General features: G+C 44.5%; 7 protein-coding genes and 1 non-coding gene across 9 annotated transcripts; 4 read left to right on the top strand and 4 right to left on the bottom strand.

The window, feature by feature from the left end:
• Nucleotides 1-1405: 1405 nt before the first annotated feature.
• On the bottom strand, nt 1406-6280 carry LOC4340905 (damage-control phosphatase At2g17340). 2 transcript variants are annotated; one of them, XM_015789046.3, is made up of 12 exons: nt 5958-6280; nt 5805-5870; nt 4663-4729; nt 4511-4579; nt 4256-4396; nt 3837-3965; nt 3079-3165; nt 2429-2503; nt 2251-2328; nt 2076-2153; nt 1932-1994; nt 1406-1826 (listed from the first exon to the last, which is right to left on the bottom strand). In XM_015789046.3, exons 1-12 carry the CDS (start codon nt 6125-6127, stop codon nt 1752-1754), a joined length of 1098 nt encoding a protein of 365 aa, XP_015644532.1. In that variant the 5' UTR covers nt 6128-6280; the 3' UTR covers nt 1406-1751. The 2 variants fall into 2 exon arrangements, with proteins under 2 accessions (XP_015644532.1, XP_066167691.1); XM_066311594.1 differs by having other exon boundaries at nt 4511-4568.
• A 13193-nt stretch (nt 6281-19473) lies between these two features.
• On the top strand, nt 19474-22395 carry LOC9267349 (probable inorganic phosphate transporter 1-10). Its single transcript, NM_001421598.1, has 2 exons — nt 19474-20218; nt 21105-22395. The coding sequence occupies exons 1-2, from the start codon at nt 19521-19523 to the stop codon at nt 22063-22065; spliced, it is 1659 nt and encodes a 552-aa protein (NP_001408527.1). The 5' UTR covers nt 19474-19520; the 3' UTR covers nt 22066-22395.
• A 4296-nt stretch (nt 22396-26691) lies between these two features.
• On the bottom strand, nt 26692-27886 carry LOC136356987 (probable inorganic phosphate transporter 1-9). The gene is made up of 2 exons (XM_066311713.1): nt 27570-27886; nt 26692-26809 (listed from the first exon to the last, which is right to left on the bottom strand). The coding sequence occupies exons 1-2, from the start codon at nt 27884-27886 to the stop codon at nt 26692-26694; spliced, it is 435 nt and encodes a 144-aa protein (XP_066167810.1).
• A 4675-nt stretch (nt 27887-32561) lies between these two features.
• Nucleotides 32562-35193, bottom strand: LOC4340904 (probable inorganic phosphate transporter 1-9). The gene is made up of 2 exons (XM_015787163.3): nt 34277-35193; nt 32562-33600 (listed from the first exon to the last, which is right to left on the bottom strand). The coding sequence occupies exons 1-2, from the start codon at nt 34993-34995 to the stop codon at nt 32571-32573; spliced, it is 1749 nt and encodes a 582-aa protein (XP_015642649.1). The 5' UTR covers nt 34996-35193; the 3' UTR covers nt 32562-32570.
• Nucleotides 35194-39528: 4335 nt separating this feature from the next.
• On the top strand, nt 39529-39600 carry TRNAQ-CUG (transfer RNA glutamine (anticodon CUG)). Its single transcript has one exon. It is a non-coding gene; the product is annotated as a tRNA-Gln (tRNA).
• An 8554-nt stretch (nt 39601-48154) lies between these two features.
• LOC4340902 (protein LE25) lies at nt 48155-48751 on the top strand. The gene is made up of 2 exons (XM_015787118.3): nt 48155-48333; nt 48411-48751. The coding sequence occupies exons 1-2, from the start codon at nt 48247-48249 to the stop codon at nt 48567-48569; spliced, it is 246 nt and encodes an 81-aa protein (XP_015642604.1). The 5' UTR covers nt 48155-48246; the 3' UTR covers nt 48570-48751.
• Nucleotides 48752-54913: 6162 nt separating this feature from the next.
• On the bottom strand, nt 54914-60349 carry LOC136357065 (protein NRT1/ PTR FAMILY 7.1-like). Its single transcript, XM_066311804.1, has 5 exons — nt 60222-60349; nt 59261-59340; nt 59031-59078; nt 57623-57779; nt 54914-56706 (listed from the first exon to the last, which is right to left on the bottom strand). Exon 5 carries the CDS (start codon nt 56698-56700, stop codon nt 55276-55278), a length of 1425 nt encoding a protein of 474 aa, XP_066167901.1. The 5' UTR covers nt 56701-56706; nt 57623-57779; nt 59031-59078; nt 59261-59340; nt 60222-60349; the 3' UTR covers nt 54914-55275.
• Nucleotides 60328-63060, top strand: LOC4340900 (uncharacterized). Its single transcript, XM_015786532.3, has one exon. It carries the CDS (start codon nt 62000-62002, stop codon nt 62687-62689), a length of 690 nt encoding a protein of 229 aa, XP_015642018.1. The 5' UTR covers nt 60328-61999; the 3' UTR covers nt 62690-63060.
• The last annotated feature ends 7486 nt before the right edge of the window (nt 63061-70546 follow it).

The following is a 70546-nucleotide window of genomic DNA, read 5'->3' as shown; positions in this document are numbered from 1 at the left end:
TGCATGGCTTCCGCTGCCACCTATGCTACCGGTGGCACAACTGCTACAGCGGTCCACCTCCAGATCTAGTGCGCCCCTCCCTCTCTACCCTCACTCCTCCATAGTTACACCCTCCCTCTCCTCCCTCTCCACCCGCCGTCATGGCCAGCGACGATGACGACAGAGGATAGGTTGATCAGAACTCTGGGATGGGGGCAGGATATGGCCTCTCTCCTGTTTAGTGCATGTACTATTTTTGGATTGCTCAATATCTATTGGAGGCCGAATTTACTCTCACTTGTGCTATTTCTCATATGGAGAATGGGATGCCCCATCTGTTGGGATGCTCTAAGGCTAAGTTCGGCACCCCAGGTTCCCAACCCAAACATCCAATACGGATAACGGAGCAATCCATTAGCACGTGATTAATTAAGTGTTAGCTATTTTTTTTCAAAAATGGATTAATTTGATTTTTTTAAGCAACTTTTGTATAGAAACTTTTTTGCAAAAAAACGCATCGTTTAGAAGTTTGAAAAACGTACATGTGGAAAATGAGAGAGGGGTTAGGAACATGGGTTGCCGAACACACCCTAAATCACTTAAAAGTGTCGAGCTTTGCTCCAAAAAATAAACTAATGAACCGGAAGACAAAAAGGCGTGAAAAATAGAGGCACTGCAAATCTACAAGCCAAGCCTCAAAAATTGAATCCTGATTGTGAAAAAACAAAGCAACTCTCATTTCTCTTTTCTACCTTGATAATCTAACGTGAGAGTCACTAAAGTGTGTTATTACAGGTTTATCGTAGTTACTCGTGGCTCATATGCAACCTTGTCGACGTGCACAATCCTACCAGGGCACAAGCATCTAGGCCGCCATAGCTAGATGGCTGGTCCAGTGGCCAGCTGAAGAGAGTAGAAATGTTGGTAAGCATGGGCATTTTTTTGTCGTTTGCCTTAACCAAAAGAATTTATGGTAATGTATGGTAATAGTAAAATTAACTGCGCCCTCTTATCTCAAATTCAAAAATTTTCACGCGAATTAAGAAAAGAGGTGAATTAAATGGAGAAGACTATTGTGATTGATTAAAATGATAAAATAGATAGAGAAATTAATTAAGACATAATTGTGATTGCTTAAAATAAGGGAAAATACAAATGTTAGAAGCAGCTGTATTTTGAAAGGGTAGGTAACACTGGTAGCACGTGCAGAAAATTTAATTGCGAAAGCGAGCAGGAGATTCCATGGGTGAAATCGATCAAATGACTAGAAGTATCAGTTGGTCGCACTTCATGAAATCTTCAATCTTTTGGCAGCAACCACGCAATCTGTTACAAAATTCATCTTCTTCCCAAATCCGAAGTAAAGGCTACACTATACACCCATTTTTCTGCGAAGTAGTTAGGCTAGTATAATACAGAACACAACTGATCTTCAATGGCACTTTTATCAGAAGCAGAACCGGTATCAAACAATGTTCGAATTAAATAACATGATAAAACACGGAGGTACTTTAGTTGAACTGTTATTATTAATCTGAATCGCAGAAGGGATTTTTTTTTCCTTTTTACTATTCCGCTACCTAGATGAAAAGGCACGTAGTGCAATACGAATTAAAAGTTCCGTAATTGCATTCCCTAAAAATGCCATGATCTAACTTATTTTCCTTGCTATTAATATGAAAGGGACGAGCACATGTGATATGTTCAGTGTAGCCTCGCACCAGTTGAAAACGAAATAAAGCAACCGCATGTGTGTCTGATGTTATCAAAGTTTAGGCCTCATTGAATTTGAAGACGCAATCATAAAGCCTCCCACCCAAAAATTGCGCCACTTCAGGATGTTTTACCTGGAACATGGAAGAAATGATGGCAGTTTTTAAAGCTCAATCATTGATTAACTTGCAATGAACTATTCAATACAAATTATAAAATCGCAGAGAAATGCAACACACCATTCCGATCTTAATCGAGTCACATTTCATTTGTGCATATAGGTTGGTTTCAATTGCTCTTCCCTGTAACAAAAAAGAGTTGAAAAGTGATGGGCTTTTAGCCCTGTGAAGGCAAACAGATGTGAATGTTGCAAGCCCACTTACCATGCCTTCTAGAACGACCAAGTCAGCATCATTTGCCAAATAAGCTAGTTCTGGTGACACACTGGACAAATCAATTACCTGAGACCAAGACAGATATCCAGTTAAGAACTTACACATATAATACAATGCAATAGGTAAAATAGTTTAGTACACCACCATAGTAAGATAATCTTACTGGCAAATCGTTACCGGAGTTGGCAACGAGTAGGTCAGATGCATCCACACCTGCAAGCTTTCCATTTTCATCCTTGAGCTGAAAATAATTGCAAGAGTATAATTCATAATCTTTTCTCAGATCCCCGCAAAAGAAAAAAAAACATGTCTCACAATTATAACAATTTCATGTTTCTTACCTTGTTTATAATTTCAACAAGCTCTGGGTAAGTGACATCATTGATTGATGGCATGTCATTGGCAGCAAGAATCACCTACACAATCCAACGGTAGCTATTTATTGACATTCTTTACCAACAGAAAAAGATAGCAAATCTCAAACAATATATGCAAAAGACACTCTCGAAATAGCTAGAGATGTACATATGAAGGCAACTTCAGCAACTACCGAAAGAAAAAAAGAACTATATCAATTTTACTCATGGATAAAGATAAAGACATCATTTAAAAATTCACATGGATTTAACAGTGTAGTTTCCATGCGAATTGGAAAAAAAACAATGTGCTCAAAAGGGAATAAGATGCAGTCTGGACTGGTAAAAAATCATAAGTTTATTTGGTTGTTCCTGTTTCTTGTTTAAGCTGTGGGTTATCTCACATTTAGCAACTTAAATCACAATACTATTTCACATATCCAAAAATATGATCCACTTCAATGTAATCAGAGGTTCATTTCGATCGATCTTTTTACATTTAACTCCCTAAAAATAGCGCAACATTAATAATGTGTTGCTGGCTGGAACAAATAGCAACATCTGCTCTTGTCCTAACATAATTCCTCAAATAGTTCTGGAGCAATCACAAGAGAAACAAAAAGGGTGAGACAGACCTTTGTGCCATGTCGGAGCAATTCCCTTGCAAATGGTAATATGCCCAAGATGATATCAGCGCCAGAATTATCAACAAAAATAACAGCCTACATATGTGACAAAGCAATGATTCAGCTATGTATAACAAAGACATAACAATGTTAGTTAATATGCAATATCCCTACAATAAATATGTCCAGAACTCCAGCTGAAAGATTATTATGAATAGCTCAGACTGACATGTACATATATGGACTACACAAGGCCAGGTGTTGTGTATGTCAAGAACTAATACTAAATATACTAATAAAATATAAATGTCAATAACAAATAAATTAATAAATCTAAAATAAATTGACACCTTGGATACCATTGGGAGAATTATTTGATACTTATCCACAACATGAGAAGAATACATGTGAAAAAGTTGCAGCATGGGAGTAACAAGTAAGAATATTAATTATTTAAGTTACACAGTAGTTACAAACTTCAAAACAATATTGTTTCAAAAGAAGTGGGAGAGTTTCTAATATGCTTTAATAAGAACCAAAAGAGTACATGAACATTTGTAGAGTACATTATACATGTGTACGTACAATAATTCTGAACCAATAGAATTCTATTCTTGCATCCAGGCTCATACATAATATTTATACATGATGCAAAACTAAAACAATACTAAAAGCATGGTAGCAGTATCTTATATCTAGGTTTGTTGCACCCAGTTGATGTGTGCCATGGGATTGCGGTAAAGTTTATAATGGAAGATAATTTTTACCTTTTCCCAAGATTTCTTAGTCCATTTATTTTGAAATGCATCCAGGTCATCGATAACCCAAGGTCGAGATACAAGATTCTGGCAACTCGCTAAGAAGGACATACCGTCTTTAGCAAAAACTTCTGCAAGCTAAGAGAAGTGAAAGAAAACAGAGACATTAGAGGCAGGGCGACATATGTAAACCTTCTGAGAAGGAAATAATGAAATAATGAACATAAGAGCATTTCATCAACAACAAACCAATTATTCAAAAAATCAGAAGGAAATAATGAAGAAAATTTTGTTGGTTCTGCCCTTCACGCTGATTGGCCTTTCACACTAAGCCAATGGTGCACCAACAGAAACTACGGAAAACCCTTTGTGAAGCCCTATCCACAGGAAAAGGTCAACAAAAATAATCATCAAGTGACAAAACATACCTGTGCAGATCCTAAGTCAAATATGTTTCCTGCTAAGATTCCACGGATCAAGTTCTCTGCTCGTTTTCCATCATCTTCAATCTCATCATTTCGCTGAACAACGCCCTCAAAGAGTGACATAGCCTTAGCATTCTCCTCATCCTAATCATGGAAAATCATCAATCAAGCATAGATAATTACAACCATGTAAAATTGTCACGACAATAGACTCCAAAGTAGTATTTGAAGACAAGAAAAACCTTTGTTGGCATTTACCTTAACCTTCTTGAATATATCCCTAAATCCCAGTTCTCTAAGGACTAGCTCACGAAGCCTGCAAAGAAGCTTGAGATTCATTCGAAGAGTTAGTGCACAGTAATCCAAGATCTTCTTTTGTAGTTCAAAGAGCTCATCTATCAATATCTTACAATGCAATCTGGTGGCCCTCCATTACTCTCTGGGTTCTTCTTCAACTCCTCGAGCATTGCAGTGTACCTTCACCATATATACAATAGATAGACATAATAAAATGTTAGAGCATTGCCCAGTAGTTGGTTTGGTTAATATTAATCTGGAGAAAATGCACGACGCAAAGACATGCTTGTTCCGGAAGCAGTAAAAGAGCCATGGGACCAAATGGTAATTAAATGTCTGATTCTTGAAACATAAAATTGGACTATATTCATAAGTCATGACAAAGAAAAACAATATAAATGGAGACAATTTCATTTTCCAGACAAATATTGTATGACCAAAATAAAATGGGCACAACTTTTCTGGTGATGGCCAAATTAGTATTGCCTCCAGTAAAAGAGGAATGTTTTACTTTTCAGTAACAATTTATGCCACCTTGAAACTGAACTTTGTTAGGACTAATTTGAAAAGAGTTGTGAATATTTTTCATGATGGATTGCTTGCACCATTTTCATATATACCAAAACTATGTATTTTTAGGAATATTGTCCAAATAAACATGTTTTTACTACACCCTATTCTAGGATGACATGTCTTTTAGCACAGAGGGGTAATAACATCTGGGGGTTATTTGGCACATTCAAATGGATGCACATCCAAATTCCAGTTTCCCAGGACCAACGAGTGCCTTCCTCCATAATTTTATTTATCAGGGTAACACAAATGGCACATTCCACAACACTAATATAAAGACTGGAAGGGTGATTATGTTTCCAATTCATAAAGACTAAAATTGTGCAATACTTTGGCTGCAAAACATGGCAAGAAAAGGATAAGTAGTGCTAACCTCAATCCGTAAACTAAACACAAGGGGATATTACCATGGTTCGACACATGCTAAACACACCAGGCATACCTTTGAGACCAAGAATGAGTGAAAACTCCATATTAAAGGGTCTTTTCGCACATTATATGTTTGATGCCCCGGAAATGCATCCACACCCAAAAATAGAAACAAAGTACTACTCTATCTCAGGCAAACAAGCATGTACCATCCACCACTACCTACCAGTACCTTTACCTTGAGTTCCAGGAGACAAACGTGCGCAATCATCAACCAATCATCGATCACTAACCAAAGCGGATGCGCACATACCTCTGGGCAAACTTCTCGGCCTTGGCGGGCGCATCGGGCACCGTGGGGTCGTTCTCCGCGCGCTGCCTGCGTTGCGGGAGATCAAAATCAACACGGACCGAGTAGAGCTCAGAATCCGCCGCGGGCGGCAGGGGGCAAGGAGGCCTTCCTTACCTGAAGGAGGGGACGGAGTTGAGGAAGAGGTCGATCCACTGGATCTCGACGGGGGTGGCCTTTCGCGGGTTGTCGGAGGCGAAGCGGTAGGGGATGGTGCAGGCCCTGTACGTGCTCTCCACCGGCGCCTGCAGCAGCGGGAACGGCACCGACGGCGACGAGCTCTCCATGTGCTCCGGCTTACTAGTCAGATCGCTCCTCCTGCTCGTCGGCGGCGGCGGCTGGGATTCGTGGGGTGGTTAGGTAACCGCCTAAACTTGGGGCGCCGTGAGATCCGGCGGTGAAGTGGTTATTCTGCACGCGAGGAAGACGGAGGAGAAGGCGAAGGGGAAGCAACCGCCGCTCGCCACAGATGCATATTCTGCTCACGTAACATGGGCTTTAGAGGCCGAAATGGCCTAATGCCTGGCCCATTAGACTGTGGCTTTGCAGAGAGAAGAAGTTCACTATGGCTCCCTCTATTTGTCGCCCATCCGATTTTCGCCCCTTGGTCACAAAACCGAGTATGATGGGTCCCCAACTTACGAAACCGTCTAAATGAGGTCCCTCGGTAGTATTGTGCCTGGTTTTCTATTGAGGTGGCGCCTACGTGACTCCTTTTGCCTAGGTCTTTGTCCAATGTGTAATTGACAAGGCTGAGAGCTATTGCAAATGCAACTTAGAATTGAATTCAACACACTCTGATGCTTTGTATCATTGCTAAATCACAAATAAGGTTCCAGATTACCAAAGCACGTGTCGTTTTGCAAGTTTAATGCTGACACTGTCACCATCTAATCTCAGGATGAACCAATTTGCAGGAATTATCTGTGATGATTCGTGTGCAAGTAACCGACGAGATTCAGTAATTAGACTTTCAGAATTAAGAGATTGACTGGTACCGCATTGGCAGATCTATCCAATTCAACATTGCTTCCTATCATTGCTAAATCACAAACAAGGCATCAAATTACCAAAGCTTTTATGGTTTTGCAAAGTTTAATGCTGACATTGTCACCATCTAATCACATAGAATTAATTATCTGTGAGGATTCGTGTGCAAATGTCTGACGAAATTAACAAGCAAGGAATTGGGAGGGCTCACCTCCATCGCCTGAGAGCATCTCCAACTGAATGACTATTTTTGACTCCAAATACCTATTTGGCTAGCCCGATAAAAATTTAGAGAGTCAAGTTTGTCTTCTATTCCAACAGACTCTCCACATTCCACTCTCTAATAACCAATGGACCCCACATGTGATTCTCCTTCTCTTTCTTCTTCCTCCCCCTCTCTCCAATCCTCTGCTCGTGCTCCTGCTCGTGCCAGGCGACGGCGAAAGTGAGGAAAGCAAGGTGACAGCGTGGCCGACGGCGGCGGTCGCGGCCGGCGACGACGTGGACGACGGCAGAGGTCGTGGACGGCGGCGGAGGTTGCGGCGGGCGACGGCGCGGATGATGGTGACGCTGCGGAGGCGGTGGCGAAGGCGTCGAGCCGCCCCGCCGCCGCTCCCTCCCTCCCTCGCTGCACTAGGATGCTGACGACGGCGGCGCTGTGTCGGTAGATCGAGGACGACGGCGTGGGCGTGCAGATTAGGACGAGAAGGAGCCGCTGCGAGGAAAGGGAGGCGATGGCGCAGCCGACGGTGGCGGTCTCGGCCGGCGATGGCGCGGACGACAGCAGAGGGCGCGGACGGCAGCGGCGGTTGCGGCGGGTGACGGCGCGGCCGACGAAGGTCGAGGCCGGTGCTTGCGTGGCCGGCGACAGTGCGGACGATGGCGGAGGTTGCAGCCGGCGAGGGCGCGGACAGCGGCGGCCGTGAGCCCTCGCGTCCTCGTCGTCGAGCCGCCTCACCGTTGCGCCCCGCTGTCGCGCCCCGCCGTCGAGCCGCCTCGCCGTCGAGCCGTCGCGCCCTCGCCGTGAGCCGTCTCGCTTCTCGCGGGCCTTCGTCGCCCCTCCCTCACCGTTGCCCCGATCCATCTCCCATGCGTGTTTTCGTGGGGACCACCGTTAGCCAGTGACTTCGGCTGGCCAAATTTGGCTAAGGGAGGGAGTGTTTTGGCCAGCCAGATGGCTTGGCCATCCAGTTGGAGAGGCTGTTGGAGGAGTTTATTTTTTTGCTAGAGTAGCTAAAATTTGGCTTGGAGAGGCTGTTGGAGATGCTCTGAGAAGCGCGAGGGAGGCACTGTGGCCTGGCCTGCCCTTGCGGCTGCTTTTGAGAGAGGTAGCCCGGCTAACGAATGGGGATGCTCTTCGGTGCGGCCCCCCATGTGCTGCTTCCGCGAGTAGAGCGGCTTCGCTTGCGTCTCTCCTCTCCCACCCGACTCCGCCGCTCCTCTCCCACCCCGCCGTCGCCCGCTCTGGCTACCGCTCCGCCCTGCCGTCGTCTGCTCCGCCACTCCGGCCGCCGTCCATCCTGCTCCGCTGGCTGGAGAGCGATAGAAGAGGGAGAGAGGAGAAAGAGAGAGGGGGACAGAGAGAAGAGGGTAGTGAGGATGACGTGTGGGTCCTCATGTGCCCACCATTTTTTATTATTTGTGTGCGACTGACATATGGGTCCCATGAGTTTTATTATTTTTTGCGGATACAATTGCCACGTAAGTGCCACGTCAATGACAAGTTGAACAAAGACCTAGTCAAAGGAGGCACGTAGGCGTCACCTCAGCAAAAACCGGACACAATACTGCTGAGGGACCTCATTTAAACGGTTTCGTAAGTTGGGGGACCCGTCGTACCTGGTTTTATGATTAAGGGACAAAAATCGTACTGGGCGACAAATAGAGAGACCCACAGTGAACTTATTCCTTGCAGAGAGGAGGGGAAAAAGTTCACTGTAACTCCCTTAAAAATTTGGCCGAATCTAATTCGTACCCCTCAACTAGGAAACCAGATAAGGTGACTTCCCCAACTATTAAAACCAGTACAATTTGACTCCCTCAGGGTCTTGCTCGGTTAATCTCCATGAGAGAGGGATTGGAGGGGATTTATGATGGTAAACCTACGGATTTTCAGCCTACAAGATTGTCACATCCTGCTTTTCGTTTCAGGATTTATAAATTATTTAATAAATTATTATTAGAATTTATATTAAATGTTCATTAATTTACAAGTGAAGTTAAATGTGGAAAATAAAATTTCGTAAATATAAAGCATGGTTGGATTTAATTTTTATTAAATTCTCCATGATTAATTATACTCTCTAAAATTTTCTCGGATTTTTCAGAGCTCAATTACTAATTTTAATAATACAAAGAATAGTTCAGCAATTATTTAAATATTAAATTAGTCATTAAATGATCTGATCTTAATTTTGTTAAATACTCTAAGTGTCCAAGTAGTTGCGAGTTTTTTCTTGAAATTATTTGAGCGTTTGAAGTATTTTTAACGATTCAAAGATCATTTCAGTGATTAGTTTGATTGGAAAAGTAATTAAATCCCCTTTTCCTTCTCTAAAATAAATCGTGAATTAAATCCGATTAATCTTGTAAAATTCATAACTAAATCATATGAAGTTGGAATGAGGCCGTTCAAGTCTCGTAATTCATCTAAATTCATGATCTACATGTTTGTTTACTTTTTATGTACTGTTTATTTCGAGTTTCTTAGTATTTTTCCTCGTTTTGCGTGTTAGCTTGTCATTTCCGTCGTTTCGAAGGTTTCTGAGTGCGTCGGAAGTGGTTCAAGAAGACTAATTCAAGACCGATTATTGCAAGGCAAGTCACACAGATCCTAAACACATTTCCTTTGAACATGTTGATCCTATATTTAAATTCTCTATTTGTTTCAACTGTGCATTTATTTTCGAATGTCACCGGGTGGTGTGAACCTATTCCTTTATTATGGCCAATTTGCATTGATTACTCTATTCCTTGATACCTTGGGTAATTGGACTAGTTGAGCTTTATATATTGGTTCAACTAGATGTTAGACATAATTGCTTACCCATGCTTAGAAACATTAGCACATGATTAGGATAACTAATGCTACACTACCACTTATGATTATATTTAATGGTAGCTCACGATGGTCAATCGTGATTGGTTAATTAATTACTTGCCAACTAAAACTTGACAATGGTGGGTTGTGAGCACATAGTTTTGAAGGTCATGCTCATGACAATTAAGGACCGGTTCGCGAGTTACTCTTGTGAGACATTAACCGTGCCAACCACAAGCCAGCGTGGGCAACGGATTTACCTTTTGTATAGCATGGTTCATTGCGGGGCACCGGACTGTGAAGCGGCGAGAAGTCCGTGGGGGTCGCTGCGGAGTCCATGCCTCTGGATATTGAGGGGTGATTATGATCCAGGAACGGTGCGCTATGGTGGATTGCGTTGTATAAGGGGTACTGTCACAATCCCGTTTCGAGGTACCGTGGTGGTACTGAGGGCATGGTAAGATGTTTTGGGGCTATATCCTGTGGGTACAATGGTACACCTTTGGCCAGAGTAAAACTATTCGAATAGCCGTGCCCGCGGTCATGGGCGGGTTGAGCAATGTTTTTCGTGATTAGTCTCATACCTCTTACAATAATTATTGATGATATAACTGGTAATAATTTGCTTAGCTCCTGGTTTGGAGTTAGATCTGTACAGTCGGGTATGGTTGTTTAGGATGGTTGGGCCTGTGCAGCATGGGTGTTGACGGTCGTTATCGATCAGTTTCGATCGTCAATATTACCAAAATAGAGGAGAACTAGTTATGCTTGCAATGCATATACAAGTTAGAATAATAATATTCCACTAGTATTAGTATTAGGTTCACTAACCTTTTGCAGAAAATAACCATAAAGTGGAGGAGAACCGACATCAACTTAGACGATAAATCAATCGGACGATGTCGAGAACCAGACTTATGCATGAATGGGCTAAGAACTCAGAATTGACACGATGAATTGGGCCAAAATTCACAAGTCTACGAAGTGAAGCAACGGAGGAGGCCGCCAGCCAAAACTTGGGCTGGTTGGGCCGGCCCCTGGTTCGGCCGAACCTCCCTCGCCGTCGTTGGATGCAGTGCTTTTTCTGGACAGTTGGGCTTGATCCCCAATGATGGTTGGAGGGTATTACTGACCATTCCAACCGTCACAACCGTCATTACCTGCCTATAAAAGAAGCTCATCTTCTTACTTCACTCATACACCTCAAGCAAGAGCTCTCTCATATTCTCTCAAGTTAGTTTAGTATTCTTATGCTAGTGGAATAGGAATAGAGTAAAAATCAGGAGTCCGGAAGTCTTCGGAAGAGTTCGGGTATGGCTCTAGTAGCTCTTCTCTTCTCTTTTGTAAGCTTTATACTTTATTTAGAATACTCTTCTATATACATTTATGGTATTGAATTACTTTCTGAGTATATGAATACCTACTTTACATTATATTCATGTTATACTGAATATACTGCTAGCTTATCTGGGAGATGCTTTGGTGCGGGTATAATTTTTGCTTATGCAATTACTCTATGTCATGACGATGGTATTAGAGTAGTATCTGGTAGTTTAGACGTGGTGTCTAGATTACGGGATATCATAATTTGGGGTTATATGCTGCGGATGAGAGGTGGGCCGCTGATGGTGGTGACAGCTCAGTATGGGTATTCCTCCGCACATGTATGGTCATGACGGGCTGTTGTAAGGAACTCGGCAGCCAGGGGTGGCTTCTCGAAGTACCAGGAGGGCATCAGATAAAGGGTATTAGCTAGTATATCAGATGACTAGAATGTATGTATATTATGTATACTAGAAGTATAGGAATAGATTATCTTTCTCTTTTCTTTCCACTTAGCTTAGATAATTTAGTATGAGAATGAGTAGCTTAATTGCTTGTGTGTCACTCTACCCTTAAATTATCTTAACCCCTGCTTAGACTTTGATTATTACAAGTAATATATAAATTATTAGTCAAGTTCTCTCTACCATGATCTTCCCACGGGATTAAATAAATACGATACCCTTGGAATACTCTCGGGTGAAATGCTACTATGGTGTATCCGTGCGCTTGCGGATGAACTCTGTAACCATAATATACCAGGAGTATTTCTGCGCCATTACTGGGAATTATATTTCTACTAATGTCGTTAAGAAATACCAACAATGGGAGTGTTGTTCAGTGTTGATTAATATTGATGATTAATTACTCTACTGTTTTACTACTCCTAAATGTTTGCTAAATGCTGCTTTTGCAAATAAGCCTATATTATGCCATCCATTGGTATCCTTGTGCACTTGCATATTTGCTGTGTGGCTTGTGGAGTATTCCATGTACTCACCTTGCAATAATCAATCATACCTCAGTTGAAGAGAAGTCGCAAAGGAGAAGACGTTTGGCTTAAACCCCAGTTGAGCTGCCTGTGGGAGTGGAGTCGGAGCTTCGCTAGACCGTCAATCCACTATTGTTTTTCTTTTCTTTTGTAAGTATGTAACGCAATTATTATGATGGATTTGTACATTAAATTGTCAGTTTGTGTACCTCGGCTGATTCCTGGACGAGGATTTTATGCACAAATGAGTTCGGAAATTACCAGTGAATTTCTAGACGTGACAAAGATCTTTTCGATAACCTTTTTGGAGCAGAGGAGCGTGTGCCTATTATTAAGTTGACCCATGATCTGACCCAGAATCGAAGAATTCCCTCCATAGATTGGTGCTCTTTGGGCCCTATTCTCAAGAATATCATTTCTTACAAGAATAGCAAGAATGAAGTAGCTTAGGCAAACCTGCATCGTCCAGCCGAGGCGCCTCGCTCTGACTCAACTTCTGTAAAGAGGAACGACGTTCTTAGGCCCGTTGAGTCAACATAATAGTAGTCTCCTACTTTACTTCCCCGACCTTGTTTTCTTCTTTCTTTACTCTTTCTTTATGAATTAGAGTGGATAAGGTGACTCCCCCAACTATTGAAACCAATACAATTTGACTCCCTCAGGGTCTTGTTCGGTTAATCTCCATGAGGGAGGGATTGGAGGGGATTTATTCCATACCTATTGTGGTGTGGAATTATTCCCCCTCAATCCCCTCCTATCCTCTTCAATCCCCTCCAAACCGAACAAGGCCTCAGCGGTTTTGAATGGTGGTTTTGCTGACGTGGCTCTAACGTAGCGATGTTGACCTGGTCTTCGTCCCATGTGGCGCTTATGTGGCATAAGATTTAAAATATATATGTGGGACCCACTTGTCATTCAAAAACAATATTGTGGACCCACTGACATGTGGGGCCTACATGTCATCCATTCTCTCTCAAACCCTTCTTCCTCCTCCCCCCTCTCTCTCCCTTATCTCTCTCTTTTCTTCCCCTTCGGCCATGGTGGCAGTGGGCGGGACGACGTGTGCAACTGTAGGAGGAGGCCAAGGATGGCGCGGGGGTGTGGGAGGATGACCGGGCACAGCGAGGTTGAGGTGGACGACGGCTGGTCCGCATCACCGGTCGCCACCATCGCCTCATCCCGGATGGTGTTCACCACAATTGAATTGCTGGTGCACCCGGCATCAGCCGATGCAACAACGGTGACAATCCTATCTCTTCTTCCTATCTTCCCACTCTCTTCCCCTCCTCTCCTGCTGCCGAGTGGCGCACGGATGTGGAGGCCCATGGCGAGGCGTACATGAAGGAAGGCGAGGTCGAGCAACTTGATGAGCACCGGCACAAGCTTTGTGCGAATGAGTTTCACCCATTTTGCCGAGGGAGAGCAGCGAGGCGAGCAGTAGTGCCGCGCGTGATGTCCTCGCAAGGGTAGACCACTGGCAGAGCGAGTAGCCGCCGGCACTTTGACTTGCTTGGCGGCAAAGACATTGTGGGAGGAGAGGAGATTTATGGACAAGCAGCGGCGGCGGTGGAGGCGGCAGCTATTGTCAGTTACCACAGCGTTGCAGGCTGTTTTCCCAACGCACAACGTTCTAGTTGCTCTCGCCGTGCCGCCGGTCGACCTCACTTTCTGTTGAACACACAACAAAAGGTAACCTCTAACCCAGACATCACGTTTATGTTATCAATTACTACTCAAGTCTTAGCAAGAACTTCTTTCTTTATCTAGAGTCTTAGTATTATTAGTATTAGAGCACTTAGTATAAATACTAATTAAGTGACGAACCCATAATGATGAGAATATATTTTACATAAACAAGAAAAGTAAATGCCAAAGAAAGTCATGAATACTTACTTATGTAAAAAACATTCATCGAGGTACAAGATCGACGAGAGTGCCGACATCTTCGGCACTCCTCTAGAACTCCAATAGAGAGAATGCCGACATCTCCGGCACTTCTCCGGAACTCCCCCGAAGAGAACTCTGACATCTGGAACGCTTGTTTTGGAGTTTCATCTCACTCTCTTTCTATATTCTAGATCTATAGAGTAGTCTAAATATGAAAGTGAGTTGTACTCTACTTGAGTTGTAGGGGTGAGATGCCACAATGGAGGTTCAGCAGACCCCTTGGTCCCACCTCTCGACCGCTCCTTTGGTTGTAAGGCTGCCTAATGGGTTCTCTACACTCCTCTAGGCATGTGCCGTCTTGTCACTACTCTAGCCATTCCCCGGTATAGCCGTCCTCTTAGTTTGAAACGGACTAGGGAAGAGATAAGACTTAGAAGTACAAGTGACGATGGGTTGGCTCATTTAGATTGTCCTCTACTATCTCCATTTCATATTATAAATCATTTTGACTTTTTTTATCAAACTTTTTCAATTAATTTGACCAAATTTATAGAAAAATATAACAATATTTTCAATACGAAACAAACATACTATTAAAATATATTAAATGTTAGTTTTAATGAAACTATATTTTTATATTTTTATAGATATTGCTAGATTTTTCTATAAATTTTGGCACGGCTAAAATAAAGTGAAACTGACTTATAATATATAATATAAAACGAACGGAGTAGAAAACATCCATCGTGGTCGCAATCCTATGAGCTTAATAGTGTTGTCAGCAGAAATGAAACATAAATCTACTCTCTCCCGTTTCATATTATAAGTTGTTTGACTTTTTTTAAAAGTGTAACCAAGTTTGTAGAAAAATGTACTAATTTTTTCAGTACAAAACAAATATATTATAAAAATATATTCAATGTTAAATTTAATTAAACTAATTTGGTACCGTAGATGTTTCTAGTTTTTCTATAAACTTAATCAAATTTAAGAAAAATGCCAAATTACTTTTAATCTAAAGTATTGAAAGAACTAAACTTTCTTGCAATCTGGTTGGGCCATGTGAGTAAGAAATCTAGTACCATCCAATGTAAAGAAATAAGCAACAACATCCGTTGGATTAATCCTAGTCAAACAAGGAGAGTTTAAAAAGAAGTCTTTGCAACTTGCAGGCAGCCAACGTAGAGAAAAGATTGTAGGAAACAGGAAAACAACAAAAACATGGTCGGCATGGCAAAAAAAAAACTCTTCAAATGTTCTACTCATCTTTCTTATGAAATGCATTCCTACTAAATAAAACAACCCTTTTTAAGAAAATAATAGAAATTTTTCCAGCATTTACTTCAGAAAAGCTACACCCAATTATTAAAATGTTTGCCGAACAAATAATTGTGAATTACAATATTACTACTTGATTAAGAAAAACTATTGAGAATACCACCTTAAAGACAATCCTTTTCACCACATAAATTAGATTTTTCATTAAAAAATAAGCCCAATGCATAAATAAAAAAAATTTAATCCACTCGTGACTATAATAACTTCTCCTTATTATGTACTGTCAGTTAAAAAGCCACGCAAACGCGCCACTAAGTGGCTAGTATGAAACGGATAGAGTAAGGCTGCGTTTAGTTTCACCGGCAAAAAATTTGCCCGGTCACATCAAATATACAGACACACATTTAAAGTATTAAACATAGACTAATAATAAAACAAATTACATAATCCGCATGTAAACTGTGAGACGAATTTATTAAGCCTAATTAATCCATCATTAGCAGATGTTTATTGTAGCACCATATTATCAGATCATGGCGCAATTAGGCTTAAAAGATTCCACTAGTAGAGAAACCATCTTTTGGTCGGTCGACCCAAATCCACAATAGTCCCGCATCCACTAAAAACCGGGACTAAAAATGATTTTTAGTCCTGGTTTATAAGAGGATGATATTTAGTCTCGGTTGTTGTTACCAACCGGGATTAAAAATCATCTTTAGTCCTGGTTGGTAACTCCAACCAGGACTAAAGATGGAGGGACTAAAGATCAGATGATCTTTAGTCCCGGTTGATTCCATGTCAGACCGTATCAGGGCCCTAGGTTCTTTAGTCCCGGTTAGTAACACCAACCGGGACTAAAAACCTATTTTTAGTTTCGGTTAATGTTACTAACCGGGAATAAAAATCAAAACACACTATATAATCCCTATTACTGATCCTCTTTTCCCGTCCACACAACAAACTCCTCCCTCTATCTCTTTTTTCCTCTCTAACTTATTTATTTCCTTATCTCTAACTCCTACCTTCTCTTTCCTTTTTTTTCCTTCCATTCGTCACAACGAAGCAGACAGGGGGCCGGTGAGGCGGCACGGGGGGCCGCGCGGCGGCGACCAGCGTGGGGGCCTGCGCGGCGGCGGCGGCGGCGGGCGGCGCGGAGGGGAGGAGGGGAGGCGGTAGTGGCCGGCCGGCCGGCTTTTCCTTTTTTTTTCTTTTTTTTTTACAATTTATGATTTATCCTATGTTGTATTTGATTTGTGTGTGATGGGAATCTGTGATGTATTTTTTAGAACTTGTGATGTAATTTTTTTAAGAGTTTGTGATGTATTTGGAGATGATCTATTTCGGGAATGCTCTATCCTGGTCGCCCGGCGCGGGGGGAGCCGGATCGGGCGCTCCCCCCGTGCCCCCTCCCCCACGTGCGTATTTGGGCCCACTCAATTCTCCCTCTTTTTTTTCACAAAAGATGTTTCACCTAGTGTATTTATAATGTTTCACTATTTATAGATGTAATGTTACAGTGGATTAAAATACTCTTTTGCAACAAAAAAACCCACATATTTTGGAAACTCTCTATTAAGGGAATTTGGTTTATTTTTTGTTCCACCAAAAATGTTTCACCTAGTGTACTCGCAATATTTCACTATATACAGATCGAATGTTGCACTGAACGAAACATTCCATTGCAACAAAAAAAACCCACATATTTTGGAAACCCCATATTAAGGGAATTTCGTTTATTTCTTGTTCCACCGAAAAATATTTCACCTAGTGTACTCACAATGTTTCACTATGTATAAATCTAATGTTGCAGTGAACTGAAACATTCTTTCGCTATTTGCTGAAACATTGTTTTTACATAAGGTGAAACAACACCCAATTTAAATGAGTGAAACATTTTCGATCTGCTTAGTGAAACAATTATGATATATCTAGTGGAACATCGTGCAACATTTAAAAATAATTAAATAATAAGATAAATTTTTTTTCGTCGGAATATATCCATTTGTGGTCTTGTTTTGAAGATTTAATTGTAACGAATTTAATGGTGCAACCGGATCATGATTTGGATAAATAATTTAAGAGATAAATCAGTTTAAAATAATTTTGCACGTAAATCGGGCGCTGACATCATGCTGACGTCAGCGCCCGATTTTACCCCCTCCCGATCGGGCGCCCGACCGGGAGTCATCTCGAGGATTTGGAGATGTTCTGTGATATGTGATGATTTGGATTTGGGATTTCTTGGCATGATTAGGGGATGGTGTGAAATCAATATTCAATATGAAAAAGAGAAAAAAAGAAAAAATATCTTTAGTCCCGGTTGGTAATAATAACCGGGACTAAAGATGCTCCCATCTTTATTCCCGGTTGTTGTTTGAATTTGAACCGGGACTAAAGAAAGCGATCTTTAGTCCCGGATTTGTTGTCCCGGTACAGAGGGGTTACGGACCGGGACTAAAAAGCACTTCTCCACCAGTGTTCGTCTCGCAATTTGCACGCTAACTGTGAAATTAGTTTTTTTTTAATATTTCATACTCCGTACATGTGTTCAAACGTTCGATGTGACGGGAAAAAAAATTTGGGAATGCTATGTACCGGAATCCCGTCCGGACGGAACCCTTACTTATTCAAAGAGGACTGATACCTGATCATGCACGTCCCGAGCAGCAGCAGCAGCCTATGCAGGACACGGTGCCGCTCCAACACACACGCATGGCCGACATGGGCGGCGGCGCTGCGGCGCCAACGCCCGCACCGTCAACGCACTACCCCGCGACCGTGAGCTCCTCGGCGGCGACGCCGGCTGTGGCGCCCACGCCCACACCATCGACGCACTGCCCCGCGACCGCGAGCTCCTCGCCGGCGCCGGGGAGGAGCCTAGCGCGGACGCGGCGGCAGATAAGGAAGTAGAGCGCGAAGGTGCTGCCCTCGCCGCCATCATCGGCGCGGAGCACGACGAGTACGTACCTGGCTAGCTCGTCGAGGCGGTGGAGGATGCGGCCGCCGGCGACAAGCTCCGACGTGGCGTGAACGGTGGAGGATGCGGCCGTCGGCGACGAGCTCCTGTGTGGGGCGTGGATGCCGGAGGATGCGGCCGCTGGCGACGAGCTCCGACGTGGCACGGACGGTGGAGGATGTGGCCGCCGGCAATGAGCTCTGGCATGGGACGTGGACGGTGGGACCACCGGCGACGACGCTTTGGTGCCTAGCTCCTGATATCTAGTAGGTATCGTCTGATACCTCGCAAGTATCACCTTCTACGTGATAAGAATCGCATGATATCTGATAGGTATCATCTGATACCTCACAAGTATCACCTGATACGTGGTAGAATCGCATGATACCTGATAGGTATCACCCGATACCGGTTAGGTATCAGGACCTGATACCTCGCAAGTATCACCCTCTATGTGGTAAGAATAGCATGATACCTAATAGGTATCATATGATACCTCACAAGTATCACCTGATATATGGTAGAATCGCTTGATACCTGATAGGTATCACCTGATACCGGTTAGGTATCAGGACCTGATACCTCACAAGTATCACCCTCTACATGGTAAGAATCGCATGATACCTGATAGATATCATCTGATACCTTGCAAGTATCACATGATATGTGGTAGAAACGCATGATACATGTTAGGTATCAGAACCCGATACCTAAGCGGTATCATCCCGTTCAAAAAACGGGATTCCGTTGTATAGCAGCCCCAAAAAAATTTGCCGGTGGATCTAAACACCCCCTAAATCTTAACCAGAATATATGGATGTGTCACTTTCTGGAGACAAATGTGTATCACCAGGGTCCTACACTCGATCCCAATTTCCCAACACCAAACACCAGGGTCGAACACGAAAGCGCTAGCGGCAGATTATAATTTGTACAACACCGTGGGTAAGTGGCCGTATTTTATCGCGTAATCTATCTGATCAAGCCAACGATTAGTGGCATCTTCCTTCGGCATCTCACTTTTGTACGGTGATGTCAACGCCCCCCGGCCATTTCTTTAACCCCTCACGTCGCCGTCACCACTCACCACCACCATCGTCGTCTACCTCGCCACCTGTATATATACAAAACCAGCTAAAATATCATCAATCCACGGCTGCAAGCTCGTTCGTCGGCTGCTTCTGCTAGCGTGCTCGCTCGCTCGCTGCGGCGACAATGGCTCCGATCGGCGTGCTCACGGCGCTGGACCAGGCGCGGACGCAGTACTACCACTTCAAGGCCATCGTCATCGCCGGCATGGGACTCTTCACCGACTCCTACGACCTCTTCTGCATCGCGCCCGTCATGAAGATCGTGGGCCGGGTGTACTACTCCGACGGCGGCGCCCGTCCGGGGGTGACGCCGCCGGCCGTCGTGTCGGCGACCGTCGGAGTGGCGCTGCTGGGCGCGGTGATCGGGAACGTGGTGTTCGGCGCGCTGGGCGACCGCGTGGGGCGGCGCCGCGTCTACGGCGCGTGCCTGCTGCTGATGGTGTGCAGCTCCGTCGGGAGCGGCTTCTCCGTGTGCCGGACGCGCCGGTGCGCGCTCGCCAGCCTCTGCTTCTTCCGCTTCCTCCTCGGCGTCGGCGTCGGCGGCGACTACCCGCTGTCGGCCACCATCATGTCGGAGTTCGCCAACCGGCGCACCCGCGGCGCGTTCATCGCCGCCGTGTTCTCCATGCAGGGGTTCGGCATCCTCGCCAGCTCCGCGGTCACCATGGCCGTCGCCGCCGCCTTCGACCACTACACCGGCTACCCCGCGCCGCTCGACACGCCGGAGTGCGCCGACCTCGCCTGGCGGATCATTCTCATGGCCGGCGCCGTCCCCGCCGCGCTGACGTACTACTGGAGGATGTCCATGCCGGAGACGGCCAGGTACCAACTATACTTGGGCCGCTGACATGTGGTCCCAGATGTCATTCATGCATTGGCTTCCTCCGTACCTTTGACTTCACAGCAACCATTTGAACCTTAAAAAAATCTTAAATAATAGTATTTGATTGGTAAATTAGATTAAGTGTACATGGACCGTGTTAAACAAATGTGATAGATAAGGAATATACCAAACGAGATTCCAAGAACAAATTCTGAGAGGAAAATTTATCCTTGATAAGTATGCTAATTGCCTGGCACTGGCAGCTCCATGGTCAATTAAGCTTCCTTCTCTTCGTTGATGCCGAAAATTTCAAATGGATAGTTTAGTCGGAATATTAAATAATTGGGCATGTTTATCGTCACTGCCATCGTTAATTAGCACTAGTACTTATACATTATATATCCCAAAAGAAAATGTCTACACATACGAATAGCGTATACGATTTGTGTTCGACTAGTGCAAAGCTGCTACATGCCTAGACCCACATGGAAAGATATTGAGAGTGTTGATCGGTGGTCCTAGACCCACATGGAAAGATGTTGAGAGTGTTGATTGGTGGTCGGATGTGAGTCGTACAGCTCCAGTCAGACGTATAGCAGAACTCATCACGAAATTGTCTCTAGCTACTCTTTGATTTGCTAGGTGTACTGTCATTGCTGATGTCAGGTCTATAAATATGATTTTGATTTTTGATTAGTGGCACAGTGTAATTGCACATTTAACCCCTTTGCACTCTAATCAATAAAATTGCCCTTTAACTTTATGCTGAAAGTTGCTATAAGTGAGTAGATTAATTACAAAAAAGGGAATTAAGCACGTACTAATGGTTAATGACGAAAAAGTAATGACCGTGCATAACGTTGTATTTGTGCTGCCAACGAGCAGATATACGGCTTTGGTGGAGCGCGACGTGGTGAAGGCCACCAACGACATCGGCCGCGTTCTGGCCGACCTCGACCTGGGCGCCGTCGCCGAGGAGGAGGTGGCGGCGGCGTTGAGCCGGCCTCCGCCGCCGCCGCGCCCTTCGTACGGCCTCCTCTCTCGGCGCTTCGTCCGGCAGCACGGGCGGGACCTGTTCGCGTGCGCGGCGGCGTGGTTCCTCCTCGACATCCCCTACTACAGCAGCACGCTGTTCCAGTCTCAGATCTACCGGCCGCTGTTCCCGGCGCCGGGGCTCATCAACGCGTTCCAGGAGGCGTTCAACGTGGCCAAGTTCCAGGCCGTCATCGCCGTCGCCTCCACCATCCCGGGCTACTTCGTCGCCGTGCTCCTCATCGACCGCGTCGGCCGGCGGTGCCTCCAGATGGCCGGGTTCCTCCTCATGGCCGTCTTCCTCTTCGCGCTCGCGGGTCCGTACGACGGATACTGGCGCGACCACGGCGCGCACGCCGGCTACATCGTGCTCTACTCGCTCACCTTCTTCTCCGCCAACCTCGGGCCGAACACCACCACCTTCATCCTGCCGGCGGAGCTCTTCCCGGCGCGCTTCCGGTCGACGTGCCACGGCCTCTCCGGCGCGGCGGGGAAGCTCGGCGCGCTCGTCGGCTCCATCGGCTTCCTGTGGGCGTCGCAGCAGAAGGACGGCGCGGCGGCCGGGCACCTGCCGGGCATCGGCATGATGTACGCGCTGTTCGTTCTTGGCGGGATCTGCCTGCTCGGGCTGGCACTCACCTACGTGTTCACGCCGGAGACGATGATGCGGTCGCTGGAGGAGAACGAGAGCGACAGGGCGCAGACCCAGGTCGGCGACGGCGGCAGCGACACCGAGGCGGCCAAGAGCCCGGCGTCCATGGCGAGCTCGCACCTCAGCATGTCGCCCATCCTTCCAGCCCGGGTCTCCGTGTGAGTGAACTCGATCATCGTCGGAAAGCGAGAGTGCTTTTCCTCACTATTTGTGCGTCAGAGAGAGTGCATGCTGTCGAGATGTCGATGCATGCATAAGCATGACTTGTGTACAATCTCATGGACTCACACTATATGCAAATACATGTAGGATATGCATATTCAGTTTTGCTAGCAATGCATGTTTCTGATGTTGGCCATAAACCCTTAATCTACACTCACGCGAGTAGTGGACAATGCCTGAACAACGGACGAACACCTTGCAAGCACTGAAAATACCTTGACGATGAACACGAGTTTTGGCAACGCGTAACTTGCCGGCTTTTCTGTTTCATCCTCTCTTATATTTATAGTATGAATACAATGAAGAAGAAGTGGCCTTGGTGGCCTGAGACATATGCGTCACGATCGGATCTCCACAAGCGCCGTCCCACACTCCCACTTGTTAATTCGCCGGTGGTACGCGACTTGGAAGTTCTAGCTTCGCCACCAGACCCAGGGTCCTGGGCCAGCTCCACTCAACCAGAGGAAAAGGAAGTTAACAAACTCCTACTCCCTACATTATGCCACTTTGAAGAGTGGGTTTCGCTGCAATGCCACTCCACAAAGCAGCTTCGTTAAAAAGCCACTCCCAAGCGATGCCAAACCTTTATTTTGCCATAATCGCCAGTTCACTTCATTTCCACCATTTTTCGTACCCAGTCTAACCAAAATACCCTTCGGTCCCTTCTCCCTCCCGGCGGCCACCACCACTAATCAATGCCATTGGCGAGAGCTCGAGCGCGCAACACCACGCAGTAGCCTCCCCCAACCTCCACCTCCTCCTCCTCACTTCTGTAGGAGTAGAGGCGTAGAGCCCAGCGCAAGGAAGGCGGCGATTGATTTGACCAAGATTGGTCGCCCGCGCCGTCTGGTCTGAGAAGCCCGCCACTACGGATGGCGGTGGTGGTGGGGGGATTGCACGCGTCTCCACCGGCGGATTCTGCTGCTGTGGCGGCGGTGGCGAAGGATGCGGAATACCAGAAGGGTGTGCAGAAGCTAGTGGACCTATGGTCCAAGCTGAACCCGGTTGCCAGGGAGTTCATCCCCTCGTCGGCGGCGGTCTCGTCACTATCTAGGAAGGCGCTGTCGGAGGATGCGCCGGTGTTCGATTACAACTCGATTGGAAGCTGGAACCGGGGCGGCAAGGAATCCGGCGTAGACGCCTACCAGCAACATCGGGTAAAAGAAAAAAATATCGGAGTTAAAACTCTTTGATGTTCTTGAGAAACTGAATTGGTTGGTTGTGATTGTGCCTGTGTGGAGGATTTGGTTGTTTATTTGATTATTTCTTTTCAACAGCTTGGTAGGTAAAGATTGGATTTTTTTCCCTTGTGTTGGATTGCATTATCGGTTGATTCTTTTTTTTTTTTTACAATGGTGGCCGCCGGGAGCTCGAGGAAGAAATGACTGAAGGGTATTTTGGTCAGACCGGGTGCGAAAAATGATAGAAATAGAGTGAATTGGCGATTATGGCAAAAGAAAGGTTTGGTATCCTTTGGGAGTGGCTTTTTAACTAAGTCACTTTGTGAAATAGCATTACAGCGAAACCCACTCTTCAAAGTGGCACAATGTCAATTTTCTCCTCAATTTCATACCGTAGGTCCATTTGACTTTTTAGCAGTCAAACCTTTCTAAGTTTGATTAAGTTTGTAAAAACATATAGCAATATTTTTTAAAATATATATCCTAACAAAATATAATCAATGTTATATTTAATGAAACTAATTTGGTATTGTAGATGTTGCTAAATTTTTCTATAAACATAATCAAACATAAATAAATTTAACTAGATTAAAGTTAAAGCGACTTATAATATGAAACATAGGGAGTATAACTAACAGAGATTCCTAGGGAAAAGATAAACACATGTGCATGATTACAAATTACAAGCAACAACTTAGATTTCCCCGACTATCAATCACCCACTCCCGGTTGCCTAAACTTTCGAGGGGACAAACAGGAAAAGGGGTTGATGACTCTACCAGCTATGTGCGACACCGACAGCCCAAACTTGGGTTAGCTTAGGGGCAGAGATGGAAGAGATCGATTTTAGAGGAAATCCATGTTGGTGTGGTGGCCACAACATGGTAGCGAGGTGTTGGTGTCGCTGCTGTGGCCGCTAGGAGAGGAGGATGACAGTAGGCTAGAGTTGGTGGTGGTTAAACTCGTCAGAGTGGTTATATATGAGGTGGGAGCGGTAGTGTACTGGTGTCTAATCCAACAATACGAGCCGTTATAGATGTGTGAGGATTGAATGAGAGCTAGAGAGAAAGATGTAATCTTAAACTGGACTAGGTTGTTGTAATCTTTTATGTTTCGTTTCATTTATTATCAATAAAGTTTTTGAACAGCGCGGCCTCCCCTTCTGTGATCCTTTCAAAAAAAAAAGGGACAAGTGAGGAGAGGTGGGGCAGGTTCTCGTGAGAGAGAGAAGGAACAAAACTATTGAATAGGGGATAGCCACCCTTTGCAAAATCAATGCATCCAACAATATATTGGAAAAATTTTCTAATTATTCTTACATGTTATCTATTTTCCCATCTCAAAGTAATTTCACTTTTCACCATCTTATTTATCCAAAATAACTTCATATTTTTAAAAATCGTTGCATTGGAGTTTGAAAAATGGAGATAAATACATTAGGATCAGGTAAAGCGAGAGACAATTGCATTGCACTAGATAAAGTAGGGACAATTACATTAAGACTAGATAAAGTACAGGGCATTCTCATCTTTTGCTCTCGTGTTGTTGATATGCGTGCAATGGGTGAAAATGAAATTATTTTGAGTTTGTGATAGTAAAAGTATGAACAAAAGATAGATTAATATATGATATATTACCCTACAAACGTGCAAGTTTAAATTTAACCTCTAAGTTATAAAAGAATTGATATCACATATTAATCAATCTTGTCAACAAATTTAAAAGATATATAGATTTGCAAGAAACGAGATGGCATTCTCTCGAAAGTTCTGGGAGAGAATAAGTACTAGCTCCATCCCAAAATATAACAACTTAGATTCATAGCTAAAAGTGCTTGTATTTTAGGCAAGGATTTAAATAACCAGCTATAGCTGCCGCTATAGCTGGAGATAGCTGCTAGAAAGGGAAGCAGCTAAGAAATACCACTTTTGCCGCTACATAATGTATGACACTAATAGCCGGGATTAGCGGAAGATAGCCGCTAATTTTGCCCTCAGTTAGCGGCATATAAGCTTTGGTTTTGGGCTCAAATTAACTACGGGCCAAGGCCCATCTACTTCTCATGTAAAGCTGTAGTCCTAAGTCCCTAACCCCCATCTCTCTCTTCCTCAGTCCCTCACTCCCTCTCCTCCTCTACAGGCGACAGCGGCGGCTGCGCCCGGACCCGGAGACGGCAGCGGTAGCTGCGGCTGCGTGTCACGGCGGCTGCAGCCTTGCCCGGAGGCGGCAGCTGGGCCTGGAGGCTACGAGCCTGCGACGGCGGCGGCTACGCCCGGATGCTCCGAGCCTATGACGGCGGCGGCTGCACCTAGAGGCTGCGACGGCGGCGGCCCACTCGTCCTCTCCCCCAAGCGTCACTCTTCCTGATCTCCCCAAGCGGCACAGACACCATGTCCCAGCCAGAGACAGCCAAGCTTTTCTCTAATTCTCTGATACTCCATATTGATGTTGTGTTTGAACTTTGAAATGAGAATATAAGATCAGTAGATCACCAATGCAGTCTTTGTTTTTTTAGCTTGTAATCCTCTGAAATTTAAAGTTAGTATGTTTTTGACAATCTGAATCTGCAACTACTAGCTAGTAACTTATCCTGATCTTGAATATGCAAGTAGTAGCAAGAAATTTCAGTATAATGATGACCTAATTATCCTTTTAGGCTGTGACTCATGTCCAATTTTTACAAAACACCTAAATGGCAGCTATAGCCCGCTATAGCTGATCATAACCGTTGAAAGCCCAAGCAGCTAAAGGCCTTAACCATCTATTTAAATCCTTGATTTTAGGACGGAGGGAGTATATATTATGGGAGAAAACCTAAGAAGCACTCTGAAGAAATTGGCGTTTCTGCTCCTCCTGTCAATCCAAAGGATGACAAGCCTCTGTTTTCTACCCTTTTACCTTTGAGAAATTTCATGTTACTTGGTACTATATACTAATAGGTACTCCCTTTTTAACGTATGACGCCGTTAACTTTTTATCAACGTTTGACCGTTCGTCTTATTAAAAAAGTTACGTAATTATCATTTATTTTATTGTCACTTGATTTATGATCAAATATTCTTGAAGTATGGCATAAATATTTTTGTATTTGTACAAAAATTTTGAATAAGACGAATGGTCAAACGTTGTTCGAAAAGTCAATGGCGTCATACATTAAAATACGGCACGGAGGGAGTACTACTTTCTAGTACCAGAGATATTAAGATTTTACTTTAGAAAATATTGTCTCTCTCGACTGGAACAGCGTGCTGCTGTAGTAGGGGATGTCGAGGAGGAACCACGCCGCCGCGCACGCGAACAGGTCCCGCCCGTGCTGCCGGACGAAGCGCCGAGAGAAGAGGGCCGTACGAAGGGCGCGGCGGTGGAGTCGGCGCCGGAGGCGGGCTCAACGCCGCCGCCGCGCCACCTCCTCCTCGGCGACGGCGGCCAGGTCGAGGTCGGCCAGGACGCGGCCGATGTCGTTGGTGGCCTTCACCACGTCGCGCTCCACCAGCGCCGTATACCTGCTCGTTGTACGTTAAGTACGGTGATTAGCTTTTTGGTGGTTTGGTGATGCTTAAACCCTTTTTGTTCTAGTTAATCACACTTGCTAAGCTACTTCTTGCATAAAGCTAAAGTGCAAATTAATTGTGCAATAGAATTGACTGCCACTGAATATATGCTGAGCTGACATTAGCAATGACACAGACGCGTGTATGAGTGATTAGTTCTAGATAATCAACGTATGCATGCTTATTGCTCACAAGAAGATGCATGTGTGCTTGAGCTTCTAGAACTTCGTAGCCAAAGGCAACTTCATGATACTAGAATTTACTAGCAGTATAACTTAAGCCTACAGAAAAGAAACAGCAATTGACCATGCATAGATATATGACAGTGTCATAGTGACAAGGAACAGACTAAATATTCATTTAAGATTCCAACTAGACAATAAATTATTGCTGCAATTTTCGCCATTAGAGAAGAAAAGAAGACTTTCATTAATCACGCGAACTGCCGGGTGATTAGCATACTCAGTTTCTTCTCTGATGGTGTTAAGGATGAATTTGTTCTTGGTATCACGTTCGGTATATTCTTCCACTATCACTATAGTTTAAGATATAGTCAGTGTACTCTTAATCTAATCTACCAATCAAATACTTTGGGATCTTTTATTATGTTCAAAATTGGTAAATGTGAAGTCAAACGTACGGAGCAAAGCTAGCATGGATGCATGACATTTGGGACCACATGTCAGTGACCAAGTGATGTATACGTATATACCTGGCTGTCTCCGGCATGGGCATCCTCCAGTAGTACGTCAGCGCGGCAGGGACGGCGCCGGCCATGAGTATGATTCGCCAGGCGAGGTCGGCGCACTCCGGCGTGTCGAGCGGCGCGGGGTGGCCGGCGTAGTGGTCGAAGGCGGCGGCGACGGCCATGGTGACGGCGGAGCTGACGAGGATGCCGAACCCCTGCATGGAGAACACGGCGGCGATGAACGCGCCGCGGGTGCGCCGGTTGGCGAACTCCGAAATGATGGTGTTAAGGATGAATTTGTTCTTGGGATCACGTTCGGTATATTCTTCCACTATCACCATAGTTTTAAGATATAGTCAGTGTACTCTTAATCTAATCTACCAATCAAATACTTTGGGATATTTTATTATATGTTCAAAATTGCAAATTATAAGCAACAACATAGATTTCCCCGATTTTCAATCACCCACTCCCGACCTCCTAAACTTTTGAGGGGACAAACAGGAAAAGAGGCTGAAGACTCTACCAGCGGTGTGACATTGATGGCGCAAAATTAGGAAAGCATAAAGGGCTAGACTTAGGGGCAGAGATGGAAGAGATCGATTTTAGAGGAAATCCATGTTGGTGTGGTGGCCACAACATGGTAGCGAGGTGTTGGTGTCGCTGCTGTGGCCACCAGGAAAGGAGAGGATGACAGTAGGCTCGAGTTGGTGGCAGTTAAACTCGTTAGAGTGGTTATGAGGTGAGAGCACTCACTACTACGAAAATCATCTTTCGTGGCAGCCATTTTAGGTTTTCGCTGGCGGAAATTGGAGCAGCCACAAATCAAAGGCCATTGAAGATCAATATCTTCGCTAGCGGTTATCAACCACCAGCGAAAATTCATTTTCGCTGGCGGTCGTCTTAAGCCAGCCGCCAGCAAAGATCCATTTTCGCTGGCAGCTGTCTTAAGAAGGCCGCCAGCGAAAATGTTTTTCGCTAGCGGGTTACACTGTGCCAGCCGCCAGTGTTAATGCTGGCCAAGTTTTAAAAAAAACGACGGACGGAGCAACACCGCTCCGTCCGCCTCCGTCAACGCTCCATCATTCAAAAATTTCACAGAAATTTACCCAAACATTTAAAATTCCACAGAAATTTACATCAACAATTTACAGTTAAAAATTTCCATTCATCCAAGCATTCAAGCATCATGAAAATGAACACATTAACAAAAACTTTGATGTCACCTCCACCATCACCGCCGCCGCTGCCGAGCCCCGTCAGCCTCCACCACCTCCACCTCGACGACGCCGCTGCCGAGCCCGCCCGACCTCCACCGCCGCCGCCTCGCCACCGCCGCTGCAGAGCCCCGCTGCAGCCTCCACCGCGGCCCGCGCACCAGATTTGAGAGAGGGAGAGGGGGTGGTGGCGGCGAGCAAAGGGGATGAGGGAGGAGCGGAGGAGAAAGACCAGCGGTGGATCCGGGCAGCATGGTCAACGGCGTCGAGGTCAGAGAGGAGGGAGCCTGGCAGCACAGTCGACGATGTTGAGGTTGGTGCCACCCTCCCCGTGGTCCGGCGGCGGCGGATCCGCCCTCCCCGCGGCTCGGCGGCGGCGGATCCGGCCTCCCTGCCCGCGCCCGAGAGCCGCGGCTCGTGGCTCTCCAGCAGCCGGATCCGCCGCCTGCGGCCCTCTGGCGACAGGATCCGCCGCCCTCCTGGCCCCTCCCGGTCGCCGTCGTCACCGTCGCTAGTCCGCCGTGGTTTCCAACGCCGAGAGGAGGAGGAGGAGGAGGAGGAGGAGAAGGAATGGAGAGGTAAATGGGAAGGGATAAAATTAGAGGAGATTTTAATAGAGGGAATATTTTTTTTCGTAGTCGGCGCTAGTTAGCCGCCGCCAGCGAAAATCAGACGCTAGTGAAAATCCGATTTTTTTATGGCAGGCCTCTTAGCGTGGCCGCCAATGAAAATAGAGCCATTTTTTTATGGCGGGCCTCTAAGTGTGGCCGCCAGCGAAAACCGATTTTCGCTAGCGGTCCGTAACCCCTCACCCCTCGTTACATTTTTGTGGCGGTTTTTGCGTATGACCGCCAGCGAAAATTATAGGGCAACGCCATGAAAAATCGTTTTTGTAGTAGTGACTAGAGCAGTAGTGTACTGGTGCCTAATCCAACAACACGAGCCATCATAGATGAGTGAGGAGAGGTGGGACATGTTATCATCATAGAGAGAAGGGCACAACACTATTGAATAGGGGATAGCCACCCTTTGCAAAATTAATGCATCCAACAATATATTTAAAAAACTTCTAATAATTCTTACATGCTATCTATTTTTCCATCTCAAAATAACTTCATTTTTTAAACAATCGTTGCATTGGAGTTTGTGAAAATGGAGATAAATACATTAAGAATAGGTAAAGTGAGGGCATGCTTAGATCCCCGTTGACGCGAAAAACACGCAATGGCCTGAGAGATCTGCTTAACTCTAGTGCAGGTCCAAAGAAATTGCCTTCGGGTTTTGAGCGTGCCAGCTGGTTTGATCCTGCAACCAACAAGATAGAAAAAAGGACGAAGAGTTAAATCCATCAACGGTAGCCGATTGGCTGGATTGCCGACAACGTATCGTCCGAAGCCAAGCCGATATAACTCACATTAGATCGGCAAAGGCAGATAAAACTTAGAGATTATTAGGTCTACTCGATCGGCTGTAGATGTTAACGATACGTAATCCGTCCAATGGAACGCACTTAGACCGAATGATTGGGATAGATCGGATGTTACGCCGAGACAATATAAATCACTCAATATCTAAATGTGCCTCAAAGTTGGGATTATGTACGCTCGCAGCATAGACGATGAAGCAAACCTAACGTGTATCGGCTAGTACTCCGATACCACCTTATACCAATATATCAGCACGGAAGAAATATACAAAACTGAGGTCAATCTAACAAGCAGGGTAAACTAGCAGACAAATAGGAAGCTTAATATACTTTAAACGGACGAGATCTTGATATAAAGAGCATATTTAGACGATCCAGAACCAAGTAGGAAACAAGACGGCTAAAAATCAGGTAAGATCGGCTGAAACCCCGATGCTATCTCTATTAGTATTCAGAGAAAGAGCTAGATAAGACGTTTCAAGACAATACTTAATAGATCGGACCTAACCGATGCAACATTAAGCGTGAAAAGAAACATAAGATCCAAGCAATTCGATGAAAACTCATTCAAGATGGTAGACACACCGCATAGTCTGGCTTGGCATCGAAGCCTAAACCTATCAGCCCGTTTTCGACGATAGAGGCGATGAGGTTTAGATGACGAGACTGATCTAGATTATGCGGTATATATGATAACTCGGCGATTCACATAGACAAGATTAGAGTGTCATAAAAATGTAAGCACTAATCCCGAGAACACAAACCACCATAACAAGCCTTACCTCGTCATCGGAGATCGAACCCGATACAACCCAACTTGAAAGCAAAAACTCGTCGAAACAGTGAAAATAGAAAAGGGTGGCGATGCGCCGAAATATTATCGAACTGTCGTCACTTGATTACAAGGTGTCGGGTCATATTTATACCCGAAGTACATAACATGTCCTTGCTGGACACGACTCTTATCTCTAACACATTTAAAATACAAATAAGTCCTTTAGGTGGACTCATACCAAACATATCTCTAAGGAAACTGAAAAATGTCATAATTAATTGATACAATTGCCCCTTTTTAGGACTCCAATCCTTATGTGGCAATGGCTATGAAGTGCTTTAGCTAATCCCGATGATAGACATGGGACCATCTTTTTCGAGACTAGTTGCATTGGCTTGACTCCGTTGGATTTGGCGCTAGCCGATATGCGGCAGCAAAAACTGCCTGTAGTCGATTCATGTGGCAGCCGATGCTTCCCGTAGCTGATGCGTGCTCTGCTTTCTCGAACAGAATCTCTCCAAATCGGCTTTGATTCTAGCTTTGAATCCGGTCTATGGCATTACCAAATTTGGTCGTTAACAATCCCACCCCAAAATTTTACACTCTGTCACATCGAATGCTTGAACATACCTACATGAAGTATTAAATATAGGCTTAAAAAACTAATTGCACAGATTGTGACTAATTTGCGAGACGAATCTTTTAAGCCTAATTTCTCCATGATTTGATAATGTGGTGCTACAGTAAACATTTGCTAATGATAAATTAATTAGGCTTAATAAATTCATCTCACGGTTTATTGACGGATTCTGTAATTAGTTTTTTTAGTGTCCGAACACCCCATGCGGCACTCTATATAATATCCAATGTGACACGCAAAAACTTTACACCCCTGAATCTAAACACCCCTTGAGAGACAATTGTAGTGCACTAGATAAAGTGGGGAACAATTACATTGGGACTAGATAAAGTGGAGGACTTCGTATTGTTGTTGATATGCGTGTAATGGGTGAAAACTAAAATGAACTTATTTTGAGTCTCTGATGATAAAAGTATGAAAGAAAGATAGATTAATATATGATATATCACCCTACAAATATGTAAGTTTAAATTTGACCTCTGCAGGTTATAAAAGACAAATATGACAATGAATATAACATGCTAGCTAGAGTTTGTTTTTTTCTTTTACATCTTGTTGATGTTCATTTGAATTTATAGGCTTGTGAACTCATATCACATATTAATATATCTTACAAAATATTTAAAAGATATATAGATTTGTAATAAACTAGGTGACATTCTCTCTAAAGTTCTGAAAGGTAAATATATAGAATGGGAGAAAACCTAAGAAGCACTGTAAATAAATCCGCGTTTCCGCTCCTCCTGCCAATCCAAAGGATGACAAGCCTATGTTTTTCTACTCTTTTAAGTTTGAGAAATTTTATGTTCCTTGATTGTATTAAGAGGTATCAAATTTTAGTGCAAACTTTGTACTTCCTAACACCAGAGATATCAAGAGATACTACTTTGTATCTCTCGATACCTTTTCAAAACTATAAAATGATCACTTTTTTAAACATTTAGTTACTTTGGTTCAATTTACATTGTCATAGAGACATCCGGTGCGGAAGGATAGGCGACATGCTGAGGTGCGAGCTCGCCATGGACACAGGGCTCTTGGTCGCCGCCTCCATGAGAACATTTAGTTCGTGGAAGCGCAGCCCATCACTGCCATTGCCGGCATCGCTGCCGCCGTCGCCGACCTGGCTCTGCGCCTGCACGCTGCTCTCGTTCTCCTCCAGCGACCGCGTCATCGTCTCCGGCGTGAACGCGTAGGTGAGCGCCAGCCCGAGCAGGCAGATCCCGCCAAGAACGAACAGCGCGTACATCATGCCGATGCCCGGCAGGTGCCCGGCCGCCGCGCCGTCCTTCTGCTGCGACGCCCACAGGAAGCCGATGGAGCCGACGAGCGCGCCGAGCTTCCCCGCCGCTCCGGACAGGCCGTGGCAGGTCGACCGGAAGCGCGCCGGGAAGAGCTCCGCCGGCAGGATGAAGGTGGTGGTGTTGGGCCCGAGGTTGGCGGAGAAGAAGGTGAGCGAGTAGAGCACGATGTAGCCGGCGGTCTTGGCGTGGTCGCGCCAGTATCCATCGTAGGGACCCGCGAGCGCGAAGAGGAAGACGGCCATGAGGAGGAACCCGGCCATCTGGAGACGCCGCCGGCCGGCGCGCTCGATGAGGAGCATGGCGGCGAAGTAGCCCGGGATGGTGGAGGCGACGGCGATGACGGCCTGGAACTTGGCCACGTTGAACGCCTCCTGGAACGCGTTCACCTTCGCCGCCGGCGGGAACCATGGCCGGTAGATCTGCGACTGGAACAGCGTGCTGCTGTAGTAGGGGATGTCGAGGAGGAACCACGCCGCCGCGCACGCGAACAGGTCTCTCCCATGCTGCCGGACGAAGCGGCGCGAGAAGAGGCCGTACGAAGGGCGCGGCGGCGGCGGCGTCGTCACCGGAGGCGGGCTCAACGCCGCCGCCGCCACCTCTTCCTCGGCGACGGCGGCCAGGTCGAGGTCGGCCAGGACGCGGCCGATGTCGTTGGTGGCCTTCACCACGTCGCGCTCCACCAGCGCCGTATACCTGCTCGTTGTACGTTAAGTACGGTGATTAGCTTTTTGGTGGTTCGGTGCTTAAACCCTTTTTGTTCTAGTTAATCACCCTAGCTAGGCAGCTAGCAACTGCTTGCATAAAGCTAAAGTGCAAATTAATTGTGCAATAGCATTGACTGCCACTGAATATATATATGCTGAGCTGACATCAGCCATGACACAGACGCGTGTATGAGTGATTAGTTCTAGATAATCAAAAGTATGCATGCTCACAAGGAGATGCATGTGTGCTTGAGCTTCTAGAACTTCGTAGCCAATGGCAACTTCATGATAATATACTAGTAATAACTTAAGCCTACAGAAAAGAAACAGCAATTGACCATGCATAGATATATGACGGTGTCATAGTGACAAGGAATAGGCTTTGATTAATCACGCGAACGGTCGGGTGATTAGCATACTCGATCGATTCCTTCTCGTATGGTGTTAAGGATGAATTTGTTCTTGGGATCACGTTCGGTATATTCTTCCACTATCACTATAGTTTAAGATATAGTCAGTTTACTCTTAATCTAATCTACCAATCAAAAACTTTGGAATTTTTTATTATGTTCAAAATTGGTAAATGTGAAGTCAAAGATACGGAGCAAGCTAGCATGGATGTATGACATCTGGGGACCACATGTCAGTGACCAAGTGATGTATACCTGGCTGTCTCCGGCATGGACATCCTCCAGTAGTACGTCAGCGCGGCGGGGACGGCGCCGGCCATGAGTATGATCCGCCAGGCGAGGTCGGCGCACTCCGGCGTGTCGAGCGGCGCGGGGTAGCCGGTGTAGTGGTCGAAGGCGGCGGCGACGGCCATGGTGACGGCGGAGCTGACGAGGATGCCGAACCCCTGCATGGAGAACACGGCGGCGATGAACGCGCCGCGGGTGCGCCGGTTGGCGAACTCCGACATGATGGTGGCCGACAGCGGGTAGTCGCCGCCGACGCCGACGCCGAGGAGGAAGCGGAAGAAGCAGAGGCTGGCGAGCGCGCACCGGCGCGTCCGGCACACGGAGAGGCCGCTCCCGACGGAGCTGCACACCATCAGCAGCAGGCACGCGCCGTAGACGCGGCGCCGCCCCACGCGGTCGCCCAGCGCGCCGAACACCACGTTCCCGGCCACCGCGCCCAGCAGCGCCACGCCGACGGTGGCCGACACGACGGCCGGCGGCGTCACCCCGGGGCCGCTGCCGCTGCCGTCTACTGATCCCGATGGCGCGTAGTACACCCGCCCGAAGATCTTCATGACCGGCGAGATGCAGAAGAGGTCGTAGGAGTCGGTGAAGAGGCCCATGCCGGCGATGACGATGGCCTTGAAGTGGTAGTACTGCGTCCGCGCCTGGTCCAGTGCCGCGAGCACCCGTATCCTCGGCGCCATTGCTGCCGACCTAGCTAGCTAGCACTAGCAACCGTTGGTTCTTTAGCTTCTTTGAGTGGTGGTTTGATATCTATATACAGGGAGAAGTCGCCGGCGGAGTGCGGAGGTTAGACGACGACGGGATAGCCGATAGGTGGTAGCTAGCTTGCTCACTGGTGACGGCGACGTGGAGCCGTGGACGGGTTAAAGAAATGGGTGAGGGAGTTGACATCGCCGTACACAACTGGGAGATATGCCGAGGAAGATGCCGCCCATTTCTCGCTTCATCAGATACATTATGTGGAGTGCTACTAATAAAGAGGGATAAAGAAAATACGGCCAATGGCCAACACTCGCGTACCAATCTGCAGCGCTTTCGTATGCGATCGACTTTCGACTTTGGAGAGGGCGCGTGTTTGGGGCTTGCCGCGCTGCGCCCAGAATCCCAGCAACCCATCCGTCTAGTTTTTCTTTCTTTTTTAAAACACAGCACAAACAGATAAGTCCACAACGCGCGCACTGTAAACACACGCATATCCTATCTATATGAACACCTCTAAAAGACTGGGCCGATATACCACGCACACTCGTTCCTACGAACGCACATATGCACACTCGTCCCTATGAACACACATATGCACATCCTACCCATATGAATATCTCCGAAAGATTGGATCTTGAAATTGTTGAAGTCACCACAAGCGTCTCACTATCGACAAGTACGTCGCCTACTCCTGAAAGAATAATTAACCAAAAATACGAGCACCCATGCTAAATCTATACCAAATCTAAAATTTGAATCTGGATGAGCTGGTTCTACTACTAGAAACATAACCAGTTAAACTCCTCACTTGGCAGCCGTTGAGTTTCCCTCTTCTTTTTTTTTTTTAACGTGGCAAACTGGCAATTAGTGAATCTCTATTGAATATACACTAGTAGTACGGAATATAAAAGTATATGTTTATACATTTGTCTCTAGAAGATTTAGTATTACACTCCCGATGTTACTTAGGGCGCGCCACGTTCTGGTCCAATCCTAAAGAGCTCCGAAGGATTTTAAATTGTGTCAGGAACAATTTAGCGCCAAACTTTGTATATATGCAAGTGGGTGGCACCCCAATAGATTGACCTGAGGAACGCCTACAGCTTCCCCCAATTGGACCAACAAAAAGTGGGTATTCAAAATTGTTCTATTATATTCATTCGACCAACAAAAAATGGGTATTCAAAATTGTTCTATTTTCGAAGTTCGATATGCTAAAAACACCAAAATAATATGATAAATTATCAATCCTATAGTGCTAGCTGGCTTAAAAAGAAGCGTATCCCTAGCACCTTGGTTAATTAGGTGACCTTCCACACGCACGAGCATAATATATTTGCACAACGAAGATGTGCTGAAGCTTTGGTTTTATGACACAATGCAAGAAGAGGTACAACTCATATTAGTATCATTTCAAGATCCAATTAATAAGTAAGAAGATGTTTGGTTAGCACAAGTATTTGCCACGCTAAACCTTACATATGCCATTGTTTGCTTTAGCCTATCCTTTTAGTTAATTAGTGAGGGACTGAGGGCATCTTCAGGCGCTTGCAAAATATTCTCTCTATCCTAAATTGATCACTATATATATGTTTATATATGCACCAAGACCATAGATAATTTAAATCGCATCAACCAAGACATCATGTACATATTTTCTCACAATGCATGCATAAATTAAAACACCATGCCAATAACACCCTTGCATGCACACATTCTCCTATGTTGCATTTATTATATTTCGATGAAATCCATATCCATATGGTTATATGATGATCAATTTGAGAAATTTTGGATTCTATTATATGATGATCAATTTGAGAAGGAGGGAGTAGCAAAGCTTGTTAGTTGTTTGTTATAACTATGGCATGCCAACCTTATTTTTTCTGCATTGGAGTCTCAAAATGTTGCATTGGATTTGGCAGGTACAGCTGCCTTAACTAGTCGATTGATGTTGCACTCGATTCCGCATGTTCTCCATACATTGTATGACGGTCCCTAAGTTTGTGTAGGTATATTATCTAGGTTACTGAATTTTGAAAATGCATTTTGGGTATCCAAAACTTGTTAGGCATCATATAGGTCTAAACGTGCTCCGATGCACTCTGCGTGTTAACGTGGTATGTCATGGTAGCGCTTGCTTGTTGGAATCCACATATCTGTCACATATAGAGACAATCTAAAACATATTTTTCTCCTCTTTCTCTCTCTTTTAATTTTATTTTTTCAAAATTTAAAACATCTTTTCCTCTCATATCTTCTATCTTTTCAAATTTTATTTATTTTTCTATATAATTGACATGTGGGTGTCTCTGACATGTAGACCGTACGCACCACCTTGACATGCCACATTTGCTCACGAATCGGGTTAGAGTCTGTTTAGATATATATGACACCCAAAATAAGTTTGGGGACCAAGTTGTCCCTACACTTCATTCTCATTAGTATGCCTGATATGATCTTGTAAGCTTGATGAAGGTGTTCCCCACAAAATTGATTTGATATTTTACTTCACCTCTTCTCTAGCGTTTAAGCTATTGATCATCAATTTAATTTCGACACATGTTGTATTCAAATTAGTAGTGAGGTATTTTCAGGACGCATGACGTGGTGATACTAGGATGTGTTTCGCCAATCAATACAGAAATGTAGGTCACCATGACCTACATTTTTATTTGCTTTCCATGGGAAGTTCTTCGGAAAATGCTTCAACCCGGTCGTCCGATCTCGAGAAAAAAATCGGACGCCTCTTACTATCACTTAATTTGCTACATGCAGCCTCGTATCCCTTTTGTCAGATCTTCTCTTTTCACATCTTTTACATATGCTTCCTTACTTAGCATTAGCATGCATGAAGAAGAGAGGACACGAGATTATTTGGATATACATAGCACCCTTTTTAGCAAACTTGAAAATGATTTTTCTTCCAGATTACTCATCCAATCTTTACACCATTGTATTCGTTATAAATAAATCTTTACAACAAAATCTCACATGACTATATTATAATAAAAAACACATATATTTTAACCGATTAAATTTAATATTTCACATGTGAGAATCAGATGTTTCGGCTGAAATTCTATTATGTTGCACATATTTAATTAGTGTCGTAATGTATATATCTTTCTTGAATGTATCACATGGTGCTATTTGTATGTTTAAGTAAGTAGTTTATTATGTTTTATTGGTTTATTTGTAAATATTGCATATGTGTTGGTTGAGTGTTTCAATAAGTATTCATTAGTTAATTAAAAAGAGATATGTTGCACATGGTATCATTCTTATGTTTTAGTAAATATTATATGATGTTTCAATAGTTAACACCTTGTGATTAAATTATAAAAATAATCATGTGAAATCTTGCTGTAAATATTTAATTGTGATTTCTCGGTATTGCAGTTAGTATTTCTTGAATGTTACATTTCTCTTAAATATTTTTATAGACTAAGTTGGAACATTTAAGCAAGTTTTTTTATGTCTAACTCATTGAGAGTCAATGTTTCATACAGATATTATCGGTGTTGCATTTAGTATTACTTGAATGTTGCATTTCTCATAAACATTTTATAGACTGAGTTGGACATTTGACCTAGTGGTGAAACAATTTTTTATAAGTTATGAAACAACGTTCGATTTTTCTCATAAAAAAATAGTCGTGTGAGATCTTGTTGTAAAGATTCAATTGCAAGGAGTTTAATGGTGAAATCGAATCATAAATCAAATAATTAATTTAGAAGGAAATTGAATTTAATAAAATAAAAAGTAGGTTGAGATAAGTGCTGCAACCATGAAGACATGCATGCGCAAGCATATAAACTTCTTACACATGCTAATCAATTAGAGTATAAACAGTAGAGATTGTGCAACCACGAAACCACGAGTAGCAAAAAGGACGTAGTAAAAACTAGAGTAAAAGTGCAACACGGGCTTACATGCATGCGGTAGGTGCGTGGCAGTGTGGGGTCGGGCATCCGATATTTGCGAAATATCGGACGTCCGACGTGTAGCATCCTCCAAGTTCTTCATTATCCTAAACGATGGAGCTAGCCATGTGGCATATGCAGGTCATCCTCGACACGTTAGGCCTTTTTTTAAATGTTATAAATGTATCGTAAGATCGTAAATCCGTCTCTATACTACTGTATTTAAATATATGACGATATTACGAACATACATTAATTTTACCATTCATTTCATCCAAAAAATATATGCAAGTAAATAAAATTCATGCTTCAAATACATTTAATAATAAAACAAATAATAACATAATAAATGATAATTGCCTGTTTTTCAGTAAGACGAATGGTTAAACATGTGTTTCAAAGTTAGCGTCGTTATAAATTTAAAAATAAATAGAGTTATTCTTGTACCGTTTCACATATAGTAACAAAGACTGTCACATGGTATTATAGTAGAGCACCCTTGTAACATTCTTTCAAATTTTCTTGCTGGGCCACAAGATCGCTATTTTGGAAAAGAATACAAAATTTGTCATTTTTAACATATACGGTCCCATGGTCTAGTGGTCAGGACATTGGACTCTGAATCCAGTAACCCGAGTTCAAATCTCGGTGGGACCTTTATTCTTCGTTTTCCATTTTTCCTTTTTCTTCATCAATTATACTAGTTTGATTTGATTTGATACTTATTTTAAAAAGTTGAATCGAAATATTCAAAGAAATATTGATGGTCAATTTTAATAATTGTATTGATTGGTAGACTGCACCTTCCTATGAAACATCTAATTAGTTACAACATATATACATCTTCAGTACTTTAATGCCTCTTTTTGAACAATGGAAAAATAAGGAATTTGAAAGGATTTAAATCCTTTAGAAAATTTCCTATATAACTCATTGGCACAGAGGATTGATTCATTTCTGTTAAGTTCCTATGAAATTGGTTATTCTGGAGGACTATATTGGACGAAAATAACCATTTGTTCTTGCCACATGTGTTTCTTTTTTCCTATGGCTTTAATGCTCTATTCTTTATATGGATGATTGGACTGTATTCCTATGCATGCATATTACTATTTACTCCATCCGACCTAAAATATAACAAGTTTTATTTCTTAGGATTGGTCCCAAAATATTACAATTTATCCATCAACATTCTCTTCCCAACCAATTACAACCCTTATCCATTCACTTTTCCCACGTACCTCCACTACTCATCCAATCACAGTCCTCCACCACTCACTTCTACTTACTTTCTTAATAACCGTGTCCAACTCTAAAACTTCTTATATTCTAAGACGGAGGGAGTAGTATGAACCGAAAATAGATCCAAACATGTATTTAATGCAATTCTTTTTTTTAAGAAATCATAGTTTTATAACCACGGTACGCATAATCCATAAGTCAATACGATGAAAAGAACGATCCCTATGTTCTCATACTTTTTCGGTGTGGCATCCAAATGATATATAGTTTTGACTCTTCCTTATTATTTACTTCTTCAAGGAATTGAACGAACATGGTATTCTATTTATACACTTCTTATTGTCATATGGTTTCACAGTCTGACAATTTAAAGGATGCCAAAGAAACATAGGGACAATTAGTGCTCCCTGAGTTGCTCTCGCGCGGGCGGCTCGGGGGGCGAAAAAACCCTAGCCGCCCGCGCCTCCACTCCATCTCCCCCATCTCGCCACCACTGGAGCTCGTCAGCGGCAAAGCCAGCAGCGAGCAAGGAAGGCGGCGGTGAGGCCCTTCTTCTTCTTGGCGACTCCTAGCTCAGCGCGATGTAGGCGGGGAGAAGCCGACCAAGTCCACCCCCCACTGCGGTCGGACGGAGACGGCGGGGCGGTGTGGGGAGGTGGCGGATCCGGTGCCCTCGAGGCCAGATCTGGCCACCCTATGCCTGGATCTGGCGCGACGGCGGGGAGTAGCGGCGGCGGCTCGGCTTGCCCGAGCACGAGGCAGCGCGGGGCAGCTGGGAGCGGCGACGGCGGCTCGGCGGTGGCGAGGCCTGCCAGAGAGGCAGCCCAGGGCGCCGCGGCTGCGAGCTGCCAGGTAGCCGGGGTGCCGCTGTGGAGCCCTAAACGCCAAGTGGGTGGCGCGGTGGCCAGGCAACAGGGGTGCCGGTGGGTGGCACCGGAGTCGGAGCGGCGGTACCGTCACCAGCATCGGTGCATGCCCAGATGGTAGTGCAAAGGGTGCTGGCGGTGGTGGGAAGTCTTCCTGGTTGTCGGTCGGTACCCTTGCTCTTTCTGGAGCTCCTTCCCTTTTTTGCGGGGAGTTTCTAAGTTGGATTGAGGCGGCTGCTCATCAGCGGGAAAGCTCAGGCTGTCGAAGCAATGCCACCCAGCCCGGGTTCTCCTCCGGCCAAATCTGGCGAGGAGGCCAGCGGGTGGTGGAATGGAGCGGTCCTGAGACAGCTCTCAGGGGTGGTGGTTAGATGAAGTCGGCCGACGGAGGGGCCTTGGTGTGGTGTGGTGGAAGCTACGTGCTGCCATTTGTCCATGTGGTGGTTCTGAGTTGGTGGACGGCGATCTACAGTCAAGGTTGTAGGGTCCCAGGCAAAAGCCTAGTTCGGTGGTTCACCGGGCCGACAGTGGCTATGCCTTCGGGCGTCATAACCTCCTTGTGGCGTTGTCGAGAGTTACCCTCTCCCTTTCTTGTCGAGCTTTTCTGGGTGAAAACCACATCTTTTTAGATGGGCGATGGCAGCATCCTGTATGTCATGACCACTGTGGTGCCATCATTTTCGTAGTCTCGTCTCTGTGGTGTTGCTGTAGGCCTAGCTGCGTTTGGCCATGCTTAGCGGGGGTCGTTTGGTGGTAAGCTTCACCCTCAGTGGTTTGTGCTTGGGTGGTAACGCGTGGTGTGTGGTCATGCACCTTGGTGCATTGTGGTATTTTTTTTTAACTTTTATTCCTTCTTAATTAATACGGAATGGCTATCTGTCTGTCGCATGATTTTTATGGGCTGCATCATGCATTTTATTGGCCCTCTGATCTATTTGAGATTCGTGCACTCTTTTCTTTTTTGTCTATTTTCTTTGTGGGCTTTTGAGTATTTTTAGTTGTGGGCTTTGGGCTTTCACGGGTTATGTTGGACTTTTTTTTCTCTTTGTGGGACCCACTGTATGTTGTATCCGTGAGAGTTTATATAGGGCCCACTTTTACTGTTGAAATTTTGAAATCCGCGTCGGAGAGAGAGTTTGTCTGAATTACATCGTATTTACACTATAATTACATATGTAATTTTAGTGTATTTACGATGTAAGTCTGAAAATTACATATGTAATTTTAGTGTATTTACGATGTAAGTTTGAAACCTACTTGAGCCCATTTGAACCCACGTGAGCTTCAGATTGTCCACGTGGCCCGTTTGTTGTTTTGTATTTTGTTTGTGTATATTAATGTCATCCGTTAGATGTTCATCCAAAGGGTAAGAAATCTGCATGATAGGAGGCTAAAAAATCTGTCACATAATTAATATATTCGGATGGTCTTAAAACGTAGGGACAATTGATTTTGCCTGCCGTCCCACTACCACCAGGCTCCAGCCATTCTGGTAGGGCAATCCTGTCTCATCAAAATCGCGGCCCACCTCGAAGGCTCACAGCTTGGCCTACGACCCAAACCGGCCTGCATTGCATCGGGCCACACGACGGCTGTATCCCTCAGCAGCTGAACATTTGATGAGCTCTGTATTGCAAAATCCATGTGTGACCATAAGGAAAAAGTCCACTTTGACTCCCTTAATCGTAGGCTGAATATAATTCGTACCCCCTCAACCAGAAAACCGGATAGGACGACTCTCCGAACTATTGAAACCAGTGTAATTTGACTCCCTCAATAGTTTTGGAGGGCGGTTTTGCTGACGTGGCGCTAAGGTGGTGGTGTTAACCCGGTTTTTGTCCCACATAGTGCTTATATGGCATTAGAATTAAAAAATATCTGTGGGACCCATCTGTCATTCACACACAAAATTATATTGTGGGACCCACTGACATGTGGAGCCCACATGTCATCTGTTCTCCTTCCCTTCTTCCTCCTCCCCCTCTCTCTCCCTTCTCTCTCTTTTCTCACTCTTTTCTCTCTAGAGTCCCCTTCGACCCCGCTGCCCAGGTGGAACCGCGGCTGGGCGACCCCACGACACTGTTGACGGTCGTTAGCAATCAGTTTCGACCGTCAATATTACCAAAATAGAGGAAAACTGGTTATGCTTGCAATACATATCCATGTTAGAATAATAATATTCCATTAGTATTTGGTTCACTAACCTTTTGCAGAGAATAATTATAAAGTGGAGGAGAATCGACATCAAATCAGAAGATAAATCAATCGGACGATGTCGAGAATCAAACTTATGCATGAATGGACTAAGAACTCAGAAATGACACGATGAACTGGGCCAAAATCCACAAGTCTGCGTATGAGAGCAAAGGAGGAGGCCACTTGCTGATTTTGGGCTAGGTCGGCCCGGCCCATGGTTCGGTCAAACCATTGGGTTCGGCCGAACCCTCCCGCGGCGCCAGTCGATCCAGGGTTCTCCTAGATGGCTGAGATGACTCCCCAATGATGGTGTTGACGGTCGTTATCGATCAGTTTCGACCGTGAATATTACCAAAACAGGAGAGAACTAGTGATGCTTGCAATGCATAAATATGTTAGAATAATAATATTCCACTAGTATTAGGTTTACTAACCTTTTGCAGAGAATGACAATAAAGTGGAGGAGAATCGACATCAACACAAACGATAAATCAATCGGACGATGTCGAGAACCAGACTTATGTATGAATGGGCCAAGAACTCAGAATTGACACGACAAACTGGGCCAAAATTCACAAGTCTGTGGAGAAGAACAATGGAGGAGGCCACCTGCCGATTTTGGGCCAGGTTGGGCCGGCCCCTGGTTCGGCCGAACCTCCCTCTCCACCATTGGATGTGGGGTTTGGCAGGGACGCTCCAGATCCTCTCCTGATGGCGGTTGCGGGGTACTTCAGACATTTCGCAGCAGTTACAACCGTCATACCTGCCTATAAAAGGACTTCACCTTCTCACTTCACTCACACACCCCAAGTAAGAACTCTCTCTTTCCTCTCAATTTTAGTTTAGTAGTATCTAGCTGGTGGAATAGAATTAGAATAGGAATCAGGAGTCCGGAAGCCTCCGGAAGAGTTCGGGTATGGCTCTAGTAGCTTTCCTTCCCTCTTTTGTAAGCTTTGTACTTTTATTAGAATACTCTTCTAAATACATTTCTGGTATTGAAATACTTTCCGAGTATATGAGTGCCAACTTTACATTATGTTCATGTTATACTGAATATACGGCTAGCTTATCTGAGAGATGCTTTGGTGCGGGTATAATGTTTGCTTATGCAATTACTCTATGTCATGACGATGATATTAGAGTAGTATCTGGTAGTTTAGATGTGGTGTCTAGATTACGGGATATCATTATTTAGGGTTATATATTGCGGATGAGAGGTGGGCCGCTGATGGTGACAGCTCAGTACAGGTATTCCTCTGCGCCTATATATAATCCTAAGTTAATTTCCTAGGGAGGGTTTTCCTCCGTATTTAGCCCCGGTTGGATGGTCATGACGGGCTGTCGTAAGGAACTCGGCAGCCAGGGGTGGCTTCTCGAAGTACCAGGAGGACATCGGATAGATGGTATTAGCTAGTATATCAGTTAACTAGAATGTATGTATACTATGTATATTAGAAGTATAGAAACATATTCTCTTTCTCTTTTCTTTCCACCTAGCTTAGATTATTTATTACGAGGATGAGTAGTAATGCTTGTGTGTCACTCTACCCTTGGATTATCTTAACCCCAGCTTAGAATATGATTATCACAAGTAATATATAAATTATTAGTTAAGTTCTCTCTACATGATCTTCCCATGGGATAAAATAAATACGATACCCTTGGAATACTCTCGGGTGAAATGCTACAATGGTATATCCGTGCGCTTGCGGATGAACTCTGTAACCATAATATACCAGAAGTGTTTCTGCGCCATTGCTGGGAATTATATTTCTAGTAATGTCGTTAAGAAATACCAATAGACGGTTGGTGGGTATTACTGACCTTTCCAACCGTCACAACCGTCATTATCAGGCTATAAAAGGAGCTCTCATCCTCACTTCATTCACACACCTCAAGCAAAGCTCTCTCATATTCTCTCAAGTTTTGTTTAGTGTTCTCGAGCTAGTGGAGTAGGAATAGACTAGAAATCAGGAATCTGGAAGCCTTCGGAAGAATTCAGGTATGGCTCTAGTAGCTCTTCTCTTCTCTTTTGTAAGCTTCGTACTTTTATTAGAATACTCTTCTTTATACATTTATGATATTGAAATACTTTCCGAGTATATGAATGCCAACTTTACATTACGTTCATGTTATACTGATTATACTGCTAGCTTATCTAGGAGATGCATCGGTACAGGTATAATGTTTTCTTATGCAATTAATCTATGTCATGACGATGATATTAGAGTAGTATATATAGTTTAGGCGTGGTGTCTAGATTACGGGATATCATTATTTGGGGTTATATGCTACGGATGAGAGGTGGGCCGCTGTTGGTGATAGCTCAGTACGGGTATTCCTCCGCGCGTGTATATAGTCCTAAGTTAATTTCCTGGGGAGGGTACTCCTCCGTATTTAGCCCCGGTTGTATGGGCATGACGGGCTGTCGTAAAGAACTCGGCAGTCAGGGGTGGCTTCTCGAAGTACCAGAAGGGCATCGGATATAGAGTATTAGCTAGTATATCAGATAACTAGAATGTTATACTATATATATATACTAGAAGTATAGGAATAGATATTCTTTCTCTTTTCTTTCCATTTAGCTTAGATATTATAGTATGAGAATGAGTAGCTCCCTGCTTGTGTGTCACTCTACCCTTGGATTATCTTAATCCCTGCTTAGACTATGATTATTACAAGTAACATATAAACTATTAGTACGGTTCTGTCTACTATGATCTTCCCACGGGATTAAACAAATACGATACCCTTGGAATACTCTCGGGTGAAATGCTACAATGGTATATCCGTCCGCTTGCGGATGAACTCTGTAACCATAATATACCGGGAGTATTTCTGTGCTATTGATGGGAATTATATTTCTAGCAATGTCGTTAAGAAATACCAACAGATGCGTGGCGGTGGACCGGCCTCCAGCGGAGCGGCGGTGACCTAGCCATGAGGCAGAGCGACGGCACGGCGGTGTGGTCTCGATGCGGATCGGCGACGGCGCCCGGGGGGAGGCGCCGGGGGGAGGGGGGGCGAGGCGAGGCGAATCCGTGTCGGTGCGAGGCGCGGCGGATTCCCGTCGAGTGCCCCTGGCGATTTGGTCAGCTTCTTGGATGGCGACTTCTTAGAAGACATACAGCTGCTCCACGGTGTCGATGTCTTGTGGGAAGAACTCGACGGAGCCGAGGCGGCAGCGGTAGAGCAGCCAGGTCGCTGCCGCTCCCTGCCGCTGTTACCAACACCGCTCCCCACTGCCGCCGGTGCTGCTCCCCACCACCGCTCCGGGCAAGGTGAAAAAAGAGACCGGGGGAGAGAAAGAGGGAGGGAGGAGGAAGAAGGGAAGGAGAGGGAGGATGACATGTGGGGCCCACATGTCAGTGGGTCCCACTTTTTTTTAATTGTGTGTGTGGATGACATGTTGGTCCTACAAATTTTTGTTTTTTGATTTTACTCTAATTCCACATAAGTGACATGTCGACGACATGTGGTATGAAGACCGGGTCAACACCGCCATGTAGGTGTCACATCAGCCAAAACCGCTTGCAAAACCACCCAGGTAGTCAAATTGCACCGGTTTCAATAGTTCGGGGAGACATCTTATCCGGTTTTCATGTTAAGGGGTACGAATTAGATTCGGCCGATATTTAAGGGAGTCAAAGTGGACTTTTTCCTGACCAGAATGATGATGTTGTAGACTCGTGGCACTTGAGATATATCTATATGAAATTGAATTGTATTTAATTCTCCAGAAAAAAAAATGAACTTATAGTATATTTGAGCTTGTCTAGTTTGTACCATGTTACTAAAACTCAATGCCAAAAGATGGATATTCGATGGTAGCTAACAAAACGTAAAGTTTATCTTAAGAAAACAATTTCTAAAGTTACCAAACTAGGGGCCTATTCACTTTGATGCCATTTTCAACCTTACCAAATTTTGGTAAAGTTGCCAAAAAAGTGGCTACATTTAGTTTGCTGCCAAATTTTGGTAACTATATAAGAAATCATGCTAAATTGCCAAAATTTTGGTAATGCCAAAATTCAGTAAGGTTTTTTTCATCAAAGTTAACAAACCCTATATGCCACATTTCCACTTGTTCTATTTGAAAGTGTATAGTTACCAAAATTGAATGAGAACTAAGGGGAACGACAAAAATTGTTTCAAAAATGAAATTAATTGTCGATCATGCTATTGTCGTGGATTAGTCAAGCCTTATTTGGTCTGGATTAATTGTCGATCAAGTCATTATCGCAGATTATCGATTTTATCATAGCATAATTTAAACAAATATTTATTTAACAAATAGTTTAAACAAGTGACAATAAAAGAAACCTTTTTTTCAAAAGTAAACCTATGCTGGGAGGCATGAAGCAAATAATCGACGATAACAAAAATACTCTTTATCATAAATATTTAACATATGGAATAAGATTTGATTAAACTTTTAAAAATCTCACAATCAATTTTTTGTTTTAAATAAATCAATTAAATATAGTAAGCTTAAAATACAATACTTGTAACTTTTAAGGCAAACTTAAGTTTTAAGGAATTATTAATGATCAAAATTTTTAAAATTTTCATATAACTTTACCATAAACATTAAGTATTCGTAAACCACTCAAAGCAAGCAGTGAGTGAACGTGGCAGCTACCGAACTCATCTGTTGAGGCCCGGCAAGCAAGTAATTCCGATGGAAATGTTGTTCGAGCTTAGCAACTCTTTTGACGTGGACAAATACAAACACGCGTCCATTCTCTGCACAGCCGACGTGCCACGATGCATCCAGAGATTCCCCCGCCTTCGCTCACGGCGGCCTCAGCAAGCGACACGTCCGTGTCACACGCACGCACGCACGCATCGATCGTTCGCCGCTTTATCTTGTGCATATAAATCGAAACGACGATGAGGCCGCAGGCAGCGCAAGAGCTAGCTTACACCGATCGAGCAGATCAGACAGAGTTAGCTGCAGAGCAGAGTGTGTTAAAGACTAGTTGGGACTTGGGAGAGGATGGCGACCATGAAAGCCAAGGCCGAGGACGCGGCATCCTCCGCCAAGGCCGGCGTCCACAAGGCCAAGGCCACCGCCGGCGAGAAGGTACGTACGTACTCAATTCTCGTTTCTTGTCGCTGGCATCGCTGGTGTCTGATCGATCATGACCGGCCAAATTGCAGGTGGAGAAGGCGACGACGGGGGACCCGATGAAGAAGCGGGAGGCGGAGGAGCGGAAGGAGGACAGGAAGCTGGAGGCGGAGTCCGACGAGCGCGTCGAGAAGGAGGGCCACGCTGACGAGAAGTCCGGCAAGCACACCTTTACCACCGCCACGGGGTAGCTAAGCTACTAGCTAGCGAGGCACGCGTGCGTGCGTGCGTGCCATAGTGGCTGGCGGCCGCGCGCGCTCATGACCGGCTTGAACTAGCTGCACGCACTAGCTACCCGCATGACGCCGCGCGCTAGCTTTGTACCAGTAATCACTAGTATGTATGAACTCACGTCGATCGCTTGCAATGTGCATATTGATGACGGGTATACTCTTATTCAGTATCACTTGTAAACTTCATCATGTGCCCTATAGATGGCCGCTCGAGGCCTGATGGCCCGGCCAAGGCACGGCATTTTGGTCCGTTCCAGGCACGGCACGGCCCGACTGGTGGTTGGGTCCGTCCAGGCCTAGCCCGACCGCCGGGCCGTTTCTGGGCTTTCCTACTAGCACGCTGGGCCGGCCCGGCCTGGCCAGGCCCGGTACGAGAGTATGGGTATGCATAACAGACTTAATTTCAACCATACGTAAGGCATGAGGAAGCAAAAGTGGGTGGGTGGGTGGGTGGGGAAATAGACTTATTTCAAAGAACGCACGATGAGCTATCCGTGCTTTCAGGCCGGCACGGCATGGCTCGATCGCTGGTGGATCGTGTCTGGGCTGGTGGTCGCTGGTCTAGCTCATGGGCTGGCACGGCCCGGCACGAAGTGGAGACCAGCTCATGGGCTGGCACGGCCCAGCACGAAGTGGTGACCGTGCCGTGCCGGGCAGGCCTTATGGTCATATATAGTCGTGCCGGGCCGGGCAGGCCTTATAATCATCTATATTGTGCCCCAATAAAAATAAGACAGACAGGCACTATCCCTCAAAAATAATCCGTACACCTCATTATCCACTAGTCATAATTATAAACAAAACTTATGAAAGAATTTTACAAATCAACCACTACTAAAGATAACTTATGGAAGAATCTTACAAATCAACTACTACTAAAGATTCGATTTTTTCGTGCGGTTAAAATGGATTTTTTTCGGTACGGAGGTTCCGCCCGTCGGCACTTTACCTATCTGCGAAAATTAATATTTTCTCGTGCGGGTGGCCCAACCGCACGGGATAATCTATTATCTCGTGCGGTCGGGTTACGTGGACCGTATGGGATAATCGAGAGGACCACACGGGATAACGGTTTGGATATGTCGACTGCACGAGATAATCTATAATCTTGGTAAGTATGTGCTAGGCCGACCGCACGGGATCACATGCTAGCCGTTTGGAAAGATACGCGCTCTATCTTTTTGTGTGCTTTTGAATCGTCATATGCATAATATTACGCGCTTGTTGTGCTCGTTATGCTTCTTGTGCTATGTAACCGTTGGTCACTCGTTGTGCTTTTGAATCGTCATATGCATAATATTACTCTCTCTAGCAGTCACATATAAATTATACGAGCACTATTAGAAAAATCGATATATATAATTACATAGCATATGTACATGTGTCTAGTGTCCATAATATTACAAGTTATGACTCCCTCACAAATATATATTGTTTACAAAGGACAAATATAGAGAAGAATGATGTCGGGTAATAGATATCTTCGAGGCAAATGAAGGCTACACGAGCGGGTGTCCGGTAGTCGAGATGTCGTGGCTCAGGACAGGCATTAGGGTGATCACTCCTGAGAGATCTTCTGATGCCATAGGGCTCAACCATAACCTGTTTGTCCCTATAACCCCAGCCGTAGGCGGGCGTTGAGTCGGTACTTTTGTTCAGGGCTAGGATGAGTGAAGAACTATGTCAAACCCTCTGTCCATATATCGTGCTGGTATGTGGTGTGTGGAGACACGTAAGGAAGATGTGTCTTGTGGGTAAAGATGTACACATCTGATCAGAGTATAATCTATTCGAATAGCCGCACCCTCGGTTATGGGCAATATACCCAAGTTAGTGGTTTCACTCTAAAAAAAATGTCAATCAACTAAAACCTGGAATGGTTAGCTTGGGTTGGCTTGGACGAGCTGGGGCCCGCTTTAAGGCTGCCAGTTTAGTCCGACTCTTCGTAGGCCTTGGGTTAAGATAGGTTCGTGTGGGTTCACGGCCGCGGATAATTATAATACCGTGTAGACCTAGTTTGAATTTACCAAATGGCTTTGAGCAACTAATAAGTGGTTTAAAATGTTGTTTTACTGCAAAACCTAATCCCTTATTAGTCTATCTTTGTTCCCCTTACATTTACTGTGCATTTGTTGGTGTGACTTGTTGAGTACGGTGATCTTGCTCAATTTTTTCTCCAACCCAGAAAAGGAGTTCTTGGAAGAGGATGGCTTCGGTGTCTAGCTCGTGCCTGCCGTCAAGTGCCTATGGTGTTCACCCTAGTCTTCCGTGCTTCTTCGTTTATCTCTGAGTGTTGGTTCTTTGGTTGCCCATGTAATAAAAATACTATTTACGCTTCTGCTTGTTAAACTCTGATATGTATCAACTTTTGTGTACCTCATCTCCTGGGACGAGGAATAATGCACGCACGTAAGGAAAACCTGTTGGGTTATTTCCGGTCGTGACAACACGAGTCCCTCAACTTCTCTTTTCCTCTTTCCCCACCTCCCCCGCCCCACACCAGCCGGGCTAGCCCGACCCAGCCTGCCTTCCCTCCCCATCCTAGGTGGACTGCCTAGACAGATACCGAGCCGACTCGCCGACCCTGGGGCTTGATCCCCTTTTTCCCCGCATGTGAAGCTGGTCGCCGCCATCCAACGGAGTCCAAGGCACTCCCTATCGCCAACAAGCTTGTTGTCGCAGTCCGCCCAACCCACCGCGCCTTGTCGCCGATGAAAAACGTCAAGCCGCTCCTCGAACCCTATTCGAGACGTCACCATGTCCATCCTTTGCTCCTCCAATGCGTCGTGCCGTGCATGGTGCCTGTGCTAGGTGATGCCGTAACGTGATATCCATGGCATGGACGGAAATGTCTCGTGCATCGCCTTCCTGTGCACTGCTCCCGCTTGTCATGCGCACTGCACAGACCCGAGGTGCCGCTCCCTATCATGCCGCGCCGCAACAAGAGACGGACGTTGCATCTACCGTCCTCGCCGGATTTTCACGCGTCAAGTGGACGCGCTACCCACCAACCATCTGCGTCATCCATCCTTCTGAGCAACGCCACACAACGATCGTCCGACACCACCCAAACTACCACGAATCACCACATCGCTTGTGGCCCCGCCTTTTTTGCCCCGACATCCATGTCGTGCCGCCATTGGACCCGGTCCAGTGCGCTAAGGGCGAGCGCCCAGCCACCTGGAGACGCATGTCCATGCGATCCGCATGCTCCGGGCTCACATCAAGTGCCACGGCCTCGCCTTCTCCTCCAAGCCAGCGAGGACAATCGTCGCCGCCTAAAAAACCCGAGCTGCCCAGTGCATTCTTCCTATATTTTTCCCTTTTCCTCTGCCCTCCGCACTCATACCTCGCTACCCCATGTCAAACACCTCACTGAGCAGGACAAGTCACTACGCTCCCCAGTTTTAGCATGTTGATACTATTTTGATAAATGTGTTGATTGCAAATAAAATTGTATGCTAAAACCATCTTTGAAATTTTTGCCAGTATTCCTTGTTGCCTGAGTCTATTATAATGTGTGGTCAAGTATTGACACTCCTTACCATTGCCTGCTTAGAAGTTTGTACACCCCTGCTTGTGTTATGGATGTGATGGTGGTGATCACTTGATGGGAGTGATTATTGGAAAGCGGGTGGAGACATGAGCGCCATCCGCAACTCAAAACCTTTGTGAAAACCAAAAAAATTAACAAAACAAAATAATTTCGACTGGGGCGACACGGATAGAATATGGGTGATTCTATGAAATGGCAAGCCATTGACCTTGGTCAGTTAAGGACCAAGTCAAGAAGCAGGAAAGAAACAGAGTACGACTGTATTTCTCGAATGGGTATAGATACGGTAAATTAGGTAATCCAAGTGGGGCGGTATCCCAGACATGATTGGTTCTGCACCCGAATTCTTGTGATATTGTATTGAAATGTTTGTGGTGATTAATGATGTCGAAACATAAAATGCCCCTTAATTCTATATATAATGTAACCGCCTAGATACTTTGAAAAGGCTAGTACTCCTCTCACTGCTAGCTCCTCGAGGTAGGGTGGCTCGCTTGGGGTGCATGAGGGTTATAGTCATTGGGGAATGCAATGCAAGGGGAACCAAAAAACCAGGTCATGACAAGTCTTATGTGTTGGGTGCATCACGGAATGCGGGATTAAAAGCATGCATCCACTACGGTGTGAGTAAAATAAATCCATTCAAATAGCCATTCTCTTGACTAGCCTCATAAATTTTAAAACTGCTTAGAATAGGATTGGAGAGAATGTGTGACCCTTCCCGATGTGCGGTGAAAATGTGAAAAATTGGATGTAAGGGTAAACCGAACCAAGCGGGGCTTGGGGAGGTAGATGAACCCTCATTGATTAACTACTACTTCAACTTAACGTTGTTTTCAGTTATAAGTGTCAAATTCATAGCTTTGTGAAATGATTTGTGAAATCTAATTTTATGCGAATAAACCTAGCCATCCTTGAAGGGTTGAACCCTGTGTGCACTAATGTATTATGTAGTACTAGCTTGCTAAGTACAGTTGGTACTCACACGTGCTTAATTAACTCTTTTAGAAGGATGTCTCGGAGATGACCTTATGAATGCTACGCCAATGATGAGACGGAGAAAACAATGTAGGACCTAGCTAGGTTTTCCAGTAGCTACCTTTGAAATAAGATGGACCGTCGTAGCTTCACTTCCGCTACTTTGTCTAGATCTTTCAGTATTTGGTATTGTACCATGCTTAGTTTATTTTGGTCCCACTCATGCAATCCTTGTATTATTAATGTATTATTTGACCTTTATAATGATGTTAGCTATGTGATATGCAATTTTATCATGTGTGTACCATCTACAAATCCATGAAATGGTATTGTGAACACATAAGGTTTCTAGTGTTCAAAACCGGGGGCTCTCACATTGTTTAGAATGTGCCTTTATTCCATCCTCTCCATACTAATAACATAAGAACTTTTATTTTACTCGCAACAGATTCAGTTAACGACAATCACAAGAAAGGAGTCCCTTTAATTTGCTTTCATGATGAAACCTTTAATGTTTTATTCGTACCTATATCAAACGACATTAAAGGGCAACACTTTCTATAAAGAAAATTTCTACCATCTCACTTTTGTAATAATACCATAAATGCTTTGCCATATGTAAAACCGTTCGAGTAGCGACAACACCGGTTCTATAAAAGTTGTTCCCTTTCCACGTACTTATAAGCTTATCTAGTGTGCACGCATTCCCTTTCCACGTATTTCCACGTATTTCCATTAACCTTATCTTGTGTGCACGCATAAGGTACATGGGTAATAACATGTTCTTGGAAGTGGTCCTTACCTACACCGCTATATAAAGCGACGCCTCTCATTGCGACACCACCAATCTTATTCTACATATTTCTATCTTATATAGAACAACTAGCATAGCTCTCGTTGCCCAGCCAGGTTGCCCAGCCAGGTTGCCTGGTGCACAATGAGAGCTGGCTAGGGCGGACTCATTCTGCTGTTGGTGCCCAACGATGCTAGCTGCTACTCATACTAGTGAAGCCTGCCATGGTTCTGAGAAATTTTTGGATACTCCGCTGCGTAGATATGCACTAAAAGCTTGTATGTTTCGCTGACTACATACTATGGTGAGATCCTAAAGTATTACCTATTTATTTACCTTTTTATAGTTTCTATATATTACTTCAGATGACGAGATCATTTAGCACGCATAAACAAGTCACAAATTATTAAGTAAAATTCTTTCAAGTTTTTGCAGACCTTTGGGTATCTTTCTCACTTTTTATGTCTTTTTTAACCTCAAAAGTCACATGTACATTCAACTGCATTCATGTCCAAATCTTTCTAGAATGATTGCTTGGTCTTTGTTTCGTTACTACGGTGATTTTTCAGCATGCATATAAGTTCCTCTTCGTTCTTCGTTTCTCCTTTCAAGGATTGATCTATCTAGGGGAGATAGGAATCAAGCAAATTGTTCACCGTCCCATGCACTATATGCTAGATCCCATTGTTTTTTCTTTTTAAATAATGCCATTTCACGAGGTACCATTGCTTTAGAAAAAAAATGGTCAGTAACGAGATTTTAATATCTAGCCTGTCTTTTATAAGATATACCAGGTGTCTTCTATAAGATATACCAGGTAAATATAGTACCATAGAATTTTCTAACGGTTCAACCAGGGACAATTTGTTTTCACCTAGCTGCGTACACACCCATTTTATCCACGCGCTTCTTAAATAGGTTAAAAAATATAAAACAAATTGGTAGCATAGATTTTCTTTAAAGAGACGTAAAATATATTATGATGACAAATACCTCTTGTCCAACCAGGCTCAAATTATTACTCTAAACTGTTTTACACCAAAACTTCAGCCTAAACAGAAACATGCCTGGTTATACATGCCAGGAGATTGCTTGTTCGGTTTGGAGAGGATTGAGGGATTCCGCACCACTAAAGGTGTGTAATAAATCCCCTCCAATCTCACTTCTTGAGGATCAATCGAACATCACATTAAAAGAAAAAACATGTTTGGTGCACGTTCTTAAATAAAGGCGGAGTACAAACGTCTGTCGAACAGCACCAATGCAAACAACTGAATTTAACAGCCATTTCATGATAATTATATATATATATATATATATATAAAAGATGTATCTAGCTAGACTATATATATGTGGTCATCCTGTGGACTGGAGCTGATCCCCTCCACCTCCGGCTCGATGCCCTTGAACAACCGCGCGAACACGATGAACACGACGAGGTCCACGGCGGACAGCACGGCGAGGGTGATGAAGGAGCGGTCGAGGTGGCCGCGGTCGAGCTCGGCCAGGATCCACCCCGCCGTCCCTCCGCCGGTCCGCCGCCGCGAGGCGACGCCGCTGATGGCGCTCACCATCACCATGCTGGCGTAGTTCCCCAGCGAGATGGACGCCATGCACAGCGAGCTCCCCAGGCTCTTCACCCCCTCCGGCGACTGCACGTTGAAGAACTCCAGCTGCCCCACGTACACGAACACCTCCGACGCGCCCATCACCGCGTACTGCGGCGCCTGCCACAGCACGCTCATGGCGCGGCCGCCGGCGCCGGATCGGCGGCGGCGGTGGACCTCGACGACCGCCGCGGCGACCATGCCGAGCAGCGCGATCACGAGGCCCGCGCCCATGCGCTTGAGCTCGCCGACGCCGCGCGGGTTCTTGGTCAGCCTCGCCGCCGCGGGCACCAGGACGTAGTGGGAGAAGGCGAGCGTGGCGAGCACGCCGGCGACGTCGAACACCGACATGGACGCGGCCGGCGCGTTGAACAGGCCCAGGATGTCGGTGTCCATGGCCGCGCCTTGCTCCACGAACAAGGACGACATCTGGGTGAACTCCACGGAGTAGACGATGCTGCAGATCCAGATGGGCACCATGCTCACCACGCACTTGGCCTCCTCCACCTGCGTCACCGTGCACAGTCTCCACGGGTTCTTGGCGTTCCCGTCGTGGTAGTCCTCCTCGGTCGCCGTCGCCGCCTTGTCAAGAAACCTGAGCTGGTCGCTGTGGGCGAGCTTGCCGACGCCACGGATCGCCGAGCCCTCGCCATCGACCTCGTGGAGGTGGTCGCCGGGCGGCGGCACGATGTGCCGCTTGCGGTACGCGGCGACGAACACCTGGGCGATGCGGGTGAGCGGGTTGCCGGCAGGTCGGACCCGGCGGTAGCGCGGCGTGCCGAGGAGAAAGAGCGCGAGCGCGAGCGCGGCGGCGGCGGTGGAGACCCAGAAGCCGGCGACCCACCGGCCCCTGTCCTCGAAGAACACCAGGACGGAGTTGTAGAAGAGGGAGCCGACGTTGAGCGAGAGGTAGAAGAGGCAGAAGAAGGCCTGCTTGCGCCGCCGCTCGCCGGGGTCGGCGTCGTCGAACTGGTCGGCGCCGAACGTCGCCACCGACGGCTGGTACCCGCCGTTCCCGAACGCCGCCATGTAGATGGACAGGTAGAACACCGCGACGCCACGCCGGGACGGCGCCGCGCACTGCCTGAGCCCGCCGCCGTCGCCGCACCCCGGCGGCTCCACCAGCAAGAACCACGACAACAGCGACAGGAGCATCAACCCCTGCATGCCAAAACACACAAGAAATTAAACTTGTCTCATGCATCAACTGCTGACACTCTTAACCTTATAATAACTTTAAACTTATAATTCAGTTTTGCTATTTTCAGTCGTCTGAAATCAAAATTGCACATATGCTCTGTTTTTTACATAATTAAGATTGTTTAAAATGTTGACACAGTATTTATGTTGTTATATTTTATACTACTGCTGAGTTTATCCTGATATCTGACTGCATATTTTTCAGGATATCACCTGTTTGACAAGAGAAGGATTACATACCACGATGAAGATGAATTGGAACATGATGCAAGTGATGTAGCGCCCCATATAGGAGTCACTCAGGAAAGCACAGAAGAGGGAGAAGATGTAGACGGTGCCCATCCACATGCTGACGCTATTGGCGGCCTCGGCGTTCTCCTGGTGGAGCACCTGCCTGAGGAACACCACCAGGCCCACGGCGACGCCAAAAAATGCAAAGTTGGCCAACACATAGCTCACTGCATCGTCAAGTAGAGCTGCTTAATCACTGAGGTAAAATAAATATTTTAATTTCTTTTGGATCAAACCACTATATATGCCCCCATTTTGCATTGCAGTGTTGTTCAACACTGGTTAGTTTATCTCTACTATATATCTTAAAAGCACAGTCATCCTTATTCCCATTCTATCCATAAGAAACACTAGAAAAAACTAACCAATTGAGAGAAAAATATGGGAGAAGAGAAAAAAAAATTAAACCACATTCACCATATCACATCCGTTTGCAAGGCACGGTCCTATGACTAGTATTGTATAAAATGATAGATTGTTCTCCACATTATATTGGTATAAATACTGGACTATTAGTAAATCAAACACTATTAACCACGAAAAAAAAGAGAGAGTTGGGATGAGATTGTGGGGATTAAATTTTTACCAAGAAGTAGTGCCATTGTCATCTTTCCTCTTGAAGTCTTCAGTTCTGGGCTTCCCTGGAAATGTTGGGTCTGATCTTCAGTGTGCACAAATGACTCATTGTATATCATGGAATTGCATGGAGAGCATGATCCCACAGATTCAACATCTTCCATTGGCTTTTAAAAAAAAGTAGTTGAGGAAAAAGGTGTCACAACTCACTTACCACTCTACTAGAAAGTAATAAGGATAGACTAAAAATTTTAGAGTTTTTATTCTTGGTTTGATTAATTCGCCGACAAATAATAAGTACAAACAGAACAAATGATTCTGAAGTGTTACCTATCATATTCAATTATAATATTCAACGTAACAAGTAGCAATCTAAAGGACATCATCTTGGGGAGGTACTTAATTGGTACTTCCTCCATTCCAAAATGTTTGACGCCGTTGACTTTTTAAAATATGTTTGACCGTTTGTCTTATTCAAAAAATTTAAGTAATTATTAATTCTTTTCCTATCATTTGATTTATTGTTAAATATACTTTTATGTATATATATAGTTTTATATATTTCATAAAAGTTTTTGAATAAGACGAACGGTCAAACATATTTAAAAAAGCCAACGGCGTCAAACATTTAAGGAAGGAGGGAGTATAATATAAAAAGAATATGATGTTTTTAGGTTTTGTCCTCTTCTTGAAGAGGTATATGCCTTCTTACCATTTTAGAAATACCTCGCCATACCGGAGATATCAAACTAATTGCATAATTTCACAAATCATATTTATAAATGTTTTTTATTTTATTTTTAAACTTTGCTAGGTATATACATTTAGTTCGCCTTCTTCAGCGTTGCCATGGACCTGGTGATGTTCTTCCGGCGGGTGCCCCACCAAGAGAACGCCGTGGCCACCAACAACATCAGCATATGGATGGGCACCATCTTCATCTTTGCCCTCTTTAGTGCTTTCCGTAGTGATTCCTATACGGGGTGCTACTTCACTTGGATCATGTTACAATTTATCTTCATCGTGATATATGCTCCTTCTGTTCTCACATAGGTGATATCTTAAAATGTATGAGGCATATATACTTTCTACCTAATATTATAAAGTATATGCCTCTATATAGATCAAATAAAGCAGAAAAGTCATTGTTATTACCAATCGTGTACTTTTGTTCTAAACATCTCAACTAGTTTAAAGTATTTGTCTCTCTTGAGCAATGGGTTTAAACCTCTCCACGGATGGGAGAGAACCTCTACTATTTGATTGTTCCAACTTTTGACACAATAGAAACACAGATGATACTGAAGGTATGAAAGGTAAATAGTTAGTTAAGGTTCCAATCATTCAAATGCTGGAAAGTACATTTACTTCTATTTTAAACTATTAAGGGGTAAAAAAAAACAGATATACGCTCTTACTCTGATCTCAAATGCCATGATCTCTGCAGATCCCACGGTGTCGGGAACCTTCAATACGAATATATATATAAAAAAGAAAAGATCAGTAAGGAAATGTTTGATCTGCTAGCCTTAGTTTTCATATTATTAAATTTTAGAAAATACAAGTAAGATTATAAAATTATAAGTTTGCTACAATATTTATGTCTGAACATAGTATAAAGTGGTAAACATAGTAAAGAAGTTCTTACTGTTTCATCGACGATCGTAATCTCCGGAAACTCCATATTATATTGTTTAGCAACCTTTTAGCACAAATGACCAGAACTTGCTAAAAAAATGATAAGGAGAAAAATTAAGCAAGGGAATATTTCAAACAATCCTGCTTTTTATACAATCAAGAAACAAAAATAATGAAAATGAAACATTGCAATTCAATACATATTTTCTTAGAATCTTATTATTGATTTTCTCCATGTTTCAGCCGGCAGAAAAAAATGGGTCGTCAGAACATTGCTCTGTCCAATATAATGTAAAAGAAAAATAAAGCCATCTGGGATCACAGAAGATCCCTACAGCTATATAGAATTTACTCAAACAAAAATTAATTGAAAATGCCAAGAAATATTTCTATAGAGGGTGAGGAAAAATGATATTTTTCAATGGTTACTCAGGTACCCTGTAAACAACATGATATATAGAGATGTTAGGTTGTTTTCTGAAGGAAACTACATCATACTGTATGGACTACTCATGCTCCTATATGAAAAAATATATTTTTTTTATATATGTCCTCGAATTTTTTACAGCTGAGTGGGGGAATAAATCCTCCATCCAATTATTTGTTCTATTTGAAAACCAATTTGGAGAGGAGGGCCAGGACAGGATGGTTCCACTTTCAAATGCTTAAAATTTTCAGTTTTAACCCTTATCAGGAGTTTCTTACGGCCGGCGAGGTATGAACATGACACCTGGATGTAACTAAAAATTAGCAAACAACATATATTGCAGGTAGCTGATGATTGTGCTTTACTTAACACCAGATAATTTAAATTAGTGGTCAGTCTCACATATAAGCAGAAAAGATTGGGCAGAGAACAGAAACTAATACACATTCAGAATTTCAGATCTCGTCACACCTGAACATATACATGAATACAGGATAATAACTAAAATGAGCAGAGATAATTAAGCCAACATATATGAATATACCTGCTTAAGTAGTCAGCTCAGCTCGCTGCTAGATCTCCTAGTCCAAAAGAGCTAAGCTAGCTGCGAGGAATAAATTAACACTTCACTCCTACTCGAAGCTAAAGGTGAGCAGAGCTGCTTAATTAATTAGTCGCCGATCTGCCGATTATTTAACCTGAAGGGGAGAGCAGTCGAAGCCAAAATTTCTGCAACAAACATTTGCAAAAAGAACAAAACAAAAAGAGAAATGCAGCAAAGCTGACAAGCTAAGGCGACCGAAGAGCTAGCGAAAGTTAATTTCTGCTGATGTGGAAGGGAGAGAGATACAGATGACACGTCAAGATTCATTGGCATCGAGCGAAACAAACCGGGACGCTTTGCTTGTGCTTCCAGAGAGAATTAAGCTTAACTTATCAGCCATAGCTCGTGACAGATCCGATTCAGAAGCAAACGGCAAAAAGATCGAGCTGACGAGTAGTCTACTGTTCGATCCATTCATCGCATGATCGCTCGCCGAAACGTTTAATTGTTCATGTGTTAAAGCTGATGTGTGCACTTGTTCTGTTTAGGTTGCTTGTTCTTAAGATGACTGTGCTTCTTTCATACGCTAGCTAGCTCCTAGCTTTCTTGTGCTCTTGTTCTTTATAAGATGGAGTTTTGTTGTGCTGTTGTTGGAACTTGGAACGTACTAGTCTGTAAAAGAAAAAAAAAAGTACTATGAACCTGTACACATGTGTGTCTAGGTTTATAGTTAGATTAGACATTTTTTTAGATAGAGGAGGTAGCTGACTAGGTAGAGCTAGCTAGCTAGCTTTTCCGCGGAATGAACACGTAATTTGCAGCTGGCCTCAAGCCGCGAGGAGATAAAAGCCGCTGCAATTAATCGATCGTCTTGCTGTGCTATGAACTTCGTTTGTGCTTATATACTTTTTTTTTTTTTGTATATTCTGTTTGAGGTTTAATTATGCTCTTTATTCTTGGATATATATCAGTCAATGCTGTGATCTGACTAAGAAAGTTTTTTTTTTAAAAAAGGAGGAGCTTTTTATTCTTCAATCCTTAAAGCGCATATATATATATATACACACACCTCTACGGGTGAAACCCAATGGGCTGAGGGAAGCGCACAGACACTAAGGTCCAAATCAAATTTTAGTGCTTACAATTAGGCCTTCACTATAAGACAGCCCATAAGCCCAACTTGGTGTACCCGTTAGATCACGTACATCTCGCTCGTGGAAACAAACTTGCACGGCCGAGAAAATGGTTGGTAGGCCCAAACGCTCATCAACAGCTCGAGAGCAATCTCATAAAGGAAAAAGTACACTGAAGGTCCCTCAACTTGTCATCGAGTTACAAAATGTCCCCCAACTACAAAACCAGATATCCGGCGTCCCTCAAGTAATCAAAACCGATCACAATAGGTCCTTCGGTGGTTTTAGCCCCGGTTTTATCCTACATGGCGGCTGAGTCAGCGTGGGACCCACGTGGACCCCACATGTAGGATGCCACGTCAATCTCTATCCTTTACTCATCTGTCTCTCTCTCGTCCTCTCCTCATCTGATGCCGCGAGGAGGGCGGCGCCGTGACGGCGGCAGGCGGCGGCGGTGGCAGCATGGCGGCGGAGAAGCGGCGCGTGGGCGGCTGGGGAGCAGACGAGGGAAGAGGTGGTGCGCGTCCTCCTCATTGAACCCGTCGTCGTCGTCTTCAGCAGCGTTGACAGCCGCGGCTGTGGGAAGCAGATAGGGAAGTGGGAGCGGCGACGGCGGCGGGAGTGGAGCTCGGTGGAGGAGGCACGATGATGACGACGAAGGGATTTGGGGCGCCGAAGCTGTTGAGATCGGCGTCGGCGGCGGATTGTCGCCGCTCCACCGGCAATCGCCCCACTCCGGCTGCCGGCTCTGCCCGCCACTGCCGCGCTCCGTGCCGCCGACTTCGCGCGCCGCCGCTCCGCCTCGTCGTCACCCAACTCCACCCACCGCCGCTCCGCCTCGCGGTCGCCCACTCCACTCGCCGCCGAGCACGCGCGCCCGGGGATGGAGGGGAGGAGGTGCCCCATCGTCCTCGTTCTCCCCTCGCAGTGCTCCCGCCGCCGACGCCCTCTCCTTCTCCCGCCTCGCCGCTACTGCCGCCCCTGCGTCGCCGGCCGCCGACTCCTCCTCTCGGTGCGGCGGAAGGGAGAATCCAACCTCGGCGCGGCGGCCTCCCCTTCAGTGTCGCAGCCTCCGCCGTCGCGGCGCCCGGGGATGGAGAGGAGGGTCTCGACGCCGAGGTGCCCCATCGTCCTCGCTCTCCCCATGCAGTGCTCCCGCCGCCGATGCCCTCTCCTTCTCCCGTCTCGCCACTACCGCCGCCCCTGCATCGCCGGCCGCCGGCTCCTCCTGTCGGCGCGGCGGAAGGGAGAATCCAACCTCGGCGCGGCGGCCTCCCCTCCAGCGTCGCAGCCTCAGCCGTCGCCGCCGCGGTGGCCTCCCCTCCGGCGTCGTAGCCTCCGCCGTCGCCGCCGTGTCGCCCACCGCCGCTTCCTCTCCCGCCTCGCCCCGGGCGACCTCTCCACGCCCGCCGGCCGGCTTGCTACTTGCAGAGGAGACAAGCGAGAGAGAGAGAAGGGAGGGAGAGGAAAAGGAAGAGAGAGGGTGCTGACGTGGCATCCTTACATGTGGGTCTCACGCTGAGTCAGCCGCCACGTCGGACAAAACCAGGCTCAAAACCGCCGAGGGACCTAGTTTGCACGGTTTTATAAGTTGGGAGATACGTTGTATCTGGTTTTGTGGTTGGAGGACAATTTTGTAATTCGATGACAAGTTGAGGGACCTTCGGTGTACTTTTTCCTCTCATAAATGTGTGGCCCAATGATAACTGTGGCGCGAAAAAGTACGCGTGCTTAACACACATAATATGGGGATTGGGTGATTTTGGTCTCAGGGTTTGCGACACAACGCTTCAATATCTACCACGATTCAGTGCCTGTTCGCGTTGTGATCCATAGTCTCGCTCTCTGTCATCATCACTGATTACCGGACACAACAGTATGCCCTTCATTTGGCTCTAGCTAATACCTATCCGTACTTAATATACCTTTCTATGAATGAAGGAACCATAATTAATCTTATATGTTGAAATAGGATTGGAATTTGGAAACTCATATAAATTTGGCTTATCTTCAGTTTTTACCTCCTAACTAACTTCAACACTACGAGGTATATATACCTCTCCATAACACACAATGACCAGATAGGCAGATACTACTACAAGAATCCCCATCAGTGTCGGTAGGAAAGGCCCATTAGTGCGAGAACGATACAAGGATAGTAAGAGATGGAGAGAGTGATACGTTGACACATAAAAGATTTAGAGTAAATTATATTGGTAGTACACACTTGTTAGATGGGTATAATTTAATATATAAACTTGAAAAATCCTTGTTTTAGTAGCAACATTCTTCTTAGATAGATGTCTACGTGGTATTCTAATTAGCATCTAAATTAACAAGATTAACCATGTAGTATCCTTTTGGCCTTAGACTGCACGCACCGGATAAGTTTATGCATCAAAACGAGCATTTGATAAATTCGTATATTGCTGTGGAATTTACTCAAAGAAGATCATTTTTCCATCCGGCGGCTTGGCTCAGCCTAAGTTTGGCTCGGTTTATTTCCAGTTCTCTCAAAACTCAGCATCAACAGATAATTTAGTATATTGGTTTTTAAAATAAAACCGTCACTGATGTGTGGTCATCAGTGCTGGTTTTTCTCTTCCCTGTGCGTGCAACACTGTTAGCAGATGACGAGTTATGTACCAATGAGAAAAGCCTCGTCACTACCAATTATCAACTTGTCTAACCAGTTTATCTTAATCAGTTTAATTTTTACGAGATATATTCCTCTCGAAGGATGGAAAATATATACTATGCTTTAAGACTCGATCTAGCCACTATAAAGTCCCTAGTCATAAATATTTGACAATTTGAAGGTATAGTCGTTACTGGAAAACTCATATTTACACGGATGGTAAAAATCACATTTATCCTAGTTCAAATAGAAACCGGGATTAAAGAAACTTATAACACTTATCATTTCCTTCGCTTCTTCCTTTTCTCATCCTCACGTCTGTTATCCTTCTCCCTTTCTCCTTCTCCTCCCATTCCTCCTCTTCCACCATCCGTTCTCCTCCTCCCCACCGGGAGCGGCGGGCGGTGGCGGTGCCCTCCCCTCCGCCGGATCCGGCGGGAGGGGAGGCGGCGGGCGGAGGTGGCAGGCGGTGACGACGCAGTGGTGGGCGGAGGTGACGTGGGTGGTTTGTGTAAATCATAAACAAAACATCTAAAATCCTAGTTTATCATAAAATGCAATTATAGTAAAACTTGCAAGGAAGACTATTACAAAAGTTAAAAGGTCAAGTATCTATCTATTATATACTAAAAGTCCATTAAATTTTCTACAAACACCCTCAAGCCGCCACGTGACACTCCTACAAACGTTCTTATACCGCCACATGGCACGGTCTAATCTCACTGTTGATTTTCACTTAAATTGGTGGACCCGTCATTTTACACTATGAGATTGGATCTATTATTAAAAAATAATAACTTCTTGTATACTGTACAAAACGATCTACCGTTCGACGGATGTACGTAATTTGTGTAGTTAATCTGGGTGCTAATGAATCAAGTAGCATATATATACGGTAACCAAACCAAGCATATTACTCAATTTTTTTCTTGCGAACGAAAAAATGAGTTCACTGGTACACGTTTTTTCTCGAAGTGCACGGGTACATGTTTGTGCGGAATTACATAGTTTTCTATCTATCTATCTATTATATACTAAAAATTCATTAAACTTTCTAGAATCGCTCTTAAGCCGGCAGGTGGAGTTCCTACAAATACTCCTTGGCCCCAACATGGCATTGTTTAATCCCACCATCGATTTTTGCCACAACATGGCACTGTTTAATCCCACCATCAATTTTCACTTAAATTGGTGGATCCAATATTTTTATCATTAGATTAGATGTATTATTTTTAAAAAGTAATAATTTTCTTATGTATACTGTGGGCCAGAAAAAAAGAAATCAAACACAAGTACTTTGTGTACGTACTTACATAACTGGAAAAGAATCAACAAAACATACCTACTGTTCACAGAAGAAAAGAAAACCTGCCTACGTACTTGCAATAAAAACCGATAAAGTAAAAAAAACCTTATGTAACATATGTACGTAGTGCCATTGAAAAAAATCGATGGTGATTTTCTACTATTTAAAAATAAAATAAAATAAAATACTCTAAAAACTTGCGCAAATATACATAGTTAAACTAAATCTTCTACAATAAAAAATAAGTTGTCCTATCTTTAAATTATTTTAAAATTATATATCTAATTTGTGATCTAGTCACATGAGGTCAACATATAATAAATAATGTTATGATATTATTTTAAAGGAAAAAAATGATGAATTACACCTTGAACTATTATGGTCGACTGAATTACCCCCATAAACCTGAAAGTTAGACATATTTCATCTTCAACTATTATTAATATTAGACAAATTACCTGCTGACTCAACCCGAAGTGGTTTTGGTCCTACGTGACAGTCCAGTTAATATTTTCTTAAAAAAAAAATTGGTGGGACCCACATGTCATATCTCTCCCTCACCCCTCACCCCTCACCCCACTCTCTTTCTTGTCCCTCCACGTCTGTCAACCAGCAAGGCTAGGGACCGTTATCATCGGGGCAAAGGAGCTCGAGTGGCGAGTGGCGGAGGTGGCTCCTCCTCGGCATCTATCCGGTGCGCGCCTCCTTGACGGGCGCGTGGCTTCTCCTCCACCTCCACCGGCGCGTGAAGAGGACAATAGCGGTGGGGCGAAGAAGCTCGAGAGGTGGAGGCGGCTGAGGGCGTTGAGCAGCAAAGGCTTCTCCTCCTCGGCTATCTCGGCCGCCACATGCTCACTTCGACGGAGGCCATCATCTCCATCCCTTCCAACACATCTAATCATAACGTGACGGCCGTTGGAGGCGAGGACCTGTGCTGGTCCTCCATGGCCATATTCGGCTGTGCCCCTGCCATCGAGAACTCCCCCAACAAATGCAATCGTGGCTCCATCTACCAGCATGCCATCCCACCATGGTTCTTAACCGATCCTCACCACCAATGCCTCTCTCCTAATGAGACAGAAAGCAGCAATCAAGAACAACGAGGTGGATCAATCAAGAGAGCAAGAGCAGTGAAATAGACGAAGGAGAAGGAGAACAGCGGCGGGGCGCCTGCCCGGCCGCCCCCTGCAGCAAGGAGAGGGATAAGAGAGAGAGTGGCTGGGGAATGGGATTGAGGAAATGAGGGAGAGAGAGGGGAGAGGGGAGAGAGATAGAGGGTAGAGTATGACTGGTAGGTCCCACCTATTTTATTTTCTAAAAAATGCTTACTGGACTGTCACATAGGAACAAAACCACTCCGGGTTAAGTTAGAGGGTAATTCGTCTGATACTAGTAGTTGGGGGTGAAAGATGTCTGGTTTTCGGGTTTATGGGGGTAATTTGTACTTTTTCCTATTTTAAAAATTTTCACATCATATTTCAGATGTCAAATATCACTTGACGACTACACAATGCTAATTTAAATCTACATATGTAAAATAAATGAAAACAACACAATTTAGTTGTGTATTTTTTAAGTAGATCTGATTTGGTTTTAATTTGTTAGAGATTAAGATTCTCAATTTTTTTAATCTTTAGAATTATTTCATTAATATCTGATAAGTGGGCAACATAAATGTTACATAGATGTAAAAAAATTATGCAAAATATTTCAAGCCAATTATTCTTGCTATAATACAACCACTTAAACCATCATGAGATTTATGGTCATATGTATGTTTTTCTCTGTGTCAAATAGTTTTGATAGCAAATAAACAATCAAGTAACATGCACAATAAACTACTCATGATATATTTTCTTATAGTTGAAGAATTCCAACACACCAGGCATAATTTGATGGACCTATGTCATACACCCTATTGATGTGACTATAAAGTATACTTCAATAAATTAGTTATTGTAAATAAGTTTAGGAAAATAGATTCATTCTCCAAATTAATTAGTAAAGGTGTCTCATCTGATCATGAGTAATAGGCATTGAAAAAAACAAACTCAAAATTATAGATATTTGTCAAAATAAAACCAATAATATGGTGCTTTGGAAATTATCGTGGTTGTATTTAAAAAACCCTATATCCAGGTTAAAAAAATCACATATAGTAGAAATAGATATGAAACAACTCCAGTATTCCATAATCGTGACACATGTTTTCATAAATTCAAGGTTGTACGGTTTCAAGTAATATGTCCACACTAGATATTAACAAAAACATGTTTAAAATAGAGTCAAGATCTATTTTAAAAATATCATATACATGTAAACATTCGTAACAAAAATTCAAGCAACATTAAATAAGTGCTCGCGCATACGCGCGGGCTAACTTCCTAGTTTTTAACCGCATCGCACAACATAATACCATTGGAAACTGGAATCTTCTCTCACGTATAAGAAGGATCTCTTGGTGGATAACAGAGGATAAAAGGAAGAGTTAACAATCATAGTTGATTTACTTCATGTTCATGACAACGTCATAGTGGTGGCCTGATCGTAGAAAAGGTAATGCCAGTCGCCAAAAGCTACGGTTGATTTGTGCAGCATGATTCCGAATATACTTCTCCGATAAATAATGTTAATTGGATTCATTTGATAGACATCCACATTGGAAAAACTTGTTCAATAATAGAAGTATATTCATTTATGTAACTGTGCTTATAAGTTGATTTTGTACTTCTTCATTGATGAGAATCAATACCAGACCTATTTTGATGGCTTCAATAATTTCTGTTGGTCCTGCAGCCAACTCATAATTAAGTTGGGGATGTTCAAACAGCAGATCAGTGGAGCTGCGTGTTAGAAGTCTCCGGGCGAAAAACGGGGCTTCGTGTTCCTTCGTCCGGCCCCCTTTACCCATCGATTCCTGCGGCTTCGGTCGCTGGCGACACAGGAGGGGCATCTAGGTAGTCAGGTGTATTCCGTAGTAGGGTTTATCTCTTTCTTTGTTTGCTCTTTTGTTTCTCTGTGCAGTGCAAGAGGCTGTTGGAATCGCAACCTCTTGTCTTGGCGCTAAGCCATGGATTCTGTCTTTCGTGGTTGAAACTCCAAGTTTATCGAAGATGTCATCAACTGTAAGTGCAACATATTCGTGTTGTAGCAGTTTGCGCTAGCCATGGTCTTCTTCTCTAGCGATACATTCACAAGAATGTTGACTTCCTTTGTCATTGGAGGCAGATCTTTCGAGAGTGACTGAGTAATCATAGCATCATCAAAGAAGCCACAACCTCAACTGCGGAGGACCTCTTTAGGTTTTCTTCGTGGCATCCTTCTGCAGCTGCTTATAGTCTTTGAATCACTATCGTCGTTGCTATAGTTGTTTTCGTTCAGGCGGAGAAGCACCAAAGAACACGATCGCTTTTTCTGTTTCTTTTCAAGTCCTTTGCAAATTTTAGGAGTTTACGTTTATTTGTCCATCAGGGACTTCCTGTAAAACTGCTTGCAATTGAAGTTGGTTTATCATTAAACTACTCTGCTCTGAAGCTTTAGCATTGGTGTTTAGTCTTAAAAAAAAAACTCACAATTAAGTTAGGCAGCTATGTCTGAGGGCTAAAATTAGAGTTATTCGAAAAAAAGAAAAAGAACTTCGAATTTATTCTAAAAATAAAATGTGATTGCAATTAGTGTTTGTTTACACCCAAATTTGGCACCTAGGATTAAAATAGGAAATATTACCAAAATTTGGAAGTCTACCGGTTTCCTCCGAGTGAGCCGGTCTGACCGCTGTGTGTTGGGCGGTCAGACCGCCGGTTGAGGGCCGGTCAGACCGGCGGTGTGTGGCCGGTCTGACCGGCAGGTTCGAGTCCGACTGTGTTTCGTCGGGTTTCGAGGTTTCCTTACTCAGGAAGGCATGTTTCGGGTTTCCTTTGGTTTCTACCATGAGTTGGACGTGGAGGAGGGTCTGTAGAGGGCAAGACCAACCCCTATATAAGGGACATGGCCGGTTCGTTATAAAAAACAAATCTACAATCAATCAAACGGATCGTTTTTTCATATTGCTTTTAGTTTTCTCTTAGTTTGTCCATCTTTGTCAGTTTGCGCCGTAAACCGTCCGTCGCCGCTGCGAGAGTGCGACATCCCTTTGTAGGTTTGTCTTGAAAACCTTCCGTTTTACCCACGAGACGGGTAGTTATCTAGAAATCGGCTCCGCTAGCCGGTTTAGTTATCAAAACCCATCTAGGTTTAGCTCTTTGCTAGATCGAGGTGGTTGGCGACTCTAGGATCACCGCAAGGCTTAAGGTGCTGCGATCGTGCTTGTCAACTTGTCAAAAAAGTTGCCAACAGTGTTGACCCACATGGCTCAGGTGTGATTGTAGTGGGTGGTATCATATATAGGGCTTGTCTGGAGTAAAGATGTGAACTAGTCTTAAACACGCTCCACCTCTCGAGTTTACTGTTTCATATTACTTTAGCGCGCTCCATTCTTTTTTTATGGAGCTAAAAGCATTTTGTTGGGCCCTAACTCCAAGATAGAGATAGAGTTGCTGGAACCCTTAGGCCTGAGGCCTATAGTAATGGTGTTAGCATGAAAGTATGTATATAACCAAAATAACACCAGTACACACCAGTACATAACCTTCCATCTGTAACAGCCTCTAACATGCCTGGAATTAGCGGACCGTCACAAGGAAGCCATCTCAATCAGACCGAAAAAACGCTCGATTGAGATATGGTCGCACATAAATGTTAGATGGCATGTCACAACACCTATCCGTGACAGCTGTAATTTAGGCCGATTGAGATAACATTCCATATCTCAATCGGGCATCAAGTTAGCACCTGTCACGGATGATCATCCGTAACGGGCACCAACTTGGGGCCTGATTGAGATAACATCTAGGCCCGTCACGATGATTCATCCGTGACGGGCTCTATACTAATGCCCGATTTAGATGACTTAATCTCTATCGGGTTTTAACTAATGCTCATTACCGATAAGTATTTTTCCATTTTTCATATGAAATGTTTATATTTGTGAGTTGACTTGTAGCAAAATAATTAACTGCAGTATAATAATTCATTTTATTAGTCAAAATAATTTTTCGAGTAGTAAATGATTTCAAACGGAAAAATTGTCAACAACAAAGTTGTATAACTTATCAAGATTTACATTTACCACTTTTATTTTGGTCATTTTTCTATATAACTTTTTTTGAATAGTTTTAATTTGAATATGAAAATATGACAACTTCAAACA

This window comes from Oryza sativa, chromosome 6 (genome assembly GCF_034140825.1).
Source record: "Oryza sativa Japonica Group chromosome 6, ASM3414082v1".
NCBI lineage: Eukaryota > Viridiplantae > Streptophyta > Magnoliopsida > Poales > Poaceae > Oryza > Oryza sativa.
The sequence above is the reverse complement of the archived record's forward strand: the minus strand, read 5'-3'. Positions and strand labels throughout refer to the sequence as shown.

Coding starts and splice junctions, on each gene's coding strand:
- LOC4340905 (XM_015789046.3), bottom strand. CDS start 6,127: ATGGAGAGCTCGTCGCCGTCGGTGCCGTTCCCGCTGCTGCAGGCGCCG. Junction 4,730..5,804: donor GCCGAGAAGTTTGCCCAGAG/GTATGTGCGCAT, acceptor TATATGGTGAAG/GTACACTGCAATGCTCGAGG. Junction 1,827..1,931: donor ACTCGATTAAGATCGGAATG/GTGTGTTGCATT, acceptor TCCATGTTCCAG/GTAAAACATCCTGAAGTGGC.
- LOC4340904 (XM_015787163.3), bottom strand. CDS start 34,995: ATGGCGCCGAGGATACGGGTGCTCGCGGCACTGGACCAGGCGCGGACG. Junction 33,601..34,276: donor TCCATGCCGGAGACAGCCAG/GTATACATCACT, acceptor TACAACGAGCAG/GTATACGGCGCTGGTGGAGC.
- LOC136357065 (XM_066311804.1), bottom strand. CDS start 56,700: ATGCTCCTGTCGCTGTTGTCGTGGTTCTTGCTGGTGGAGCCGCCGGGG.
- LOC136356987 (XM_066311713.1), bottom strand. CDS start 27,886: ATGGTGATAGTGGAAGAATATACCGAACGTGATCCCAAGAACAAATTC. Junction 26,810..27,569: donor CCCATGCCGGAGACAGCCAG/GTATATACGTAT, acceptor TACAACGAGCAG/GTATACGGCGCTGGTGGAGC.
- LOC4340900 (XM_015786532.3), top strand. CDS start 62,000: ATGATGACGACGAAGGGATTTGGGGCGCCGAAGCTGTTGAGATCGGCG.
- LOC4340902 (XM_015787118.3), top strand. CDS start 48,247: ATGGCGACCATGAAAGCCAAGGCCGAGGACGCGGCATCCTCCGCCAAG. Junction 48,334..48,410: donor AGGCCACCGCCGGCGAGAAG/GTACGTACGTAC, acceptor GCCAAATTGCAG/GTGGAGAAGGCGACGACGGG.
- LOC9267349 (NM_001421598.1), top strand. CDS start 19,521: ATGGCTCCGATCGGCGTGCTCACGGCGCTGGACCAGGCGCGGACGCAG. Junction 20,219..21,104: donor TCCATGCCGGAGACGGCCAG/GTACCAACTATA, acceptor GCCAACGAGCAG/ATATACGGCTTTGGTGGAGC.